This window comes from Rosa rugosa, chromosome 5, assembly GCF_958449725.1.
Source record: "Rosa rugosa chromosome 5, drRosRugo1.1, whole genome shotgun sequence".
NCBI classification, from domain to species: Eukaryota; Viridiplantae; Streptophyta; class Magnoliopsida; order Rosales; family Rosaceae; genus Rosa; species Rosa rugosa.
Genome location: NC_084824.1, coordinates 28681597 through 28753685, shown reverse-complemented (window position 1 = coordinate 28753685; position 72089 = coordinate 28681597). Strand labels below are relative to the sequence as shown.

Genomic DNA, 72089 nt, shown 5'->3' with positions numbered 1-72089 from the left:
TCAGCTATGAAACCCAATACATAAAAATCAAAGATAGACCCAATCAATACATAAAGACACAATCTTTTTATAGAGAGAAGAATAGAGAGACTGACTCTGCTCAAGAACACTGTCTTTGGGCTTCTTTGCTGGAGTCTTTGATTTGGGTTTCTTACTGCAGCAATTGTTCAGCTACTTTGACGCGAATCGATTTGACGTGAAATGAAATCGAATGGGTCGAACGATTCGATTCTTGGAACAGTTAGAAAGGCTTAGAACCTCGCTCGCTAGAGAGAGAGAGAGACTGAGGGAGACAGGGAGTGGTCGAGAGAGGGACTGAGGGATTAGGGATTAGGGTTTGGACCAAGAGTTTGAGAGAGAGGCATTAGTCTCGCTCGGGTTCGAGAGAGAGAGAGAGAGAGAGAGAGAGAGAGACGAGGTGAGTCGAGAGAGGCAGACTGGCAGAGACTGAGAGAGGGTCTGAGGGAATGGGATTAGGGTTTGCAAAGTTTTAATCTAACGGTTGTTAGTTAACATGGAATAAAATCAACGGTTATGATTAATTATATAAAAAATATTTAAAATAATTATATATTATATTAAATACTTGGTACGGTACGGTATACCGTATTTCTTTAAAATTTCATACCACTACCGTACCAATTACACCCACTCGGTACGGTTGTACCGTACCACAAGTTCGGTAACCGAAACTCTTGGTAACCGACTTGCTTGGTTCGGGACGGACTCGGTTGGTTGGTTTGGATCGGTTATTCTGTGGTCCTAGATTACCACGTGGCACTGCCATGTGGTGGTCCCAACCAATAATATCACTCGAATGAGTTAGGGATCATGTAGGGGATTAAAAAAGAAAAGAAATTAATTTAAGAGACCAATAAGAAATCATTACGAGTCACATAAGCCAATAATATCACTCGGGACCACTACGTGTACTATGGTCCGGGACCATGTAATAATTTCCCAGAGTCACACCTTTTCTTGATGCAATTATTAACAAGAGTCCCCTCCATAAAAGACATTATGTCTCCTTACTTTGATAACTTCTTCATGTTTAACACTGATTTTAAATTTAAATATGATTGGATTATCAATCACACCATGCATGAATGAGGTTGTACTTATAGGGCGAGGTCGATGACAAAAGAGTTGAGGTAAGTTTGAATTATTGTAGCCTGCAGTGCATATATTGTTCCATTATGAAAAGAAAATCATGCTTGTCAATTGTGGTGTTGTACGTTATTGCAGTCAAAGAAGGCTAACTAATCATTATGCTAATTCTCAACTAAAAATAAATTTAGTAACTTGGTCGCATAGTACGAAGACGATCATAATAGGAGTGTGTTCATCAAAGTGTTTGCTGATCATTTCTCCTTTCAAGTGTTTTCTTTTTTGTTTTTGTTTTTTTTTTTGCCATTTCTCCTTTTATTCTCATCATTTCTCCCTTTATCTTTTCTTTTACATACTGGGAATCACAATATAAGTATTTCCACAGTTCCGGTCTGCCTGTCCGTACCTCACGACTAATTGTACTTCCAGAAGTTCAAAGTTCAAACTAGGATGACTTGACTAAAATAATATGAAAGCAAAATTCGTTCGGATCCTCCCACATGTTCAATCTTTTTTTAGCGGTTTGCTATTGTATTGAACACCCTGACTTGAAAATTATATACCCTATTTTCACATGGATATGATCAACATTCAACAGCAATTGAAAACTTAAAAACCTTGTCCATACTCTCCTTCCTCCAAGGCTATAAGTACCAGTACTGATAATGCTCATACATTCCCACATCTAATACCTTCTCCATTACCTCCACATTTACTTGTTGATTTCTTTCATTCAACTATCAACTTAAGTCATCATCATGGGTGTCTTCACTTATGAATCTGAGTTCACCTCTGTCATTCCACCAGCTAGGTTGTTCAAGGCCTTTGTCCTTGACGCCGACAACCTCATCCCTAAGATTGCTCCCCAAGCAGTTAAGAGTGCCGAGATTCTTGAAGGTGATGGAGGTGTTGGAACCATCAAGAAGATCAACCTCGGTGAAGGAAGTGAATACAGCTATGTGAAGCACCAGATTGACGGAATTGACAAAGACAACTTCGTGTACAAGTACAGCATGATTGAAGGAGATGCTATCTCAGACAAAATTGAGAAGATCTCCTATGAGACTAAGTTGGTGGCATCTTCCGATGGAGGCTCCATCATCAAGAGCACCAGCAACTACCACACCAAGGGTGACGTGGAGATCAAGGAAGAGCATGTTAAGGCTGGCAAAGAAAGGGCCGCCGGTTTGTTCAAGATTATTGAGAGCCACCTTCTAGCGAACCCTGATGTTTACAACTAAAACTCTCTGTATCTATACTGGTACTAGCTACATTGTTGTCTCTACAATCATGTTTCCTTACTAATTTCTATGTTTGTGTGGCTTTCTTTTTTATTTTTCTTTTGGCATCAAGGCTATCATTTTGATCGTGTATTTCGGATGAAAGAGTAATATAATTGTACTTCATATCAATCTCAATAAAGAAAGAAAAAATCGTTTGATAGTCTTTGCAAGTTGGATGTTAAGGTTAAATCTCACTGACATCATGAAATGGTTGAGTGTGGATAAAAATTGTCATTTTTACTTAAAAAAAATAAAAAAAACAGTGGGAATATTAATTCCATCGCTAGAGAATCTTGAGAAGAAAGGTAGGTTTTTAACTAAATCTACCTACTATGTAGCTCGGGATATGGTGATGGGGATTCCTTTGCTTCCTCCTCATTTGGTGATCCTTAGTGTTCTTGGGAAGACACTTTAGAAAGCTAAGATCCCTAGGAAGGTCTCTATATATATATATTTTTTTTTTTGGATTCGTTTCACACCAGCTCCTTTTGTAAATGGCACCTGGAAATTAACATGCCAGGTGGTGAATGCGCTACTAATAGGGCTGGCCCTATGTCACGCCCCGAATTTTGAATAATCAATTCAAATCCGAAACATGAATAATAACAAATTACAACTAACATCCTGAATTTTTTTCTCACAAACAACCACACTTCACAACTCTCAAATTTACAATAACCCAAATCCTCAAGTTATTTATTACAGCACACTCCCACCAAATCAAATTGTAATGCTCAAATGAGCTTAACTCGCCTCACTATTACAATTGCTGTAAAACTATAACCATTGCTCTAACCGCACGATCACCGTCCTGGTTCTCCTGTCCTGTAGGATTACCCGCTACACAATTTGAATAGTGTACCGGGAGTTGCAACAACACAAAACCCGGTAAGCTTTTTACAGCCAGTATGAGTAAACAAGAAAGAACTGTTGATTTATTAAATTACAATTCAAGTAAAATTCAACAGTATTACGTCTGCAAAGAGACATCAAACCACTCATGGAAAACCACAAGGAATACATTTTCACAATCCTCAAATCACAATACACCACACTGGTCCTGCAAACACCCAACCCACATAACACCACTCTGGTCCATCCCAATAACACGTTAGAGCTCTAACCACATCGCTACCAGTCACCTTGGCCTAGGTGCAAGTAATGCGACATACTTCGGTTAATAATAAACCGTCGCGCTTTGGACATCCCCGTCCTCAGCACCATATACTTCGGTTAATAATAAACCGTCGCGCTTTGGACATCCCCGTCCTCAGCACACAACTTCGGTTAATAATAAACCGTCGCACCTTGGACATCCCCGTCCTCAGCACACAAACACTCCGGTTATCCTTAACCGTCGAACTTCAGACACCTCATCCTCAGAACCCTACATTCTCTAACTCTATACATCCTCCAATGTAAATCATGAATATTAACAAGAACTCATCAATCATGTTCATCACATATAATTATGGTAAGTCACATGTCAATTCATAATAATTAATTTAATCATCCCAATTCCACACTCTTCAATGTCACACCATTCACATATAATCACGTAAGTATATATATACGTAATTATCCGCTCAGGGATAATCACTAATACCAACTATAGTTCACATGCAATAAAACCGAGAAATTCATTTGTATAGTAAAAATCATTTTACTTACCCATGGACCGTAGTTGATCAAGTCCATATGATTTTAAAACAAATATTTATTCCATAAATATTTTCACGCAATTACGACAAAATAAGGTAATTAAATTTATTCGGTTCGTAATATGAACCACGTGAGGTTTACTCACCTCTAAATTCCCGCTGCGTCTTCTTAACAGCTCAAAATACAATTTCACGAATCGTCCGCCAAATCAAACCGTCGATCACCTAATCAAACATGACCTTAACTTAGCCAATAACTCAAAAACATAATCAAACGACAATCCAACGGTCGGATTGAAATTACATGATGATCCAACGGTCGGATCCTCACGGATCGCCTTCCTAATCACTGTTTTGCATTTATACGAAGATCCAACGGTCGGATCTTCGCCCATGACCACACAAAGCCACTGGGACAGTCATAAGATCATCATATCAAAACTACAAGTCCATCTGACGGTCCTAACTTCACAGATCACAAATCTAACGATCGAAATCGATCTAAACTTAAAAATTCATAACTTAATCATACGATATCCAAAAATTGCGTATAATATATCGAAATGATCGTATTGAAATATAGAATCTGAAAATGTACAGAAACCATATTTTTGATCCCCGGAGGTGGCCGGAAAGGGCCGCCGGAGTTAGAGGCAGAGCCGCCGCCGACCACCACCAATGGTGTCGGGGCCGGGCTGCTCTTCTTCCTCTCATCATGCTTGACAACTTTCATAACTAGCACGAAGTCTGAAAATGACCGGAAGGGGTCGAAAATTACCTTGAACAGTATGAAGGTGGCCGGAATTTTCCAGAAACCGGCGAGAAACTGCAGAAAACGGCGAGCTCCAATTCGACGTAAAAACGTCAATTGAAGGCTTCGATTCCTTCTGAAGAGTTGTTAAGAAACTCAAGAAGAACTCACTGGTTCAAGAATCACAGAAAAATATGCTCTGTAGCTCGAGATATACCGATCGAAAGCTTCGGTGGTCGGAAAAATTCCAGAATTTTGCAGAATCCGGCAAGGCTCGATTTCGACGTCAAAGCTTCAATTTCAGGCCTCGATGCCTTCTAGATAGTTGTTAATAACATCAAGGGGAACCCACTGAAAAAAGAATCAATCAAAACGATGCACTACAGCTCGAGATATCTTGATCGATAGCTCCGGTCTCGTTCTTGGTTGGGTTTGACTTGCAGCCACTGCTACGGGCCACGCCGCCGTGTGAGGCTGCTTCTGGGAGTTTCAGGAAGTTGAGGCGAGCTTGTGGATGGATTTTGGTGAGGATTGGTGACCGGTAGCTTGAGATATCAAGCTTGTTTCCAAAACGAGCTCAAACCGGGCGGAGCTTCCCGCCGCCGCTGGTGGCCGTGTCACGGTGCAAGGCTGCCTCTGGCAGCTGCGCAAGGCTGAGACGAAGCAAAAGGAAGTGGTTCGACGCCGTTTGGTGGCCGGTGGAGGTAGAGAGAGACCGAAGAGCCTTTGCTCTGTTTTCGGTTTCGGTCGAGCGAGAGAGAGAAAGAAGAAAAAAAAAGAGAAAAAGAAAAAGAAGGAAGGAGACCCGGAGGAAAGGAAAAGGAAAAGGAAAAGGAAGAAAAAGAAATTTCTAAAAGAGAATCCGAGGAAAAGAGATTATAAAAAGAATCTCATATTTCCAAAATTCGTAACATAATCGTACGAACTCCAAAAATTTCGTTCGACATATGCACGCGATCATATCGACGAGCTCTACAACTTTTATGAAGGAAGTTTTTCCCAAATTCCTTACGTAGAAAAGTCGATTTTTCTTGAATCGCACAATTCGAGCTTTTGTTAAAACGAATATTTCGAAACTTCGATAATTCAAAAAGTTGAATTATTTCGGGTAATATTCGTGCAAAAGCACTTTAATCAATTGACACAATTTCACGAGACGAAATGGAAAATTGCGGGTATTACAATCTACCCTCCTTAAAGAAATTTCGTCCCGAAATTTAATCGCGAGTCCATTTCTCCCGATTTAAAGTTTTCTGTAGTTTATAGAGAATAAACTGTAGAAATTTTCGAAACTACTGCTCTACGTATAAAAATACGTCCGTATACTGAGTATATACAAGATTCCAAAAATAATGTAAGAGGTAAGTTTCGAACTCCTGACCTCAAACACGAAGGTCTTGCTCCCAACCACTGAAGCAAGAACTGCTTTCATTAATATATGCTCACTTGTTATATTTATTATGTCATAAGCGACATAAATAAAATATAAGTGGAGGCAAGTCTCGAACTCCAGACCCCCTAAACCAATGCTTCGCTCCCAACCACTGGAGCACAAGCTATGCTTAATATAATGTGTACAAACGTTAAACTTATTATGTCTTAAACGAACATAATAAAAATAAACGAGAGGCGAGGTTCGAACCTCAGACCTCTTGTACACGAACTTTACACTCAACCACTCGAGCACGGCTGCTCACGTTATTATCCATACCAATCCTTTTATTTAAACCAACTGTTTCAACAATTCGGCCCAAAACATCCAAGACTGTTGCAGAAACCCAGCCCAACGTATCCAAAACTGTTACAGAAATCCGGCCCAACTCATCCAAAACTGTTTCAGAAACTCGGCCCATCATGTCCAAAACTGTTTCTGAAACTCGGCCCATCAGGCCTCCACCCACAGCTACAGTGATGCCTTGATCCGAGACAGGCCCAAGTACGGCCCACTTGTGTCACGGCTTATCCCTTCCGTGATTTACGGCAGTCAAATCTGCTTTCAGCTACAGCTGTCTGCCACAGCGCCTCGAGATTCCCTCGGTCCCCTTACACGCTCTCCACGCGCCAACAACTTTTCCGGGTTTCAGGGCGACTTTAATCCAACGCGTAGAATGAATCACAGGAATCGTCCATCCAACGGTGGAGATCTGCTCACCTTGTTCTATAAATAGGTGCATTCTGGAGATGCGACTGTTCACTCCAAAGGAAAAGAATTTTCTTCCGAGTTTTAACCATTCTCTCTCAAATCTTCAGCCTTTCTCTTCTCAAATCTCCAGTCTTTTCCTCCGAAATCTTTAATCCTTCTATCTCAGATCTCTAGCCCTTCTTTCACCAATCTTCAATCCTTCTCTCACTCAGATCTCCAGCCCTTCTTTCACAATTCTTCAATCTTTCAACAAAATCTCCCTCAACACTCAACCATGTATTCCTCGATTTTCTCATCCTCTCACCCCATGACCAAAGAACCACAAACTCTGCAACTAATGGAGCTACAAACCCTGCAACAAATGGAACTACAACAACAGCAACCAACAGAGGAGGGAGGAAACACCCAAGCAGCTGGAAGTAGTGCCAACATGGGTTTCTGGCGAAGCCGTACCAGATGGATTCCTACTCCAGAACAAATAAGAATCCTCAAGGATCTTTACTACGTCAAGGGATTTAAGTGCCCATCTACAGAGCACATTCACGAGATCTGCCTCCAGCTGAACCAGTATGGACATGTTGAGGGTAAGAACATTTACTTTTGGTTCCAGAACGTCAGGGCTCGAGAGAAGCAGATGAATAGGTGTAATCAGGCTGCTCCAGTGCCCATGGGAACTAGTTCTCTTGGTACTGGTGGATCCATCGATCTCAATTTTGGGTCCACTGGTTCTACTGGTGCTGGTGGATCCATCGACATCAATTTTGGGCCAGCTGGTGGATCCATCGACATCAATTTTGGGTCCACTAGTTCTACTGATGATGGTAGATCCATTGATCTCAACTTTGGTTCCACCTATTCTACTGGTAATGAAGGATTTCTTGATTTAAATTTTGTTTCATAATCTTCCTCACACTTCAACACTAATACCAGTACAACTCTTTTGGCACAACAGGAGGACAAACATCCCTACAACAACGAGGAGGAGATCACCAGGAGGTTCAAACTCTTCCTCTGTTCCCCGTGCACGGCGAGGACGTCTTTGGTAACCTGAAGACTACTTCCGAGGAAGGTAGCGCATTTGGTTACTATTCTGGTGGCTCAGGCGGTTACCACAGTGGCTCAAACGTTTCTCTTGAGCTCAGCCTCAACCCATCCGGAGCTGCTGACTAGGCTTAGTATAGAATAGTCCTCGTTTCCCTTTTTGTAATATAAAATCAATAAGATTGTGTGCATGTTTTCTTTTCTTTTTGTTTAACCAACAACAACACCAAGGATCGAACCTTGGTCACTCAATACTCTTTTCAAAACCATCGAGAACTCTGCTGCACACATCTTTCATAATGATGCAATAAAAACAATCACTCAAAACCTAGCAATCAATTAAGTCACACAGAGGTCAAGCTAGTATCCTCTGAGTCAAACCAAACACAATAATTTCGTCGCTAGAATTAGGGATTAATAAAGCTAAACACTTCCTGAGTTAGTTAGGAAAAACCCACATCTTTAGAGTTACACTTACAACTCTAAAAAAAATCTCGATCATTCCATCTATCAATTGCTTCAACAAGCAATATGTACCATCTTAGCATCCACTAATCGATACTGGTACAACACTCAGTATCTCACCCACGAATCACCTCACTGCTCATTTGGTGGTAAGTCAACATCTAGTGGTCAAAATTCTGTGATTATAGCACTTCACACTAACCACGTCATAATCCATAATCTGTCCTCACAACAGTATCTGGCCTCATAAATTAGTTATACAACCCTAGCACTCCTAGAGTTGAAAACAACGTTATTACCTAAGCTCATACATCAACACAATGTCTCTTCACAGTCAATCCTATCACGAGGTCATATCAATCTTTCCATAAGTCAACCATACACAAAATCCATCATAGTAACAACGAATTATGCATTACTACTCAACAATAGTCAGTGAAGCAGCACTCCACAATAATTTCCAATACCATCCGCAGACCTCAAACCACACCCCGACATTTAGCTAATATATAGTAGCTATCCTAAACACCAAACAACTGAGCATGAATGAATGCTCCATTATAACACAATTCCATCACTAAGCAACCAATAACTGCTAAGTATTCTTCAACTCAAAACATCTGCATATCCAACTAATGGAAAGTATCACAACTACTAGTCAAATACTCGTAACGACTTTAGATACAAGCATTGGTCAAACACCATGACCCCAACAACCAACGACTACAATGCACATAAGGATACTGTTTTTCGTGGAAACCATCTTCAATAACTCCACCAGAGTTTAATCCAAAGGTTCCCATTCCTCAAAGGTTATAACTCAAAGAAGCTACACAAACTCCACCACTTCACTTACAAAGTCAACCTATGCCATGATCACTTAACATACTACCCTTATTAAAGGTAACATAAGTATCTCCCAAATTACATCACTACACTCGTACACCAATATAGTCTTGAGAATTCTGTCTCATAATCTCTCACACTCCTATCATCTTGAGTTGGTGAGATCAATTCTCTTTTCAACTATTCCTAGGGTCTCAATCTCTTTCACCATTTCAACCCAAGAATAACATCCATCACATCAACTACAGGTAGACTAGGCAACTCAACCTCTAATGCCTCCACCTCATCCTCAACTGTCTCCATAGAAAGATCCTGTCCCTACATCAGACTCGACCTCTACCTCACCGACTCATCAGAGTTAAATCCAGAGGTTCCTATTCCTCGAAGATCACAACTCGCGGAAACTAAACTTATTCTAATACGAACTTAGTAGACAACTCTACCGTCCTACGGACTTACACGTTGTCTAGACCCCATACTAAGACATACCCAATGATTATACCAGTACCGAAGAGTATATGATGGGGATCCGCTGCAGACGGGCCATCACTCGGGAGGTACTGATTATCACCAAATATGTACCTTACGCTCTGATACCAAACTGTCACGCCCCGAATTTTGAATAATCAATTCAAATCCGAAACATGAATAATAACAAATTACAACTAACATCCTGAATTTTTTTCTCACAAACAACCACACTTCACAACTCTCAAATTTACAATAACCCAAATCCTCAAGTTATTTATTACAGCACACTCCCACCAAATCAAATTGTAATGCTCAAATGAGCTTAACTCGCCTCACTATTACAATTGCTGTAAAACTATAACCATTGCTCTAACCGCACGATCACCGTCCTGGTTCTCCTGTCCTGTAGGATTACCCGCTACACAATTTGAATAGTGTACCGGGAGTTGCAACAACACAAAACCCGGTAAGCTTTTTACAGCCAGTATGAGTAAACAAGAAAGAACTGTTGATTTATTAAATTACAATTCAAGTAAAATTCAACAGTATTACGTCTGCAAAGAGACATCAAACCACTCATGGAAAACCACAAGGAATACATTTTCACAATCCTCAAATCACAATACACCACACTGGTCCTGCAAACACCCAACCCACATAACACCACTCTGGTCCATCCCAATAACACGTTAGAGCTCTAACCACATCGCTACCAGTCACCTTGGCCTAGGTGCAAGTAATGCGACATACTTCGGTTAATAATAAACCGTCGCGCTTTGGACATCCCCGTCCTCAGCACCATATACTTCGGTTAATAATAAACCGTCGCGCTTTGGACATCCCCGTCCTCAGCACACAACTTCGGTTAATAATAAACCGTCGCACCTTGGACATCCCCGTCCTCAGCACACAAACACTCCGGTTATCCTTAACCGTCGAACTTCAGACACCTCATCCTCAGAACCCTACATTCTCTAACTCTATACATCCTCCAATGTAAATCATGAATATTAACAAGAACTCATCAATCATGTTCATCACATATAATTATGGTAAGTCACATGTCAATTCATAATAATTTAATCATCCCAATTCCACACTCTTCAATGTCACACCATTCACATATAATCACGTAAGTATATATATACGTAATTATCCGCTCAGGGATAATCACTAATACCAACTATAGTTCACATGCAATAAAACCGAGAAATTCATTTGTATAGTAAAAATCATTTTACTTACCCATGGACCGTAGTTGATCAAGTCCATATGATTTTAAAACAAATATTTATTCCATAAATATTTTCACGCAATTACGACAAAATAAGGTAATTAAATTTATTCGGTTCGTAATATGAACCACGTGAGGTTTACTCACCTCTAAATTCCCGCTGCGTCTTCTTAACAGCTCAAAATACAATTTCACGAATCGTCCGCCAAATCAAACCGTCGATCACCTAATCAAACATGACCTTAACTTAGCCAATAACTCAAAAACATAATCAAACGACAATCCAACGGTCGGATTGAAATTACATGATGATCCAACGGTCGGATCCTCACGGATCGCCTTCCTAATCACTGTTTTGCATTTATACGAAGATCCAACGGTCGGATCTTCGCCCATGACCACACAAAGCCACTGGGACAGTCATAAGATCATCATATCAAAACTACAAGTCCATCTGACGGTCCTAACTTCACAGATCACAAATCTAACGATCGAAATCGATCTAAACTTAAAAATTCATAACTTAATCATACGATATCCAAAAATTGCGTATAATATATCGAAATGATCGTATTGAAATATAGAATCTGAAAATGTACAGAAACCATATTTTTGATCCCCGGAGGTGGCCGGAAAGGGCCGCCGGAGTTAGTGGCAGAGCCGCCGCCGACCACCACCAATGGTGTCGGGGCCGGGCTGCTCTTCTTCCTCTCATCATGCTTGACAACTTTCATAACTAGCACGAAGTCTGAAAATGACCGGAAGGGGTCGAAAATTACCTTGAACAGTATGAAGGTGGCCGGAATTTTCCAGAAACCGGCGAGAAACTGCAGAAAACGGCGAGCTCCAATTCGACGTAAAAACGTCAATTTAAGGCTTCGATTCCTTCTGAAGAGTTGTTAAGAAACTCAAGAAGAACTCACTGGTTCAAGAATCACAGAAAAAGATGCTCTGTAGCTCGAGATATACCGATCGAAAGCTTCGGTGGTCGGAAAAATTCCAGAATTTTGCAGAATCCGGCAAGGCTCGATTTCGACGTCAAAGCTTCAATTTCAGGCCTCGATGCCTTCTAGATAGTTGTTAATAACATCAAGGGGAACCCACTGAAAAAAGAATCAATCAAAACGATGCACTACAGCTCGAGATATCTTGATCGATAGCTCCGGTCTCGTTCTTGGTTGGGTTTGACTTGCAGCCACTGCTACGGGCCACGCCGCCGTGTGAGGCTGCTTCTGGGAGTTTCAGGAAGTTGAGGCGAGCTTGTGGATGGATTTTGGTGAGGATTGGTGACCGGTAGCTTGAGATATCAAGCTTGTTTCCAAAACGAGCTCAAACCGGGCGGAGCTTCCCGCCGCCGCTGGTGGCCGTGTCACGGTGCAAGGCTGCCTCTGGCAGCTGCGCAAGGCTGAGACGAAGCAAAAGGAAGTGGTTCGACGCCGTTTGGTGGCCGGTGGAGGTAGAGAGAGACCGAAGAGCCTTTGCTCTGTTTTCGGTTTCGGTCGAGCGAGAGAGAGAAAGAAGAAAAAAAAAGAGAAAAAGAAAAAGAAGGAAGGAGACCCGGAGGAAAGGAAAAGGAAAAGGAAAAGGAAAAGGAAGAAAAAGAAATTTCTAAAAGAGAATCCGAGGAAAAGAGATTATAAAAAGAATCTCATATTTCCAAAATTCGTAACATAATCGTACGAACTCCAAAAATTTCGTTCGACATATGCACGCGATCATATCGACGAGCTCTACAACTTTTATGAAGGAAGTTTTTCCCAAATTCCGTACGTAGAAAAGTCGATTTTTCTTGAATCGCACAATTCGAGCTTTTGTTAAAACGAATATTTCGAAACTTCGATAATTCAAAAAGTTGAATTATTTCGGGTAATATTCGTGCAAAAGCACTTTAATCAATTGGCACAATTTCACGAGACGAAATGGAAAATTGCGGGTATTACACCCTAGCCCAAGGCAGACAAGGCAACTGCCTTAGGCCTCACTTTGGTGAAGGCCTCACTTTGAAACAAGTTTTTGTACTTTATACTATTTAAAGCCAAACAAAAATTGAATACAACTTCTAAATTACCCAACATATTACCAAGTCATTTGAACTTATCTATATCTTGTAGAACTAGGCCTCGTACCTTTGCGTCAATTTTTCTCTCTCTTTCTACTACAAACTTTCTTGTATATTTTGTACTTGTCTATCTTTAGCTAATGCATACTCGATTTGTTTGAACTTAAGTAGTTAACTAATTGAAATTAGGCTCCATTTATAGGTTATGTTATTCTTATTTTCATAGTAGAGACCCAAAATTCTTGTACCAAGTACTTTGTTTGTAAAGTAGCAAGAATATGCTAAAAATACAGAAAAATAAAAAACAGGTTATGATTTTCGCCTTAGGCCTCACTTACCATTGGGACGGCCCTGGCTACTATAACTCTGCTGGACAAATCGATCAATATCAACACCAAATGTGATAATTTTGACAACATCCTACATAACTACTATTGCTATATTGGTAAGACTGCAGGCACTTACAATGTGAATATTAACTTATACCCTTACATGCTAAATGAAAAACCTCATTGGATTTAGTTGCCACTAGCAAAAGCGTCCGCGCTATGCTGCGGGATTGTTGTTAATAATTTTGTATGTAAGGCTCTATAACCCTGTTGATGAGCTCACTCAATTAGTTAAAGCAAGACAATAAGCTGAATGCATTCACTTGTCAAGATCAAGAGACCAGGCATAATGCTAACAAAAGGCATGCAGAAAAAGAAGAACAATCAAATGGTCCATAAAATTGATTTGGCAATAGGCCAACCAATGTGAAATTGAAATCAGCATAACCACTCTAGGATCAAACATCATCACAATACAATCATTTGAAACTGAAGGTGTTTGTGTGTGTTAGATCTGCAAAACCTAAGAATTGATGGGCTTTCAAATTTCGTAGGCAAATTGACCTGTCTTAGGTACGTCGACCTCTCTGGTAATGTTAGTAACAACACTCCTTCCTTCTATCAGCAATCTGCAGAATCTACAGTCCCTTAAGCTCAACAGGTGCTACAGACTTGAAAAACTACCTAGAGATATTAGGAGGATCAGCGTTAGGCATTGTAATTGCTTTAAAGGTCAACTTCTTCCTGAGCATCTTGATCTCAGCTTCTAGAGTTTCCTGCAAAAGAATGGAAAACTTTCATAATTAAAACGGGCTGTACATGTACACATTTCAATTACCAATTTGCATTGCACTTCTACAAAAACATTAAGGGAAAGCTTGAATAGCATTAATTTAATACGCCAGTTTCCTATTTTTTATCCGCTAGCTAAAAGAACCAAATATTAAGTACTTAATGGCACTTACTAAATGCATGAAAATTATAAAACTATATAACTCCACAGAACATTTTTATGGAGATAATACTGAGCTTGTGAATGCACTTTCCAGAGGACTAATGACCACACTCTGACAGACTCTTGACTGACGGAAGCCAAATTTGTATCCCAACAAAGAGAGTGCACCTCTGTGGAGTGCCCTGTATAAGTTCAAAATATTGTGTTGTCTGATTAGTAACAACATATGACAATATAACAGATTTTTTGCAGGTCAACAGATCAATGAAACATGTACTGTTGAGAAATTTAGTGAAATAAATAGCAGCTAATCATACTTGCAATGAATCTGTCTGCCTATCACTCTCAGCATCGATAAATTGTCCAATTCTTGGCTGGAATCTCGCCTGTGCTAAACTTCCCTGCATCATTAAATGGCTAAGATTTAGAACAAAAACAAACCAGAATTACTGGCAACTTTCAAAGAATTAAAGTAGATCCCAAAATTTAACCTTACAAATGCACAAATACTGATTAATACTCCAAAAGCAAATGTCATTGTTCACGTCACATGAGCAAAAAAGGTCATTGTTCTTAGGGTGGAAATCAAGTGACATTAAATGATAATTTGGCTGCAATAACGAACTACACACTTCAGTAATTTTCAGCCAGGGTGAACCACTATATTTCAAACAATTTGGTTTGTACTTCTTATCATTTAATATATATTGAAAATTTATTTTCTGTCAGGAATCAAAGATATATGAGATCATATACAGTGGTTGACTCTGAACTCATGCTAACTCTACCATCATACTTGTCCATATTCTGCTCAGGAGTTTTGTTCTAAATCGAACATCATTAACGATCATCATGTGATGTTTCAGTGTGCTTTCAGTCTGTAGTGTTTTCATGTTCCAAATAATAACCTACTAACATAATTAAAAAAATAATAATCTGATTATTATTAGTCATAGGAGAAATTGGAAATGAATCTGAAAAGCATTTAACTAACGTCTCCTATTGAAAACCAGTACACATTGGCAAAGCTAAATATGTAGTATAGTACTTACTTCCTAATCTCATAAACTTATCACAGTTTATAAGATTAAAAAAAAAAAAATAAAAAAAATAAAAAGAGCTTGAAATTCAAAAATTTTGAAGAATTTGCATATCCACTCTCCTCGTCCAAGAACTGTAAAATCAAGAACAACAGTTCCCTACTCAAGGAAGACATTGCCCCAGGTAACCCGAACCGCTGCAGTGCAAAGATTGGTAATCAAACAATTTTATTTGGGTTTTACCCTAACTCCTTTTCAGATCCAAAAAGTTCAACAATGAAACAAAAAATCAAAGCTGCAAAACCTGTTTCTTCCTTCACCTTTCCTATAATTCTGCTAATCTTCGCATCAAACCAATCATCACCAATCAACTCTTTAAAATCACCAATTTCACAGAGAACCCACAATCGGCTAACCTCCAGCTCAGTACGTAAAAGTAAATGCCTTCCATCACCAGATAAATTTCCAGAGCAAAAACCCACCAAAAAAAGCACAAATCCCCAAAACAAAAACAACAGAAGCAAACATCTTGTTCAAGCAAACCCACTTCACATAAACCCCAAATAATCCCTCGACCCGCGTAAGTAGATATGAGGTTAGATTAGAGAGAAGATTACAAAATCGAACCAGATTTCAGATATCAATAATTGAATCAATCGTTACCAAGGTAACAACACCCAAGAAGGTAAAAGCTCTAAAGGATCCAAATTTACCTGGAAGTTTGCTTTTGCTGACACTGGATCCAAATATTCGCACCCACCTCTTCCCAACCAAACCAACACCGATTCCTGCTCTTCTCCTTCCACAATCTCTCTCCGTCTCTGCACCTCTACCCAAACGAATCCAGATCGATTGTTCCTCTTCTCCTTTCACAGTCTCTCACTCTACCCAACCAAAAGTAGAATGAACCGTTTGTATCTTGGCCATTTATCTTTACCAAGATCGGTAATTTGTTGTTGGGAAAGAATAGATGCACTTCTTTTTCCCTCCCTGTATAGGTCAGTTTAGTTTATTTTTAGCATTGCACATCGGTCTGCAGTACGTCCACTATGGTTCTAACTTCTAAGTAGTAAAGATATGCATGATTTGTTAACAAGGAGTTGACGCATGAAATTCTAGACCCCTCATTCCAGTTTCCAATTTATATGCTAGAATCAAAGTTTTTAGCCTATTTTTATCCTCATTCAGATTGTTGTTTGTGTTCTATCTGTTTGTTCACTATGTTTGATGGAACAATGTCATCCTCTTTGCTCCTTCCCATTGATTATACTTCATAAGCTATTTGAAAGGAAACAAATTAAACAAAAACACTATGATCTGGTCTAAACATATGAATCGTTAAGGTCTTTGTAATCATGAGATGTTTGCTGCTATATCATTCTTATAAACAAATTTTCATATTATAATTTTTATGAACCTAGCTAGCTCAGTTAAAATAATAATGATACATAAATCAACCGAAACAAATGCATTTTGTGGCCTGGAAATACATCAAGCAGACCCATCATATAATGAATTATTACAGTAGCTTTAAAATGCCTGCTATTTCTGGACCCTTTTTCTTTCAGCTTTTAGTGACTACATTTAAAATCATCAGCCTGCTAAGCATTTACGGAAAACACACAGAATACCAATTATTGTGGCTTCGTTTTTCATAAGTCCATAGCCACAGCTGCAGAATCCCAATCTCAAAAACTTACATAGATGTTACAGCCTTGCTTGTAATAGATTGAATTCACTTTCAGTTTTAATTAGTACGTACCCGGCCTGCATTCTCTATCTTTCTTCACCATAACTTGATCATCCTCTTTTTTAGTTTCACTTATGTTCATGAAAACCTTTGTGTTTTGAATTAGGAGAAACCTAGACTGCACCTGAATGAGTTTTGATTAACTACAGTGGGGAGAACCCTTAATTTGATTCATAACCTATTGGTAAAAATATATGACATATTAGGTTACCTGATGATTCATCACCTAGCCTCATTTTCCTCCACTTACGTTTTATATGTTGCTATTCTTGATTCAAATATATCAGTGGCAGCCCATCACATCCAAGGACAAACGAATTGCTGAAAAACACAGCCCTCAACAGTAGACGAAGCAGTTGATGACACACCTGAAAACCGCATGTAGAATAATTGGCATGGTTTAGACTAAAAATGATGGCTATTTCGCATGGTGGTAACCACTTTTGTAATTTGTATATAACAAACAGTTGTGGTTAGAATACCAATTTTTAAAGAAATGTAAATGCACAAGTTTGGTTAAAAAACCAGCTTCTACTCAAGAATATCCAATTTTGAAATCTGTAAGTATAAAAGTCTGGTTAGAACTTAGAACACCAGCTTTTGTAATATGTGCTGATGTTTCTAATTAAGCTTATGGTTATTACTCCATTACGTGTAAAATTCAGTAAAAAAACAAATCCGCAGCATAGAGTGGGAGAACCACCCAGGGGCGGATCCACTTAAGAGGCTGGCCCAACCCAAAATGCTTCAAATATTTCATGCCCAACCCAAAATGGTTCAAATATTTAAGCTACTATAAGTGGTAGTCTCAACGAATATTAATTTGGTTCATTTGACAGAGTGCTCAGTTGTTTTGCCTTTGTCTTTAGGCTGTACTTGGTTCGAATCTACTAAGTCTTGCCTCTCTTTCCCCATTTTCTTCTCTCTCTTTTTTCCCCTTAAGTTAAACATTTCTATAATTATATCTTCAAAATTTCTCCCCCTTAAAGTCAAATCTAATCTTACATTGCCTGTTATTTTTTTTCTTTTTCCTTTTGCTCTTTCCTCATTTTCCATCTTTCTTTAGTTGTAACATTATCTACTAATAAAAATTTCTTCTAAAATTTAATCTCAACATTCTTGAAAGTATTATCGACAAAAAAAAAAAAAATTCTTCTAAGCATGTATTAGATTAGCCCACCCCAACTTCACATCCTGGATCCGCCACTGGAACCACTTAGTTAGATCATGAATAATCATAGTTCTCAGAAGCATGTACGCAAAGTAGATCAGAAATGAGTGTGTTGGATCCAAGTAGGATCATCATGCAATCGAAGGAATACAAGGAAATCATTTTTCTATTTTCTACACATTTTTTTTTATCCTCGGAGAAAAGGGGATTCAAACTCATTCATAATGAAATATAACTGGACTTAACAGAATACTAACAACAAATGTTGACCGTGGTTGCCATTATTGAATGACTCATGCCTTTCAAGTCTTGAACGTAAAACCAAGCTTCTAATCAGAATCGATTCTTGTACGTAGTCATTTCTTATGTTTTCAGCTACTTTTGCTCTCATTAGCCCTTGGCAAAGTAACTTCTGTGAACCCGGCCAGTTGGTTTCTAACGTACATGTGCGATAATGGTGTGGTCAGCTGCAAATAAAGTAGCTAGGAGCACATACTACTTTAACTTTACCAAAAGTAAAGCACTCTAGCTTTCACTATAGGACTATCAAATTATGACTTTGTAAGACAATAATACCGATTACTGGGGTTTACGAGTACATGCATGCATTACAGAGCTAATCTTTGTATTACGTTATACAACATGAATGGTTGGATTAGAAAATTATAAATTTATTATGCTTTAATCGCAAGAGAGGGTGAATATGCTCATTCACTCAAGGGGTGAACCTAAGAATTGTCCTGGGATAGTGGTGTAACCATAGTGGGATAGATAGCCAACAAACAACTAATTCATTATTAGTTTTGTGGGCTCTGTGATGATCGTGTTTGCTTATACAATTTGAACTGCATGCTAATTAAGGATGGTGAATAATGAATATGAGAGGGTGAATAGTAACGAAAACAAGGAACTGGAGATCACTTGTTAATGGGAATGAATAAACTCAAGCTGCTTCTTAAAAGAAGTCTAATTTCTTTGAACCTTGAGCTATTGGATTCTATCAAATGGAGCCACAGACACTGAGCAATCTGTTAGAAATTTAAAATTGGGAGAGAACAAAAAGCACAGGTTGGTTGCACATGGATATTGTACCTTTTATCAAACAATGGGAAGAAAATAATTAAGGTTATGGTCCGCCTCGTGATCTTGATTGGATATTTCTTATTCATACCAAGGTGCCTTCCTTGACCAAGTTGCAAGATATTCCATGGACAAAAGTAATGGTCAGGGTCACCACGTTATTCTGGAACTTGTAATGTAAACCTGCATCCTCAACCCTATAAATACCCATAGCTACTCCTCACTTCTTCCCAACCCAAAATCTCCCACTACAATATCATCAATCTCATTGATCTTCCCCTTCATTTTCTCAGTTTCCAAATACTTACCTAATCATGGGTGTCTTCAAGTATGAGTCCGAATTCACCTCTGTTATCCCTCCAGCTAGATTGTTCAAGGCCTTCGTTCTCGATGCTGACAACCTCATCCCTAAGATTGCACCACAGGCAGTTCAGTCCGCTGAGATCCTTGAAGGAGACGGTGGTGCAGGAACCATCAAGAAGATCACCTTCGGCGAAGGTGATTAGTCTAGCTCACGTTAATATTGATCAACTTATATATGTTGATGTATAAAACTACGTTTTTTTAATATAAATTTCTAAATACTAAAGCAAAACCCAAAACTTATTTTGAGCCACAACACAGAAAAGATGGATCATACTTAACTGAGATTCAAAATCTCTGCAGGTAGCACTTACAGCTATGTGAAGCACAGAATTGATGGCATTGACAAGGAGAACTTTGTCTACAGCTACAGTGTGATTGAGGGAGCTCCTGACTCAATCGAGAAGATCTGCTACGTGACTAAGTTGGTGGCATCCGGCAGTGGTACCGTCATCAAGAGCACCAGTGAATACCATGTCAAGGGTGATGTTGAGATCAAGGAAGAGCACGTCAAGGCAGGGAAAGAGAAGGCTTCTCACCTCTTCAAGGTCATTGAGAACTACCTCTTGGAGCACCACGATGCCTACAACTAAGTTTGGTTAAGCACCATGCATGAGCTGATGAGCGCCACCTTCTAGCCAACCCTGAGGCCTACAACTGAACCTCTCTCTCTAAGTCTACGATAATCGATGCTAGAGGCAAGCCCGTGTCTCCAAATTTCTATGTTTGTGTGGTTTTCATTTTTGTTTATCTTTCAGATCTGCCAAGTTATTTTGATTGAGTGCTGTACTTGTGTTTGATTTCAATCTCAATAAAGAAAATAATACACATTTGACTATCTCTTCAAACTCGATGTGCATACATGGTCGCTATGTAAATATTTAATTATTACTGTTAATCGATCTCAGGCAACTTAAACTACAATCATAAAAGAACAATTTTATTAACACAATTTGAAGTCGATCAGTTGATATCTTATTAATTTGCACGTACGGTTAAAAGTCTGAAAATAAATAAGTTTTATTGTGTAGTCCTATGTCTTTTCCTACAGTTAATTTTCATTCACATGAATTTCTTCTGTATAGCAAACCTAGGCTTTAACAGTTCATATCTATATTCTTCAGACTTCATTCCATATAGTCACACAAAGTCCATATAGTCACACAACTTTCAACTATTCATTTCATCATCATATGTTTTCTTTTTTTTCTTGCTGGTGAGCTTTTCATATGATTTGTGCATTTATAAATGTATATACATTTACACATGCACATATGCCATGCTTGTTCCTCCAATAGAATGACTGCTATTTCATTTTTAAAAATTTACTTTAAAGTTTTGGAGGAAACTAAACATCTACCAGGTGTCAATATCTCATGTGACCCCTAATTATGGTAATCTATTTTCAAATGATCTCACGTGACCGCTAATTTGGTTATCTATCAATATAAATTTTAACCTCTAGAAACATTGTGAAATCTCAACTGATCAACAGGGACACCCGTATGCTTTTCTATTTTTAGGAAATTGTAAATAGCGATCAAACTTATAATTTAGCTCCTTTTTTTTTTTTTTAAGAAGGGTGATTCTAGTTGGACCTCCAAATTTGATATTTGGACCTCCAACTTTTTTCTATTATTAATAGACTTTGTCAAGTTATATGAAAAGACAAATAAGGACAAAGAGAGAAAAATGAATAAATAAATAAATACTCTTCTTACCTCCTCCAATCAGATATAACATTTAATTAAATTGTTTTTTTTCTTCAAAATTTCCTTATATTGCCTATGTAGTTTTACAATTTACCTAAAATACTTAAGTAAAAATAATAATTTCTATACATGGCCTATTATTTAATACAAAAATAAATTCAAAACAATATGATTTGAAATTTTTTTAAACTAAATTAATTGAATATTATGATATAGTTATTATTTGATCTTCTAACCCAAAAACCCTTGAAATCTTTCTTTTAGCAAATTCAAAGAGATTCCAACAACATATCAAGATCGAGAACTAACCCTCTGATTAATTTTTGTGGAGGAGAGACTTACTCATAAGAGAGCAATATAATGTGATTTTGATTCATTCTTCTTCTCATGGTTGAAGAGAGAGAAAAAATAGAGTAACAAATTGTTATATCTCATGTTCAAGGGCGTTTTGGTAAAAATAAGGAGGTCTACTTAGCTTTTCAAGTATTCTAAAAAGTAAATTAGAGGTGTACTAAGTATGTGAGGTCCAAATAGCAAATTTGGAGGTCCAACTAGAACCACCCTTTTAAGAAAGAAGAAAAAGATTACAAAGAAAACTCTCTTGGGCACCCAAAGCTAAACTGATCCCAATAATGGGCTGAAAGAACCTTAATAGGGAGGCTATTAAGCCAAATTCTCGGCTCCGACCCATGCTCAGTGGCAGTAACAGCATCCGTCAGAAAATTCGCTTTTCGGAACACATAAAAGAATTAAATGGACGTGAAGGAAGGAGCAATAGAAGCAATATCCTTCAAGAGAGACTTCAAAATCCAAGGAGCTTCACACTTGAGATTCATACAGTTGTTGACAAGGACGAATCTCCTTCCACCAAGACACGATCAAAATTAAACCGTCGGGCGGTTAATAAACCATCCTTGAGCACAGAGCACTCCACAACAGGAACAGATGAGGAACCAATTGCCCGAGAGCCAACAGCAATAGGGTCACCAAGATGATTTCTGATTACAAACCCCGCTGCTGCCAGACTTAAAGGAGAGACCGAACCATCAAAGTTTAACTTTACCGAATTCTCCGGAAGAGGGTGCCATTTAATGACTTCACTGATGTTACAGGGGACAGGATCCGACTGAGGATTATGAATCCTATAAGCAACATAAAAGGAGGCTGAAGCATGCACTACAATGGAAAGAGAGAGCTCAGCAGATTGAAAAATAACATCATTCCTGCTCTTCCAGATTTGCCAACAAACAAGTAAACACTCTTCAAGGGTAGAAGAGTCATTCTAAAAAGCAGCTCTTAAATTTCATTATATATAATCATGCAATTTTTTATTTTTTTGGCTTCTCGATTTTAGTGAAATGAGATTACATATATGCATGACACATACTATGTTTGGATATTCTTATTGAATTCCTGGAACAGATAGGTTTTCTCTGTATTTCATTTCAACTTGATATGTTAGATGAAATTAAATTTACAATGAAATGATAGAAGTATGCTTAATTTATTATCTCACCGCAAAGAAGAAAAACTAACAAGTGAAACCCTAAATGAAGAGAGCCAAAAGTAGTGTAAAGTTTGTAAATATATATGTAAAAGCAACGACCAAGAAACATACTCAACGTACTAGTTTTTGTTTCCCCAAACCAGATTCTCAATAATCAACCTACACAAATGTTCCCGCATGCATTTTGAGAACTCACTGGATAAGAGAAACAAATTCAGTAAACAAAAAAAAAAAAAAAAAAGGTAAACAGATCGAGTATACATGAATACGAAAGACATGATTCAACCATTTTATTTCATGCGAGTACAAAGCGTAGGTAGATTCTTGGGTTAGAAGAGGATCCGGACTGCACAAAGTTAATCTCATAACAAGAGATCTTCTCAACTATAGCATCACCTTCAATCACATTAATTGTAGCCGTAAACAAAGTTATCTTTGTTGAACAATCTTATGTAAATACAGAGTACTGTCTGCGTCAATGACACACTGAAACAGTCCTCAGGGAGAACGTACATACTATCGTAGGCAATAAGAGATTGCCTCTAGCTTGTCACGTAGCTAGAATATAGGCAAAGGTCAATTGCCTCTTGGAGTCTTGGACGTAATCTTCCTCTAGGCAACGTAATCCTATAAGCGAGTTAATTGCCTTAAGAACCTGTCACGCCCCTGATTTTTATCACAAATAAAAATCGATATATAATCCCATAATTATACATGCGTGATCGTTCAGCCATCAATACAAATACCTGGAAAACTTTTTCCCTTTAAACTAAATACATATTGATGCCCTGAACCCACTATGTCAATATACACTCGCCCCACAGAGTTATATACAACACAAGCTTACGAATTAAATTGTCAACAACCAAATAAAACGTAAGTACTCCTCAGAGTTTACTACATAGCGGAAGTCACACAATGGCAAAGCCAACAAAATTCGCTTCCTACCCGTTCTGCTGCCAACCAGCTACCTCAGCTTCAGCTACGATTATCCTAACCTGCAGGATTAACCCCTACACCGTTTGAATGGTGCACCGGGTTGCCACACAACAAACCCGGTAAGCTTTTGCAAGCCCGTATGAGTAACTCAAAACACCAAAGCACGGGATAAAACCCACGCAAAATCACGAAATAAGGAAAGCAACTCACACCGTGATTTCCTTAAAAACACGCAACATAGAAAACAACTCACTCCTTGGTTTCTATCAATCGTACCATAGAAAGCAACTCACAACAAAACATATCGGTCCAACCTGGACAAAACATATCAATCGGTCCAAACAAATCAAATATAATACACAAGTCTTTCCTGGACATTTAAAAGAAAGAATCCCCGAAACTCCCTTTTAAAACACATACTCATGAGCATCAGATAGCTCCCCGCTACCCCCCATGATGTACCATGGCAACACATCAATCAACAGCTCACACAAATCAGCTTAAGGAAACCATGCAACCATGATTCCTTCTAACATTTCATATCCTTTCCACCGAAAGGACAAAATAAGTCACCGCTGTGACAATGTTCTATTTGCTAACTTAACCATCAAGAAGCAATTCAAGTCTCATCTAGACAATAAAAGAAGAATGCTCTCGTAACTCTCCTTTAAACTACATACTTATGAGTCTCCAGCAACCTCGACCGTGTGAGGGTATAATAGACATTTCAGAGTATAAGGAATTCCACGTCAGCAATTTAACGGAGAACTGACGGTAAGCACCAAACGGGTGAAATTGGAGAGTTTGGGGACTTTCTAGGTGAAATTGAAAAGCGAGGACTGAAACGTCGACTCCCTATAAGTATAAGGAGTAAACAGTATTTTGTCCTAAAATCAAAGGGAGGAAAAAGAAAAAAAAAAAAAGGATTGAGAAAGAGGGAGTACATTTTCACTGCAGTGCATACAGAGACTTTCAGTACTCTATTCCAAGTGTGGTATACTTCTGACACCAAAGGCATTGTTCCAATTAACGGTTGTAGCTGAACCAAATCTTGGTTGGTAGGATTTTTAGTGCTGGAGATTAGTGTAATTGAAAGTATACCAATTAATGAATTGCGTCCAAATTGAGAAAAGAAGAATAAATCAGGGACAAAATACTGTTTACTCCCTGTAGATACCTCTATTAGCAAGGCTATTTTCTATGTCACCAAGCATAAGTAACACCCTCTTAGGGGGGCCCACAAGCCACAATGGGACCCAACCGCGACTTGCATCTTGTTAGAACCACAGATTCTTTGCATCTCTCTTCCTCAACTCAAGCCACAAACAAATCTCTTTCATTAATTGATTTATCTCCAGCTTGATATTGCTACTGTCAAGGATATGTTATGGCTAGAGTTTAGCATCTGTTACAAGGCTAGGATTGAGCAGTTTGATATTGTTGTAATTCCAATTGAATGCTTTCTGTAAATATAACCATGTATACTGCTATATATTGTATAGAGTGCAATTGCACAAATCAATGAAAATCAATTTCTTCATGGTATCAGCCTAGGTTTCTGGTTCTCACCTGTGTTATCTCGTCTTCTCCTCTTTCCTCTTCATCAATGGCTCCTTCCTCCTCCTCCCACACCCCTGCACCCACCCAAAACGCTTCTCAATTCCTCAAACTTCATGAAACCAATTACTTAGTGTGGCTACGACAGATCAAACCTTACCTCCGTGGTGCTAATCTCTGGGGGTATGTTGATGGGACAATTCCAGAGCCAGCAGTCACCATCACCACTCCTGCAACCACTGCCACTCCTGCCAAAACTGTTTCCAATCTGGAGCATGACAATTGGGTTACAGTAGATCAACAAATTGTGAGCATCCTCAATACCTCCCTCACTGAAAATATCGCTCGCCTTACCGTTGGGTTTGACACTTCTAAAAGCATCTGGGATTGCTTGTCGCGTCATTTTGCTCAAAAGTCTGCAGCCAGTGCTACAGCTCTCAAGCTTCAGCTCTTTAACCTCCAAAAGGGCACTCAATCTGTTGATGCGTATCTCCAACAAGCCAAATCCATCGCTGACTCTCTGGCCTCCATTGATCAACCGGTTTCTGATGCCGATCTTGTCGTAGCTACCCTCCATGGCCTTGGTCCAGACTACCTCATGCTGCGTACTGCGCTTGCCCAGTCTGCCCTCCCTGACTTTTCTGATCTCTGTGCCCGTATCTTGGCTTTTGATGCCCAGCACCAAGCCCGCTCCTCTGATGCTCATGCCACGGCCTTACTTCACCATGGTTCCATCCTCGCCGCCCAGCCCCGTGGCGCTTTTGGAGACACCCAGCCCCGTCCGGCTTCGGATCCTCTGCCCCGCGGTCCACCACCCCGCCGCGACGGCAGGCGCGCTTTCTCCGGCGGCCGCAACTACCAGCGGCGACGAGGGGGTGCGCGCGGGTTCTTTTCTCCTTCGTCCTCGCAGCCTGTCTTTTCCCCGCACGGATATGGTCCTTCCTGGACTTCACGTCCTCCCTGGCAGAATGGGCTTTTAGGCCCAGCCCCGCAGTGGTGTCCTAATTGCCACACCAATCAACATCAACTCTCTCATTGCCCACACCGTTTTTCCGGTCCTTCCACCGCCCCTCTTTTTGCCGGTGCACATTTTTTGGGTGATCCAAATTGGTTTCCTGACACTGGCGCAACCCATCATATGACAGCGATGCCCCTTCAGAATTCTCAGGCTTATGGTGGTCCTTCTAATGTCTATATAGGTAACGGTGATTCTATGCAAGTGACTCATTCTGGTACCCTTCCGCTCTCTTTAGGCAATTCTAAATTCTCCTTAGCAAATGTCTTACGTATCCCTTCCATTCGTAAAAATCTCTTATCTGTTGCCCATTTCACTCAAGATAATCTTGTCTATTTCTTATTTGCTCCTAATTTTTATCAAATTCGTTGCTTACGTACTGGCTGTCTCCTGTTTCAGGGCCCCTGTAAAGATGGGTTGTATCCACTCCTTTTGTCATCCGACCCCGCTATTCCTCATGCTCTTACAACCGTCCATTCCTCTCTATGGCACAATCGTCTGGGCCACCCTTCTTCTGCTGTCTTAGATTCGTTACAATCCACTCGGTTCCTCTTCTAAGTTTCGTGATTTTTGTCGGGAATGTGCTCTTGGCAAATCCCATCAATTACCCTTTTCTTCCAATAATGTATTTGCTTCGGATCTTTTCCATATTATTCATAGTGATGTGTGGATGTCTCCTGTGTTGTCAGTTAGTGGTTTTAAATACTATGTTGTGTTCACCGATGAATTCTCCCGCTATACATGGATATACCCAATGCGTCGCAAAAATGAGGTCCTCTCCCATTTTCAAACTCTTGTTGCCATGATCCGCAATATTTTTAATAGGACTATTAAATTCCTTCAGAGTGATAATGGTGCAGAATATGTGAATCACGCTTTCTCTCATTTCTGTCAAACTTTGGGAATACAACAACGTTTTTCATGTCCTCATACACCACAACAAAATGGCCTCGCTGAACGCAAACATCGTCACATTGCCACCATGACCCGCACTCTTCTTCTTACATCTGGGGCTCCTCAAAATCTATGGGTAGAAGCAGCCTTAACCTCTGTTCATCTTATTAATCTACTTCCTACTCCCGTTCTCAATTGGTCAACTCCTCATTTTCGCCTTTATGGCACTTCTCCATCATACTCTTCCCTTCGTGTCTTTGGTTGTTCTTGTTTTCCTCATTTAGGATCTTATATTTCCAATAAATTGTCCAGTAAAAGTCTCGAGTGTGTCTTTTTAGGATATAGTCCTCATCATAAGGGCTATCGATGTCTTCACCCCCAAACGGGTCGAGTCTATGTGTCGCGTCATGTTTTATTTAACGAAAATTCTTTTCCATTTAAAGACTTGCAGCTTCCATCTCCAGCTGATCCGCTTGATTTTGTCCTCATATCAAGCCCTTTTCCTCTGCAGGCCCACCTGCCGAGCCCATTGTCATCCCCATCTGACGTGGTCCCCTACCAGCCGCACACATCTTCTGGACCTGATCGGGTTACCCTTCCCATCTCCAAGACACTAGTGCCTCCGGCCTCGCACCACTCGCCTGTTCCACATGCTATCACTATGTCCGGGAAAAAGTTGCCCTTGGGAGTCATAGGGTCTGTTTCATTCCTTCCGTGGATCAGCCGGCTGATCTGCTCACCAAGCCTTTCCATAAGCATCGTCATTCTTTACTGTCAACCAAACTTGTGCGTCCAGGACCCTCAAGTTTGAAGGGGAATGTTAGAACCACAGATTCTTTGCATCTCTCTTCCTCAACTCAAGCCACAAACAAATCTCTTTCATTAATTGATTTATCTCCAGCTTGATATTGCTACTGTCAAGGATATGTTATGGCTAGAGTTTAGCATCTGTTACAAGGCTAGGATTGAGCAGTTTGATATTGTTGTAATTCCAATTGAATGCTTTCTGTAAATATAACCATGTATACTGCTATATATTGTATAGAGTGCAATTGCACAAATCAATGAAAATCAATTTCTTCACATCTTGTAGCCCAATGTCCAAGCTACGCCACGGTAGTCGGAAGCGGCCAATACCTCGCCGGGGCCATGCCAAGTTACCTCCATAATATGACTTCTACACTAGAATAGTGGGTTTAGCATCCCACATGGAAGAAAATGTAAGATGGAGGGGTTCCCTTACCTATAAAAGGGACCCCTCCTCCCACTTAAACACCATCCCATTACAACTCATGTAATCCCCTTGGGCCACAAGGCCCAACACACATAGTTAAACATTCAAGTGGACGTAGTCTCCCGCCAAGGCGGAAGACGAACCACTATACTTCTTGTGTGTGTCTCTCTCTCCCTCCCTCTTTACTTAACGTTAATTAGACCCCTCGGTCACAAACATAAACATTGGCGCCGTCTGTGGGAAGCCGATACAATGGCTTCGTCACTTACCATGCGTTAAGTCAGCTTAACGGGACTAAAAGAAATTTGAGAATTTTTTTTTTTTCTCTGAGTTGCTCACTGAGCACTCATTTTCTTTGATCATCACTCAAGCTTGGATGATCATTAGCTCCCTGTACAAACTTCAACTTCGAGCAAAGTTCTTAGCGGCAACATTGCCCAACTTTTGATCAAAATTCTTAGCGACAACTTGTGCCAAAACTTGTCTACAAGGTCAAAAGAAAAGGTACATATCAGTGCCAACATTACCCCATCCTTGGCGGTAAACAACACAAAAAAAAAATGTGTGCCCAAGTTTGATCCACATCCGCCGGTATCCATCCTCAGCGGTAAAACAAAAACAATACAAAAAAAAAAGAATTTTGAGCTTCACTACTAGCAAGGCTAGTGATACCAGCCAACAGCCCAGCCTCAGCGGTAAATCACTTGGCGGTAAGAAGAAAAAAAAAAAAAAATTCTATTTTACTCTGGACACCCAAGAATTTGCTCTTGGTACCCAGCCTTCTTCTTCGATTACATCCAACAGCCAAGCATCCGCTAAGCTTCATCAGCGGCAAAATTCCTCCGCCAAGCTTCATCAGCGGCACCGGCAAACTTTCGCCTAGAATCGGCGTTCAACTCACCATGCTTCGTCGTTGATCACCACTCTTTGGTGTTCACCTCCCTCACTGCCCGCACTTCGGCGGCCGCTGCACTTCATTTGATCAAACTAAACTTGAGGTCATCTCAGTTGATCGACCAGCCCCAGGTAGCCGTGCAAGTCTCCAGCCCAAAGTTCCGCAAGCCACTTCATCGCTGGCCACATCGCCGCTAGGCTCCTCCGCTTGGCATCACCAATAAGGTTCACCGCCAGGCATCACCGCTGGGCTTCACCGCTAGGAGTCACCGCTGACCAAAGTTCCTCTATCGCCAGCGCGCCATCCGCTAGCGAGCCTACCTCCAGCGACCCCTCCACCAGCGAGGGCTACCGCTAGCGAGCCATCCGCCAAAGTGCCAATCACCAATAGACCTGCAAAACGCAGCAGCTAGCTTCAACGAGCACACCTCCACCGCTAGCCATGGCCCGGACAGCCTCTGCTAGCTGGCTACCTCCTTCTTCGCTAACCTCAGTTAGACACAGTTCTGCCAGCCACAACCGCCAGCAAGGCTCCGCAACCGCTAGGCACCGCTGCCAGCTCAAATCTCCTTCAGCGGCTCTTCCTCCGCTAATCTCATTCAGCGGCACTTCCTCCGCTAGATTGCTGAAAGAGAGTGCTACCAGTGCCAGCCCAAGCGCTAGATTGAACTCGAGGTCTTCTCAGTTGATCGATCAGCTCTTGGCTATCCGTGCAAATCTCCACCTCAAACATAAGCTTCGTTGACTTTCAGTGGTCTCTCATTTGTTTATAAACATAAATCACCGCGGGCTGCACTGCTGCACATGGCCATCTGTAAATTGCTGTCATATAACTTGAGTACTTAACACACGTGTGCACCCCTGCAAGCGTACAACTCACCTTGGCATGCCTAGCTACGTACATAGCTTACACACGTGTTTGGTGCATGTCCGCTAGCCACATTATTTGTTTAGTTACTTGCAGCCACATATATGTTTAATTACTTGCAGCCATGTCCGCTGGACACAATATTTGCACATGGCTTACACATGTTTAATTACTTCCTGCCTTGAGGTATAAGCATCTCTACTTCACATACATACAATGTTTTCAAAGGCGAAGGCGACTTGTTAGTGCCTCACGAGGCGAACGCATCAAGGAGTTGAGGCGACCGCTTTTCCCGTAAATATTATAAAGCTCTTGAAGAGTTGTGGCTGTAGTAATGCACAGAGTCAAGGAATAAACTTGGTGCAAATCAGCAATGAGGCTAAACACACAATAGATCGATCGATAAATAGCAACTTGCGTCAGTCACTTGGCGGGGACTTTCGTCGAGCATGTGGTGTGCATATGATAATCTTAAACATTTAAACTCCAACCCATACAAAGAAATCATTTTCATGTATATTCTGGAGCAACACATTCCGTTATATTTAGATTAATATGAATTGAAGAGTTCTTATCGAAAAATGAAGCTACCTTTTTCTTTCTGCCCATGACACCATTTTCCAGAAAACTAAGAACACCCTTCCTAGTTCCTACACTAGAATAGGACCGGGTCGTTTTATGCACTCAACTTATATCTGTGCTGAAACGACGCCGTTTTGACAAAATTAATTAATCAAAACGACGTCGTTTTGACTGAAGAAAGAGGAAAAGAAGAAAAAAAAATCTCACGGGTCATCTTCTTCCTCTCGCTCCAGACGCATTAGAGCGCCGCCTCCGCCCAAACAAGCCGCTCCAACGCCGGGGCGGCCGCTTTTCCAGCAGCACGTCTCATTTTGGACCGGCGAGGCAATTTCAGGCCGCCTCACACCGGAGCGCGCACCGGGCTCGCCTCGGCGTCGCCTTTGAAAACACTGCATACATATACCTTCTTGAAAACTATAATCTCAAGTGTATGGCTCATGATATATGTATGTGCTCCTACCGCCCAAGTGGAAATAAATATGGGACACATTAATTTAGTCACTTACTGCCTTGCGGTATAAGCATCTCTACTGCATGTTCGTATGCCTTGATAAAATTCTATCGATCTCAAAGGCATAGTTAACTTCATGGTATGTGTGTGCTCCCACCGCCCAGCTGCCACTAAGTATTGTCCACTTCAATTCAAACACACACGCATATAATCATATATGTTCATTTCTGCGGACACTTTTCTTTCTTGGTATATATGTATATATATATGCATGACCTACAGCATGGTCAAACGCAAAACACATATAATTGTTTATGCATGGTCAATTCATGTCCCTTCATAAATACTCTTTTGTATATATGGCCTCAGGTCTCTACTTCATGGAGCATGACCTATTGACACAAGCATACAATTAATTGAGCGCATACTTCTAAACATATATCTTATGGGCAGGAACGTGTACACACATATATTGCTGCATGCATATATCAAAGTGATTATCTCACTGGTGCCATTTGACTAGTGCATTTACATATAAATGATGGCGTCATGGCTATGCTCCATCGTTGCACGTAATGAGTTTCGTCCCCCGCAAATTTGACACTCAAATTGATATGCACGCAAGTCATTTGTCATCAACTATTACATTGCTTATACATTTTGCTTACAATTTTATCAAAGTACATATGCAAGATACTAGTGTTAATTTTACGTACTCATGTACTAATCACCTATCTTGTTTCAAGGAGACATAGTCACCGATCACCTCTCCAATTAGCGAAATCATCATCCTTCTACTAAGGAACTTCGCCAAAGCAATATTGGAGCGTCATGCTTGGACAACTCCAACATGATTTGGGTACTTATATCAAATCCAATTCCAACTCGCTCCAAATCGGCATAAGATAAGTAACTAGATCTTCTCTTTTACGCTCTTTCAATTTGAGCTATTGCCATGCCATGCTTTCATAACTTTGAGCATGCCTAAAACATTTCGTAGATTTGGCAACACTTTCTAGGCCTCACATGCTAGATATGCCATACTTCAAATGTCGATCTCAATGATCCTTAGGCATGCCTACAAAAGTACAAAATGTTATTAGCAACTTTACTACAAGTACATGCTATACACATATGCCATGCTTCTATTTAGTTGCAACTCAATTAAATAAACATGTGACGCTTGCTTAAACAAACCATGCCGTGCTTATTTGTTGTTCATACAAATAGCAAGATTTACATGTACACTATATGTCAATATTTTGTCTAGCCTCTTGGCCACCATATTTCGTCAAACCCTCCCCAAGGGAAAAAGACCTAAATGGGTCTAAACTCCACGAGTCTATGGTCTACGACCAACCGCCAAACGGTAGGGCAATGCCTTATAATAACGATGACCGCTACGCGGCATTACAGTCAAGCTTTTCTCCTCCGGGAAAGAGTAAAGGGACCGGTTAACACAGCCCACGGCAGCCATTGATCCGGCGATTAACCCCCGACTCTTGGGTATCAAAGATTAGGTTCACTACCTAACGCCCACCGCCTCCGCGGCACCCCCGAGCTCCGCACTCACGAGCTCCAACGCTCACGCCTTAGCGGTAACCCCGAGCTTCCGCTCATGCCTTCGCGGCAACCCCGAGTTTCAGCTCACGAGCTTCCGCTCAGGCCTTCGCGGCAACCCCGAGCTTCCCGCTCACGCCTTCGCGGCACCTCCGAGCTTCTCGCTCACGAGCTTCCGCTCACGCCTTCGCGGAACCTTCGAGCTTTCCGCTCACAAGTTTCCGCTCACGCCTTCGCGGCAACCCCGAGCTTCCCTCTCACTCCTTCGCGCCACCTTCGAGCTTTCCGCTCATGAGTTTCCGCTCACGCCTTCGCGGCACCCCCGAGCTTCCAGCTCACGCCTTCGCGGCACCTTCGAGCTTTCTGCTCACGAGTTTCCACTCACGCCTTGGCGGCACCCCCAAGCTTCCTGCTCACGAGCTTCCCGCTCACGAGATTCCGCTCACGCCTTCGCGGCACCTCCGAGCTTCCCTCTCACGAGCTTCCGCTCACGCCTTCGCGTCACCTCCAAGCTTCCAGCTCACGCCTTCCCGGCACTCCTGAGCTTCCGCTCACGCCTTCCCGGCACTCCTGAGCTTCCCGCTCACACCTTCCCGACAACCCCGAGCTTCCCGCTCACACCTTCCCGGCACCCCCGAGCTTTCCGCTCACGCCTTTCCGGCACCCCCGAGCTTTCCTCTCACGCCTTCCCGGCAACCCCGAGCTTCCCACTCACGAGCTTTCGCTCACGCCTTCGCGGCACCTTCGAGCTTTCCGCTCATGCCTTCCCGGCAACCCCGAGCTTCCCACTCATGCCTTGGCGGCACCTTCAAGCTTTCCGCTCACGAGCTTCCTCTCATGCCTTCCCGGCACTCCTGAGCTTCCCGCTCACGCCTTCCCGGTACCCCCGAGCTTTCCGCTCACGCCTTCCCGGCACCCCCGAGCTTTCCGCTCACGCCTTCCCTGCACTCCTGAGCTTCCCGCTCACGCCTTCCCGGCACCCCCGAGCTTTCCGTTCACGCCTTCCCGGCACCCCGGAGCTTTCCGCTCATGCCTTCCCGGCACCCCCGAGCTTTCCGCTCACACCTTCCCGGCACGCCTGAGCTTCCCGCTCACGCCTTCCCGGCACCCCGGAGCTTCCCGCTCACGCCTTCCCGGCACCCCGGAGCTTTCCGCTCACGCCTTCCCTGCACTCCTGAGCTTCCCGCTCACGCCTTCCCGGCACCCCCGAGCTTTCCGTTCACGCCTTCCCGGCACCCCGGAGCTTTCCGCTCATGCCTTCCCGGCAACCCCGAGCTTTCCGCTCACGCCTTCCCGGCACCCCCGAGCTTTCACGCTCTTGCCTTCCGACATTCCCAAGTTCTACACTCACATCCCCTCAACATAATACACATTAATGGAACATTGAATTTTTCTACCATTTGTCCTTTGCAACAAATCGAATTCTTTTCGCGTTCCATTAATACGAGCGAAATCCAAAAAACACACAAGCGTTCGCGTATTCATCATTCACGAATTACAAACGCTTGCCTTCATGGCACTCATGCAACTTACACCTCACGAGCGTAACCTTGTCAAACTCTACCTCGTTCGTTTTCTTGCGCGCATCACGCATTTATCATATGCAATCCGTTTGCTCACACAACCATATGCGTTCTCGAGTTTATACGTCATAGTCGATCGTACTCGGCGCTATTCATATGTATACATCAACATGTATCATACACATCGTACATTCATATATGCCAATGCATATCCGTGCAACTCACATACGTTGCCCAATACAACAAGCATTCTACATATGCGCGCTTTTGTCTTTGCAGGTTAACGAGTCCCTTCTTGCCTACGGAGTTCGGGGACTTGTAGGGGCTCCGTGCCGCCCGATTGCTTATGCTTGATGACTTCATGTTTATAACTCCCCAACCAAGAAGCTCCTCTTACTTGGGGACTTCGGGGACTTGTAGATACCTCTACTAGCATGGCTATTTTCTATGTCACCAAGCATAAGTAACACCCTCTTAGGGGGGCCCACAAGCCACGATGGGACCCAACCGCTACTTGCATCTTGTAGCCCGATGTCCAAGCTACGCCACGGTAGTCGGAAGCGGCCAATACCTCGTCGGGAAGCCACCTTCCCGGCCTTGCCAAGTTACCTCCATAATATGACTTCTACACTAGAATAGTGGGTTTAGCATCTCACATGGAAGAAAATGTAAGATGGAGGGGTTCTCTTACCTATAAAAGGGACCCCTCCCCCAACTTAAACACCATCACATTACAACTCATGTAATCCCCTTGGGCCACAAGGCCCAACACACATAGTTAAACATTCAAGTGGACGTAGTCTCCCGCCAAGGCGGGAGACGAATCACTATACTTCTTGTGTGTGTGTCTCTCTCTCTCCCTCTTTACTTAACGTTAATTAGACCCCTCGGTCACAAACATTAACACTCCCTATACTTATAGGGAGTTGACGTTTCAGTCCCTGACGTTTCAATTTCATCTAAAAACTCTCTAAACTCTCCAATTTCACCCAATTGGTCCCTGCCCTTAATTTTCCATCAAAAGCTCTGTTATCTTGCTGACGTGGCATTCCGTACACGACCAAAATCTCTATTTTACCCTCACAAACTTTTTTTTTCTTTTATTCTCTCTGTTTTTTTTTTTTCTCTTTCTCTTTTTACTCTTTTTTTTTTTTTGCATTCCTTCCGATTCCTCTCTTGGCTAGGGTAGAGATTGTTGCCATAGGATGGAGACTTATAAGCGAGGCGCTGGGTTCCAGAAATTGCGCTTGGTAGTTCCAATTGCGGCCTTGCTCATAATCTTCTCTTCTCATCAATCAGATCTGGTATGGGAGGTTTTTTCGGATGCAGTGGTGTGGAGGTGATGGGGCGGCAAGTGTTGGCCAATTGATTCAAAGGGCAATGAAGAGGCTAGGGGTTTCGATGTGTTGGCTGATTCGTGATCTTATGGTGGAGGGACGCAGGTATGAGGCCATGAGGCTGCGCGGCAAGGCAGGGTATTAGGCAAAGTCTGGAAGTAGCCATAACCCAAGCACTCAAACTCGGCCTCGTGGCTTATCAAGACGACCTCTTCATCACTTCCAAAGCTTTGGTCTAATGATCGATGCTCACTGTGATTTGGTTCTTCCCACTCTAAAGAAATCCCTTCAGTAAGTCTAGCGATTTCGGAAAACGACTTTCTCTTAATGTCTGGGATTTCAGTTGACGCCAAAATCGATCTGTCATGAATTTCTGGGTTTTTAGTTGAAGTCTTGAGCTCGTGGTCAACTGGTCTTGCTCTTGGTTCGATTCAGAAATCTTCAGGCATGGTAAATAAGTTGCTGCCTTGCACTTGGTTCGAATAATGAATGTACGAATTTCAGTTGTTGCCTTGATCAAATTTTATGATTGAGCTATTGACAAGTTGGATAATTAGCTGTTTGAGTGTTTTCCCGTTTCCCCGAGCTTTTTGGATGTTAGTTTAAGGATGAGATTATTGAAATAGTGATTGACATTGAATAGGCCTCGACAACTGAATGCCCTTAACTTTGAAATGATTTCTCGACTATTGGAACTTTTCCTTGCATATGAAGAGGATGCTAATGTCAAGTTGGTGATTCTCAAGGGGAAAGGAAGAGCATTTTGTGCTGGTGGTGATGTAGTGGCTGTGGTTCGTGATATTAATGAAGGAAATTGGAGATTAGGTGCACATTTTGTGTTAGTGGTGATGTAGAATGGTTTGTCATTTTTGCGAGGAGAACTCAGCAAGGATTTCAGAGAGGGCTGCAGAGCTATACTGTCGGACAAGGATAGGTACCCAAAGTGGGAGCCTTCTAAATTGGAGCTCATCATCAATGATCATATGGTTGGATGATGAAGAATGGGAAGAGTTAAAGCTCCCTGCAAGATTAAAAAAAAAATAAACAGAGGAGGAGAGAGAGCTGGAAGAAGAAGAGGCAAATAGAGAAGGGGGAAAAAAACAGAGAGAGAAGGAAAAAAAAAGTTTGTTAGGTAAAATAGACATTTTGGTCGTGTACGGAATACCACGTCAGCAAGATAACGAAGCTTTTGACAGAAAATTAACGGCAAGGACCAATTGTGTGAAATTGGAGAGTTTAGGGAGTTTTTAGGTGAAATTGAAATGTCAGGGACTGAAACGTCGACTCCCTATAAGTATAGGGAGTAAACAGTATTTTGTCCATAGATCTAAGTATCAGCTATAGAAATCACTTTTGCGCTTGCTGTGCTCAATCCTTAAAGATGTAAACTTTAATGTGCGGATATGAGAGAGGAAGCATACTTGATTATGGGATCGACACCCTCAATGATTCTAAATGCTACTATGGAAAACGGATCCATTCAAGCCAAGTCCAAGTTCTTAGCTACCTGAATATTCTCAAAGGACAACTGAACATTTAGTCTTATCTTCACCAAGTCCAAGTTCTTAGCTACCTGAATATTAGAGCAGTAAAGAAAGGTAGTTATGCTTGAGGTTTTAAAAGCAATTCCATTTGTATCTTTGATATATTGATATTGCTTTTTTTTTCTTTTTCTTTTTTTCTGAAGTAATGATAATTTCATTGATAAATAGCGTATGTCAAGAAGGCCATTACATACCCACCCACTGCCACATAGCAATGGACAAAACAAGGCTTCGTGGGGGAGCCACAATGGTACATAGGATAGACCAACTATATTAGAACTTATCGCTCACTTATTTAAAGCGAATCTATAACTATGAACTAATCTCGCATAGTAATAGGCTAGTTAAAAAACAAAACTAATTAAAAAATGGGTACAAAAACCCAATGCTCATTCTGTACCCAAGAGATCCCAGCCCAAAACTTGATTTCAGTGCTGGCCGGTGCTGCAGTCGCAAACAGCGGCCCAAGAAGCTCAAGGACCCACCAACATATATGCCTCCCCCGCCACCAGAGTCGCCGTCGGCCGTTCAACCAGCCATGATTTGAATACTGACGTAGTCGATGGTAATTTGGCAGTCTCTGCCGTCAAAGCCACCAAGAGTTGGGCTCAGATAGGAGCCCAAAAGCGGCACAACGCCTACCACACTGATCTGGACACCCAGATCCAGTTATGTGTACCCGAGCCCATGAAAATCCGCCACTAGCAGCCAGCTTCGCCGACATCAGCAGCCCCACCGCGACAGCATTGTCACACACTTGTAGTGGGGCACCTCCATCATTTGCATTGGTCTCCGGTCCAAACAGATCAAACCCCAAGGACCCAAGATCAACACCGCCGCCATACCCAGTGGCGTCTCCGTTGCCGAGTTCGGGACGGGAATTCTGCATTCCTTGATTTAGATTAAGATACAGCAACCACCTATAATTGGAAGAGAAGGCAAAAGCCAGCCCGATCCAGATAAGATGAGATGTGAAGCAACCAGCCCAAGGGGGCGGTCTGACCTTTGCTGAAGCAGAAACACCATCACGTAGATCAAGGGAGAAGGGCAGATAGAGACGCCTTGAGATTGGTAAACTGGAGCTGTGTTTGGCACCATCACACGGGAACGACGTTTTAGTTAAGCGCTAGAGAGAGAATAGGGTTAGCCATGCTAAACCTCTTTTTGTTGGTACGATATATTGATATTGCTTAAGGGTGGTTTTAGTTGGACCTCCAAATTTGATATTTGGACCTCCATATTTTTTTAATTATCAATAAATTTTGTCAACTCATATGAAAAGACAAATAAGGACAAAGAGAGAAAAAGAAAAAAAGAAAAACAAATACTCTTCTTATCTCCCCTATTAATATAACATTCAATTTTTAAACAAAATTCCTTATATTACCTATATAACTTTATAATTTACATAAAACAATTAAGTAAAGATAATTAATTTCTATACATGGCTCCATCATTTAATACAAAAATAAATTAAAAACAATCTGAATTTGAAATTTTCTTAAACTAAATTTATTGAATATCTTGGTGTAGCTATTACTAATTAAGATCCAAGCTTTTAACTAGATTTAATCGATGTGTGTGTGTATATATATATATATATAATTTTTTTGAAAACCAAAGTCTTTCCTAGAATCATCCATATTGCAAAACAAACAAACAAAAAAACTATGATATGGATTAATAGAAAAATCTTTGTGGTTGTCTACTTGTTCGGATCCTCCAAGAATCACTTTCTGGTTCCGTCACTGAAAGTACACCAAAAATATAGGCAGTTTACTCACAGAATTCTTCATGATTGAATTGATAGAGATAAGAAAAAAGAAACAACAAATTGTTGAAGATACATATTTAATTTTTTTTTTGAGGGGAATGGAAGACTGATCCATTGATATAAAAATCATACGACCTCACTCGGTCAGGCTTGAGAGGTCCAAAGACCACCTCATATTACAAAACAATGCTCGAATAAAACGACTAAACTCCAAAATGAAACTAAAAAAAAAACTAAAATCCTAAAGGAACTACAAAAATAAAATGCAGAAATTAAAAACTCCCTATCCCTACACTGCCCTAAAATGGAACCACTGGATTGAAACATCTTGACGCCTAAGACCTTCATGGTGTACATCGCAACACTCAACACAGGCACAACAACATTCGAGGAAGCAGTACAGGGTAAAGAGCAGGATAGGCCACCTTCCAGAAATCCCAAAACCCAGCCCAATCCAAGTGTAGGAGGAAAGGGGAACTGAACCAACTAGGCCCAGTTCACCAGCCTGCATGCAGCCCAGATCGGTAGAGGCCCAAAAGCCCACTACCCAAACCCTTCGCCTCCCACCCCCAGATCGACCGGTTCTGACCTTTCAGAAGAGGCGGCCTCCGCCCATCACCACTCTGGCGGCCTTCCACGGCCTTCCCCCATCAAGAGAGCTGGAAAGAAGGCTGCTTTAGCTCTAGCTTGGAGGCACCTGCAAACGAAGGAAAAGGAGACCCCAATACGAAGCTTGCTTCGCCTCCGGCAAAGCACTGACCAGCGCTTCACCCCTCCACCCGCTTCACGTCGGCTACACACCGTATGCTAACGATCAAACAAAACCGCCTCAGATGCGGCTTAAATCCCAAAGCCCGATAGCTCCGATCACAAGTCGAAACTGAACCACCACCAGACTGCACCGCCTCCGCCGCGAAAGAGCGATGCCTGCGACGCCCGAGTCACCCAAAGCAAACGGAGATCCGGAGATCGCCGCCGCCCTGCTACCGAAGCCTCTAGGGTTTGGTATGCTCAGCTCCGAGATCTCCGGAGCGACTTTTTTGAGACTGGAATATACATATTTAATTGTTCAAGGGTGTTTTGGTAAAATTAAGGAGGTATACTTAGTTATTTAAGTATTAAAAAAATGAATTGGAGGTTTAATAAGTAGGAGAGGTCCAAATATCAAATTTGGAGGTCCAACTAGAATCTCCCATTGCTTAACCTGCATAGAAACAGTATAAAAAGTAGATAACTATTGGAGAGTACGTATTAATGGTTTTAGGAAATATTTGTTTTTGTGAGTTTCAACAATTGATAAAACATAAATTCATAGAGTTCAAAGTTAAAGCAATATATCATAAATTTATGTAGACTGATTGAGGCATATAAGATTGATAACATTCAGAATGACATGCTATATATACAAAGAAGATATATAACTAACCTTAAAATGTGAAAAAGTTGAAGTTTTTCGTCGTTCAATCTAGCAACTTTATCAGTAATTGACTTCTTATAAAATTTCGTAGTGATGCAGATTGGCCAAGACATTAGAATGATGATTAATTAAGATACTATCAGTATCAATGCTATGAAAGAGAAAGGCATGGAACAAATAAAAGAATTTGGTCAGTTAAAAGGGAAAATGAAAAAATATGACTAAAAATATTGCAAAATGATATGTCATCGGACTCACCCTTTCATCAATGATTGACAATTTTTCGAACACAGTAAAGATCATACCACAGGCACTCCAACTATAAATGTCAATAAAGTTAGCCTAGAACTTGAGTTAGAAGTCGCCACCCAATGGCTCTCTTTCTTGGTCCTTGGGGGAAAAAGGAGCAGTGAAATCTGCTCCTAGGTTTACGGACAACTAATGCTATTTCGTAAAGATAATCCAGTTTGGACACACACAGTTGATCACTTCTCTCTAGGATAAATGCAGAAACTAAGCTTAATGGGTGTGTGAAGGTATAGCTGCCAAACTATGATCATCCTATTCAAATTGATATGCAAAATGATATCTGACTTTGTTAATTGCAGGCACAAAAATAAACTCGCATTATTAGGGAATTTTATACTTCAGTCATCTCTAAATCTATTCTAAATTCATAATTATGATTTTCCTAAATATCAAGGGAAAGACAACAAGTAAAAAGATAAAATCCAAAATGATATCCGACTTTGTTAAATTGCAAGCACAAAAACAAACTCACATTATTTTGTAACTCATTGTACTAACAAAAACCTGCCGATTTACATTAAATGATATCCAAAATCCAAAACATAGATTACAAAACAAAGCCAAATTACATGTATACATGTAATAGTAACAAATCCTGCGGTGTAGTTCGGGTACATGTATCAAGAAAGTGAGAAAATTACCTAGTTGGTTGGTTCTGATGACAAAAACTGATTCAGTGTTTTCACTATAGCTGCAAATGTACACAATAAATTTAATTAAAGAAGCACACATAGAAAATTGATCTGTAAATCTAACAACTGCCAAATAGAATTCAATGACAGCAATTTAATGTCTAAACCAGTAGATTTTATTTTTGCATAATCTCACCCTCCTTCAGATGTAAAGCTGAGTGTGTTTGCTTTCATTTGCGTGTTTGATTAGTTACTGATGCAATACAGGGGCAGAAATATTTATGATGCTTAATAGAATTGAATTTTAGCAAAATAGGTGAAGCAAATGATTTACATGAATTCGTAGCAACTATATAAAGTGATTGTGTAAACAATTAATCGATTCAGATAACAACTCAATGGTTCAAAATGTTATGAGGTACTCAATATAAAGAATCAATATGAATCAACAGTTATATGCTAAAATGTTTCTGAATAGAAAATGTTCAAAGTTCCTAATAATACAAATTAATTGAGGGAAACATTAGTTATGTTGACAACCTGCAGTGGCTTGAGTACAGTTGTGAGTGTTATTTAACGTAGAAGTTACTTTTTTTTTTCAATTGGCAAAGTATTAATACAAATCAGAAAGATACAAAAGGGATAAATGCTGTTCAAAATTGCAAAGGACTCACCTGAAAGAATCTTCTAAATTTTGTTTTCTCAACTCCAACAGCTTCTCCATATTTTCTGTATTCTAGGGAAGCAAAAGTTAAAGCTTTAACCTCTTTTTCTTCTCCAACTCCAACAAATTCTCTATTTTACAACAATCTCTATAATTCTTCCTTAAAATTTTAGAGATTGCTGTAAATTTAGGGAATTTGATTTTCTCTTTCCTCACTATCTCTGAAATAGAGATAGTTATAGGAAATCTGTTGGAGTAAAAGAGCCTTACTTTTTCCTAAAATAGAGAAAATTCAAAATATGGAGAAGCTGTTGGAGTTGCTGTTCAAAATTGCAAAGGACTCACCCGAAAGTGTCACGCCCCGGATTTTGAATGATAAATTCAAATCCGAAACCTGAATAATTACAATTACAAAAAAACCAAATCTCGAAACTTCGAGTTCATTATTACAATTCACTCTCACAATATATTATAAAGCTCAAATGAGCATAACACACCTCACAACTTACAATTGTTGTAAAACTCTAACAATTGCTCTAACCGCACGATCACCGTCCTGGTTCTCCTGTCCTGTAGGATTACCCGCTACACAATTTGAATAGTGTACCGGGAGTTGCAACAACACAAAACCCGGTAAGCTTTTTACAGCCAGTATGAGTAAACAAGAAAGAACTGTTGATTTATTAGATTTCAAGACTACCACAAACCCACGTTACTTTCTCACTCTCATATATATATATAGACACTTATGAGTTACTCTCAATTTAGCTCATAAGATCACTCACTCTCATATATATATGTAGACACTTATGAGTTACTCTCAATTTAGCTCATAAGATCCCTCACTCTCATATATATATATAGACACTTATGAGTTACTCTCAAATTCGCTCATAAGATTTCCCAACATTTGGTAGACAGACTCATATATATATATAGACCCTTATGAGTTACTCTCAATTTCCCTCATAAGGTTACCATATATATATTGACACTTATGAGTTACTCTCAATTTCACTCATAAGGTCACTCCACATTTGGCAGACAGACTAGAGCTCTAACTGAACGTAACCACTCGTCCGGCCACAGACGTGATTACGATTTAATACTATTAATAACCACCAGCCCGGTACGAGAGCGTGATTCACTAATAGATGCCATGGTCACCTCGTGACCTAGTGATCTCCACAGATCACAACAATTTATTGTTCCTCAACAATAAAACTCAACACCTCTCACAATATATTGTTTCTCAACAATAAACTCAATATCTCTCACAATATATTGTTTCTCAACAATAACTCAACACAACTCCAACAATACATATTATTTCACGTAATAATATATATACAGACATTCACACAGGAATGTCTAGTAACACCAACAATAGTTCATATGATTGCAACAAAATAAAGCAATTAATTGTATTGGGTTCGTAATATGAACCACGTGAGGTTTACTCACCTCGATAATCCCGCTGCGTCTTCAATTCAGCTCAAAATACGATCCACAATCGTCCACCAACTCAAACCGTCAATCACCTAGTCCAATAATGATCTTGACTTAGCCAACAACTCAAATATGTAATTAAACGACGATCCAACGCTCAGATTCAAATTAAACGATGATCCAACGGTCGGATCTGAATTTAATGATGATCCAACGGTCGGATCCTCACGGATCGCCTTTAGGATCATCCTCCAAAATTATCACGAAGATCCAACGGTCAGATCTTCCTGAATCGCCTTTACTAACATCTCCACAAAATTATATGAAAATCCGACGGTCAGATTCTCACGAATCGCCTTCCGAATCACTATTTCTCAATTATACGAAGATCCAACGGTCGGATCTTCGCCCGTGACCTCACAAGGTCACCGGGACAGTCATACGATCAACATATCCAAAATTGAAGCAAAACCGATGGTCAGATCTTCACAGATCGTAAACCGAAGATAAACGTAAAAACGTTAAATAGTAACGTCAAAACGTAAATCCACTATTTATCAACTTTTTCTAACATGACCATGTTATATATCAAAACGCTCGTATGGATGCATAGATCATCGCCTAGATAATGAAAACTCGAAATATGGTCTGATGCGCCGCCACAAGCGGTGGTCAGTGGGCGGTCAACGCGGCGGTCAACGCCGGTCAACCACCTCAGATGGCAAAGTGACCAACTACAAACTGGTTCAAAATGAAAGGGTGGTCGACTTTCATACCTGGAGCTAAGCCTGGTTCGGCCTAGATCGTCCTAGATCAAGAGTTGAAGTTGGATTAATCTCGTGCGTCTGATCAGATTCCAGATTGAATCAGGGACGTCGAAATCTTCAACTCGTGATCTTTCACTCCACACTCCAAATCGTCAAGCAAGGCCTATATGGGGATGATCAGGGGGAAGAGGAGATCACGAAAATGGGGAGGATCGGCCCGTGCAACGCCGGCACGGCTGAGATCCGGTCGGGTCGGTTACTCCGCCTGGGGTCGCTTCGATCCAGCTCTGGGGGCAACGGCGGTGCAAGGCAGCGGCACCAGGCGACTGGGCGGCTTGCGGCGATCACAAGGAGGGCCGGGTCGTGGCCGGAAGACGCCGGAGGACGAAGATGGGTCCGGGTCGGGTCAGTCGGGTCGGCCGCGTGGGAGAGGAGAGAGAACGGAGAAAATGGGGGACTGTTCCGCAAAAAGAAATTGTTTCGTCCTTAAATGAAATTTCTGATTTTTTTTCGATATTTATAGAAAATTCCCAAATTTCAAAAGTTCATAACTTATTCATACGAACTCCGAATATTGCGTTCCACATGTCCACGAACTCGTATCGACGAGCTCTACAACTTTCATGAAGGAAGTTTTCCCAAATTTTGAACGTATAAAAAGTCAACTTTGTTGACCCCCTAAAAACGTTCGTTTTCGAAAATAAAATCGTTCGAACTAATTCCACACTTCTCCAAGCTTCGTACTCGCTCCTACTATCGTGAAATCATTTCTAAAAATCCACGGAATTTAATTTGGATTTTCCGGGGTATTACAGAAAGAATCTTCTAAAATTTGTTTTCTTAAATGCAGACAACTTCTTAGTGGAATTTGTGAAGAATTTGTTATATCTCATTGCCAAAGACTGTAGCTTTACTCAGGGGCGGAGCCACATATAGGCCAGATTGGGCACTTGCCTAGACTGAGTTTTTCTTGTTTACCTTGATTTATATATGTTGGCTGAAGGAAGCTACCTAAAACATAGCAGAAAAGGGCAAAACCAGATGAATCTTGCCTTACCTAGGCTGGGTTTTTCTTGTTTGCCTTGAATCTTGCCATACCTAAGAAACTTTTCTGGATCCGCCACTGGCTTTACTCTATGTAGCATAAATGTATTAGTTGCTGTATCTTTTCCTCCAAATCATTCTTTTAATGAATGTTACTATTTTCTATTTTGACAATGATAGGAATATTTCTGTGAAATAAGTAATTTCATTGGCTGGCTTGGATGGATTGGTTTTTGGCTTTAGGAGATAGCAATGTTCATGCAAAGAATGATTTGAAGGAAAAGATACTGCAATTGGTAGACCTATATATTACATAGGTAAGGCAAGGATCTTTGGGAATCTGATATAATTGATCCAAGAAGATCTGCAACGTATAAGACAATGAACATGTAGAGTTATTAATATTATAAATTGACATGAAAAAAAAAACATAAATAAATAAATACTATTGTGTTCGATTTGATATGATGATGTTAATAGTTGCTGCAATGCTTTATTGAAGAAATTGATGGCATTGTATTGGTATCATTTTGTACAGGATGATTCTCTACCTCGAAATGAAGGTGAAATTATTAGGTTTTGTAAATATTGTAGGGGTTGGTTCGGTTCTGTACCGTAGCCGCATGCGCAAAACCATCTACCATACCGGACTAGTTTGGTACATAAAATGTACAACCATTACCGGCCATAGAAGTCGGTATACCAACTTCTTATACCGACTTCTCGGTATACCGAGAGACTCTGTTGGTATTGGTTAGTTGGACCTTCTTTAACATACAGCAACATTCCATATTCCATATTTATGAAGGAAAATGGACTGTGTCCCTAAAGCATACACCTTTTTTTTTTTAGTTTTTTTTTTTTGGGCAACTTTTGAATTATATTTATTTGCTAGAATCCAAATTTAAGTATTGGTTGGTCTTTGATTCATAAATTAGGAGGGGCAGGGCATGTCAAATCAAATTTAAAACCAGCCAAACACACCAAAATAACCAAACAGTTTGGACTTTATCAACTAAATTGTCAATTACGACAAAATTAGAACCATTTAATTTTTAAATTTGTGATGTGTTAATAAGGATTCTTTAAATATATTTGTCAGGTGTGACAAATCTTCAAACAGTTTAGACTTTATCAACTAAATTGTCAACTACGACAAAGTCAAAACCATTTAATTTTTAAACTTGTGATGTGTTAATAAGGATTCTTTAAATGTATTTGTCAGGTGTGACAACTCTTCAAACAGTTTAGACTTTATCAACTAAATTGTCAACTACGACAAAGTCAAAACCATTTAATTTTTAAACTTGTGACGTGTTAATAAGGATTCTTTAAATATATTTGTCAGGTGTGACAACTCTTCAAACAGTTTAGACTCTTCAAAACCATTTAATTTTTAAACTTGTGATGTGTTAATAAGGATTCTTTAAATGTATTTGTCAGGTGTGACAACTCTTATTTACAGGGCTAGAATTTGCATTGTCACACCCTATTGAGGATAGGATAAATGTTCTCGTCTTTCACTTGTTCCTAAGTCACAGGCTCATTATTATTTGCCTTTAACTCAATCCATTTACTAGGGTCTAACAAGCAAAGCCATACTGATCTCTTAGAAACACGCCAGACACACGAAAGTGAAGAAACACACCATCTTTTTCAGAATCCAATTAAAAAGTTAAACATGGTGGACAATCAAAATTACTGGGCAAATAAGTCAATATTATCTACCTTAGTTAATTTTATCCTTTCTAGAATCCAATTAAAAAAGTTAATCAAAATTACTTGGCAAATAAGTCAGTATTATCGACCTTAGTTAATTTTGTCCTTTTCATAATCCAATTAAAAAAGTTAAACATGGTGGAAAATCAAAATTACTTAGCAAGTAAGTCAGTATTATCTACCTTGGTTAATTTTATCCTTTTCGGAATCCAGTTAAAAAAATTAAACATGGTAGAAAATTGAACTTGCTGGGCAAGTAAGTCAGTGTTATCAACTGAATTTTTTATGCAATGCGTCATGGCTGAGGCTACTCTTTTTGATCTGATGGGTATCGGAGTCTGACTCTGTTACAATATTAAAGTGAAAATGAATTGGTGGGTACTATTATTTGCCTCCTTGGCTTCTTCTCATAGTGAAACGACACCCCTTAGATATCTCCAAATGTCATCACTCTCGTAATCTGTCACCTCACCATTTTTCTCAAGAGATTGAATGACTGCAGAATCTTCTACTGTTATATATATAGCCGTTTGATTCGTACCCAAAAATCAAAACTTTGACTCTAGCTATCATCGAACCCACTTCTCTCTTGATCTGGCTCCTAAGGCTCTTTGGTATGCTCTGGCTTTTCAACCTCCTTCATATTTGTTCATCGTGTTGTTGGTTTACTGTGATCATGAGTATGGTTTCGTTATTTCAGAGGATTGTTTATTGATTCTTATATAACCCTTCTGCAAAATCTGAGTAGCAATCCTATAACTCTTTTGTAGTTATTGATTTCTATACAACCATTTGCAACATCTGAATAGCAATCCTATTACTGTTTTATAGTTTGTTGATCAGGCCCGCCCCGGGACTAGGCGAACTAGGCCCGGGCCTAAAGCCCCTAATTTTATGGGCCTCGAGAAAAAATTATGTTACATATAGTCTACAAAAAAAATGTAAGGAAAATGAAAAGAGTGATTCTAGTTGGACCTCCAAATTTGATATTTGGAACTCCAACTTTTTTCAATTATTAATAGACTTTGTCAAGTTATATGAAAAGACAAATACGGACAAAGAGAGAAAAATGAATAAATAAATAAATAAATAAATAAATACTCTTCTTACCTCCTCCAATCAGATATAACATTTAAAAAAAATTTCTTCAAAATTTCCTTATATTGCCTATGTAGTTTTACAATTTACCTAAAATACTTAAGTAAAAATAATAATTTCTATACATGGCCCATTATTTAATACAAAAATAAATTCAAAACAATATGATTTGAAATTTTTTTAAACTAACCCAAAAACCCTTGAAATCTTTCTTTTAGCAAATTCAAAGAGATTCCAACAACATATCAAGATCGAGAACCAACCCTCTGATTAATTTTTGTGGAGGAGAGACTTACTCATAAAAGAGCAATATAATGTGATTTTGATTCATTCTTCTTCTCATGGTTGAAGAGAGAAAAAAAATAGAGTAACAAATTGTTATATCTCATGTTCAAGGGCGTTTTGGTAAAAATAAGGAGGTCTACTTAGCTTTTCAAGTATTCTAAAAAGTAAATTAGAGGTGTACTAAGTATATGAGGTCCAAATAGCAAATTTGGAGGTCCAACTAGAACCACCCAAATGAAAAAAGAATAGATAGATGGGTCTTTTTTAAGATCTGTTTCTATAAGTCGATCTTTTATGGCTTGTACTTTTAGTGGGCCTTTTGGGTATCTTTTCTAATTAAGTCTCACTTAATTTATTTTTGATGTATTGTAGTGTGTATTTATTGAGGTTGTTTAACTTTTCATCTTAATCAATTTATTTTCTTATCAAGTTGTTAGAATAAGAAATATTTTGTTTAATTTAATTTATTTATTGATTATGTTAGTTTAATGAACACCTTCGTATAAAAAAGTGTAACACAAGTCATATTTCAATGTTACTTTATTTGCTCATAATTTGGAATTTTGGTGTTTTTTCCTTCTTCTGTAAAATATTCATTGAACTCATTTGGTCTTCTACGAAATCTTTAAGTTTATTTAAATAACATTTTTTATATCACTTGGTTAAAAATAAATAATTAAACATATTAAAATGTCCTAACCCTCAAGCCCTATGTATTAAATTTGTTTTGAGCCTCCGAATTCACGGAGCCGGCCCTGTTATTGATTTCTACATAGCCTATTTGCAACATCTGAATAGTACTCCTTATAAACTGTTTTGGTTGAGGCATTCAGAAATTACATAACCCATGTCAATAATTTTACTTAGAAAGTAAAAATATCAACTTTGTGTATGATTTGAAGTGTAAAACTTGGGTCGTTGTTTAACTAGAGCTTTATCTTGATATTGGCAGAAACAAAATGGCACCTTGTCAAATTTTGGTTCTTTTGTTAGCTGTGCTAGTGCTGGGATTAAGCCTACCATGTTCAGATGCTATTCGGACCAATAAGGTTAAGACCAGGACTAGCGTTTATGTCTCCCCTGAGTTTGTGTTGGGACCAGGGTCAGTTGCAGTCAAGTATTTCTATAACATTCACTTCCCAAGAGGTCATATTGCTATGAAGTATTTCAATGCTGAAGTGATCGATGAAGAAGGGAATCCTATTCCTCTTTATGATACTTATCTGCATCATTGGGTTCTTGAAAGATATTACGCCCAGACAAGTTATGTGGAGTCAAGTGGTTTCGAGGATAATAAAGATCCGGAGTTTAAGATTGTGAGAAATAGTGGATTGTGCCAGAATAATGTTCTTGGTCAGTACTATGGACTCGGGTCAGAAACACGAAAGACAGATACACATGTACCGGATCCTTTTGGAATAGAGATTGGCAACCCTGCAGAGATTCCTGCTGGATATGAGGAGAGATGGATGCTCAATGTTCATGCTATTGATACTCGGGGTGCAGAGGATAGGATGGGATGCACTGAATGCAGGTGTGATCTGTATAATGTAACAAAAGATGGACAAGGCCAGCCGTTGAGGCCTGGGTACACAGGGGGTTTGGAGTGCTGTTATGATGGTACACAGTGCAGCGTAAAACAAGGCTATAATGGTGTCAAGAGAAGCCTCTACTTGAGATACACTGTGAAGTGGGTTGATTGGTCCGATTCCATTGTGCCTGTCAAGATTTATATCTTTGATGTCACTGATAGAACAAATCATTCATCAGGACCCTCTCTTAAACATGATTGCCGGGTAAGTGAACTTGACTAGCTCATTGCATAACAAGTTGTAATGTTGGTCTCTGTAGTGTTGATAGTTTATCACTGTTCTGCCTGCTCTATTTTTCTTTAGATGCTAAACTGTCTGGCTTTTTATTGCACAGATCGAATATAATGTTGAGCCTTGCAGTACTGTCGATACGGTAAATGATCAGTGCTTTGACAATCAACGGGCAATGGTTACTATGCCAACTGGTGGTTATATCGTCTACGGTGTTGCCCATCAGCACACTGGGGGACGTGGCTCAACTCTGTATGGAGAGGTGCTTTTCTTGTACTCATAGTAATCTTGTTTCTGCTAGGCCGTATAGTAGTTTCTCGCTGGCATATGCTGGGAGTCATTTACAATAATCTCATCCAATTCATTCGCTTATCTTTTATATATCTGAAATTGTCAACTCATCCAAGCGCAGAGTAGTTCACATGTCTTAGTTTCTATAGAGTTTTTCTAGAACATCAAGTATATATCAGTTTGGCTGACCTCTATATGTAGTTTAGTAATTGTTAAACTATAAACACTTCGATGACAGGATCATTCTGGAATCCTAATTGTTTGATAAGAGGTCTATCTAGTCTAATTACTTGTTAGCCTACATGGCTACAGATACTGCTGAGTATACCTGATCCATTGATTATTATAATGCTTGGGGCTTTACAAGGAAGTCTCATTACTAATAAGTAATTATTATCTTGGAGCTATTTGGAACATTTAGCACTTACTGTCTCATCTAAAAAGCTGGTGTATGCTTCCATCGGCTAGAAAAAGTTCAATCCTGTTTGTGTATTGGATTGCTTATTTAAGAACTAAAGTTTTTGATACCAGACCGGTGCAAGTCTGGGCTATTCATGTGGTATCTAGGTTAAGCTTTATGCACTGCATCTTGGATCACATCCTTCAGTAATAGGAATTAAGAATTTACATGGCATCTCAGTATCAATTGGACTGTTTCTCGATCATCTCTCAATCGATTTGGCCTTTACAGGAAAGGATATTGTTTATGTAATGTATTGTCTGTAACTAATCTGCTTGTTTGTGATGATGTTAGGACGGACGGGTTATCTGTTCATCAATACCAATATATGGGCAAAGCGAGGAAGTAGGAGACGAGGCTGGTTACATTGTGGGAATGTCAACTTGCTATCCACATCCTGGCTCTGTCAAAATAAAGGATGGGGAGACTCTGGTTCTGGCATCTAATTACAGCAGCTCGCAGCCGCACACAGGAGTCATGGGCCTCTTCTACATTTTGGTTGCGGAGGATCAGAAAAATATTTGAGGTGGAATGAATATTTTCATTGATACTAGAAAATTATATACATACTAGGTTCTTGTACGTACAACAAATAAATCCCTACTAGTTAGGGATACAAAAAATATTACAAATAATCTTCTAAAGATACAAATAAGGGTGCGACTATCATCACCCTATTAACTACTTTATTGAGAATATTTGAAAAATGACCAATTTTGAGCATTCAATGTGACTTTTAACCTTGTTTTTAAAAATAGTTGAAAAATGACTACAGAAGATATCATACTTACTCTTGATGATCTAAAAATCTTTTCTTTCTCTTCCTCTTCTCTCTTTCCACGACCTTTACCATCATATTCTTATTTTCATGGTAAGCTTGAGTTTGATACATACAAAAAGTCTTTATCATCTCTTGTAAATTCATCATCTATGATATTACTTCAATTCTCTCCATTAACTAGATTTCTGTGAACTTCATTTTCAATCTTTCTTAGGCCCCGTTTGGGATTGCTTCACTTTAAAAAAAAAAAAAATCAGCTTTCGTTCAAAATTTTAGATTTTATTGTGTTTGGTAAATAAATAAAAAGCAACTTTAATTAAAAGTTATAGGTCATTGGCAGCCTAGAGGTTGCTTTTAGAAGCTGTTGTGGATCAAAACACACTCTGCAGTTGTTTTATGTACTGACAACACTTTCAAAAATATTATTTATCAAACGCGAAACTGTTTTAATTCACAGCTGATTATTCTCACAACATAGCAGCAGCAATTTTTTTAAAAAAAATCACAGCAATCCCAAACTAGCCCTTAACCCGCAACTTCCTATTCCCGAAAAAAAAAAAAACAAAAAAACTCAACTTCCATTCTCTACAAAGTACAAAAAGTCTTTATCATCTCTTCCATTTTCAGTTTTTATTCATAGGAGACTATCCGTGAATTGAATCATGCCTATGTATAATGACTAGAGAAAATTAGAAAAAAACCCAAAAAATGAAGCTCATTTTAAGAGAAACCCAATCATATGTTTTCTTTTAATCTACACCCATTCATATAATTAAACCTACCGTATAGGTTTTAAGCTATAATTAAGTTTTTTTTCTCATTTTTTTAGTTTGACTATTTTACCCTTCTCGTCGAAAAAGGAAAATATTCCTCAAATATAGGTGTTTTTTTTAAATTTAAATATGGCATCAGTTATAAACAAAAATTAGAATTTAATACCATCAATTTATTTTTCCTGATTTAAAAACGATTAATTACCTTAATTATTGTATATCTCTTCCTTTCTGATTTGACCTATATATTTTCCATTTTTTAGTAGATATGTTTGTGTAGATAATCCTATTATTAAATATGTCAACGTGATTAATTGCCTTAATTATTGTATGTAACTAATGTCATATTTTAGGAGATATGTTTGTGTAGATATTCCTTATTTAAAAAGATTAATTGCCTTAATTATTGTATATCTCTTCCTTTCAGATTTGATCTTTATATTTGCCATTTTTAAGTAGATGTGGTTGTGTAGATATTCCTATTAGATTTCGTAGATAATTTCTCAATCTGATTAAACATCCTTTTGTGGAGGTATTCTTATCATGTAGTGATTAAACATCCTCTCATCAAGGTATGTCATTTTGCTTTTCTTTTTTTCCCTTTTTTTGAATGAAATTTGATTCCCCATTCCAATAGGCGTAGGTATAGAATCAATATTCCATGTTCATTAATTTTCCATAATAGGGTCCATGCATGTTATTCATCTAGAGGGTGCAATCATTGCAAGGACCAGCTTTGATTCAAAAACATTAGCATTTCCAATTTATAGTCACACTACATATAAGGATATTATGTGAGGAAATATGGTTACATGCTTCTATAACACAGGAAAATAAATATGGTAACATGCTTCTATAACACAGGCAAATAAATCAATCGCAGCTTCAGTAGATAACTATGCACACAACAACCTGCACACCGACAGCTTCCTCATTCAAGATGGCTAGTACATCCTTAACAAATACTCCTGACTTCACTCCATGCCACAGGGGCGACCTACATGCATACATACCAACTTTCACCGGTTACAGCACAACATAATGCAAACATATACAGCAACCTTCTCATGAAGAGGTACGAACCCTATGTGATACGGAGACACCAACTTGAATAGGAACTCATAAAAAGGGTATCCCATTTTTATCCATAATTGTACCACTTACTTGTTCTCTCTTTTCGCCAAATAAACCTTAAGCCTCTTTGCATCAGGAATCGTCATGCACTTACCAACCCGTAGTCTCCAAACACCTATGTTTTGATCTACTGTTGGGTCTTCTTTTTCTTGGAAGGCGATTGTACGACAAAATCATCATCGTCCTTCTTAACAATTTCAGCTTTTGCTTTTCCTTTCTTGGTCCTCTCAGTGATGAAGTCGGCTAAAATAAGGGGTTTTTTGCATTTAGACCTCGACCTCAGGTTCATTGAAATTTGATTCTCATTCTCAACCACTTTGTTACTCGGAGCATATTAATCATACCTGCAATCAAGAACTTGTATAGTCTATCATACCTACTCAATATCAAAAACCTAGAACCATCACAAAACAAATACCTCTTCGTCAGGAGCACACACACCTTTTGAATAGGTAGCAACCACAATACTCATGAACCGTACCAATCGGATATGCTGTTGAACACAGGCAACCCACCAACATCTGATTGTGCAATCCATTTATATCACAAGCTTGTAGAGATATTGACACCAGCTTTGAATGTACAGATTAGACTTTTTAATGTGAAGATTACGTAACCTCCAACCCAGAGGAGAATTTTCAATTGCTGAAATCAAGGGTTAAGTAATTCTGGGGTGACGTCTATGGGCAGCCGTTTCATGATCGACTTCCATCGGCAACATTACTGGATTTTATTATCAATCCTATTTAATAGGTGAATGGGAAATTTGATAGTGGCAGCTTTAGTAATTCTTAACAACATTGGGTTTTATTATTTATTCTATTTAATAGGTTTTTTTATTTTGCATAAACCTAATTAATTGGTTTGGGTGTATATTAAAACACTCTTATGGATAGGTTTATTCTAAAAGAGGTGTGTCAATTTGGGTGTATAATCAAATTCCCCTAATGACTATAATCATACTAAGTTGTGGAAAGTACGAATCTAATTGTATAATCAACATATAAACCATGCATAATCATTATAATTCTTATTTACACTTGATTACTAGATCACAACTCACACGTACCACAACTAGTTGTTGATCGTTCGAGAAGTATAAACATATAATGATAAAAGATGATCAAGTGGGTAATTGTCTAAAGAGATGGGCCTCCTGGTAAGAGAAGTAAGCGGAGAGATTTCGTCCATGAATTGCAGTTTGCTGCAAATGGGTTTTGAGGAGTGGTCACTGGTCACAGAAGAGGTGGGGATTTCAATCCTCATTGAAGATAGAAATTAGTCTTCGAATACTCTCGTGGGTTTTCGGTATTCTTACTCATGCCGGTGCTGTTAGAGAGAAGTTGGGGACATGATTCTGTAGATCTATTCAAATTTTTTCTTTTTTTTTTGAGGGCAACGGAAGACTAATCCATTGATCGAAATCATAACGACCTCACTCGCTCAAGCATGAAGGGTACAAACACCCCTCATATTACAAGGCAAGCTCAATAGAGTTCTACAACCAAAAGGAAATCAAAACTAAAGTTCCAAAAGAAAATACTAGCCAAAGCAAAAGAAAAGTACGACACTGTGATAACCTACGCCTTCTAACACGAGACACTTCCTTGACCGCATTGACGCCTAAGACCCTACTTGGTGTACATCGCTGCCATCAAGTAAGACACGTCACATCCTAGTCGGCGTAGGGAATCGTCTCCTACCCAGATTGAGAGACGGGCACTGCTAGCCCAACCGCCTTTCCCTTCACACCAGGAGCTCCACCGTCAGGGGACCCCGACGCCATAGACTCAGAACCGTCTCCAGAGGACGCCGTCGATGTCACTTTGACCTTATTGCGGAAGCCACGAGGCCTGCCCTTCTTCTTGTACACCTTCGGGGCTGGAGACCACTTCCCATCAACCAGACCGGCATCAGAAACCTGGAACCCAAGATTTTCCGGCTGGAGAACGCCGGGAACCAAGTCCAAACCGTGTTTGGCACGCTTACCAGCTTTAGGGCCATCCTCAGCTCTGGGACGATGCATCCCCACCACCGGAGCTTGAATCGAAGTACCCTCAGTCCCGGGAGCGTCCAGTGCTGGAAGTTCATGGATCTGCACAACCTTCCTCTTCAGCTTTGGGACCTTGAAGGAAGAAAGCAGCGGTGAAGAAATAGAGGGCTGAACGTTGGCCCTAAAGACTAGGGCTGGAACGATCGTCTCATTCCTGGTTGCGATCCCGCCTCTTCCATAGCATCATTCTCCAAGGCCTCCACCCTAGGGCATCGCTGTCCCCCATGATTCAACAGAGCACAGGAGTGACAGCGCCCTAGAAGCCTTTCATACCTGAACCTTAGGGTTAGAACATTAACAGGAAAAACCCTAACCCGACTATCAAAGCGCACCGGATCATGGATAGAGAGAACAAGCCGGACTCTAGCATCTCCCCTACGCAGCGCTATGCGATCCACCTCCAGCACCTCCCCAATCGTCGCACCGACCAACCGGACAGTAGGTTCCGTCAAAATACCCGGAGGTGCCTTCCACCGTCACCCAAATCCAAACAAAATCCAGCTTCACGGTAGAGATCTCCAAGAAGCCATCATAATCATTCAGGAGAATCATGACACGTTGAAAACCCCACGGACCACCCTTCTTCACTCGAGCAACATCCCTTTCATGGGTGAACGTAAACAGAAAACGTTCACCCCGTGGTTGGACCTCCACGGTACCAGACAACCTTCACATCGATCTCACAGCACTCCGGAATGAATCCAGCACCAACCCCCTGCAGGTGTTAAGCCTCCCAACCAAATAGAAGTTTCGAGCCAAAAACTCCTTCCCAGGAACCCTGAGAATCCCCAAGTCAACCGGTTCTTCTCCGTCCTTGAGCGACAACTTGGTCGCAAGTCTGGCAGTCATGGAAGCGATCGCCGCAGCCATGAAACTAGGGCGCCGCACAACTTGGAATACTCGAAACCCTAACCCTAGCAGAGCGAGAGAGAGAGTAGGAGTAAAAGTCGCGGTATGTTTTTATGTTTTCTCAGTGATGACAATGTATTGAGCGCGTTGAGGGTGCAAAAATACTGGAGATGTATTCAATTTGACAGTACTGTAGTTTGCTAAATGGGTTCCATATGATGGTTTTTCACTCTTGGTATTCAATGAATAAAAAAGCACGTCGAAATATATGAGAAACTTGACGAGGGCATTTATGACTTTTTAACCCATTACATGGTCATTTTTCAACTATTCTAAGAAACAAGGTTAAAAGTCATCTTGAAATCTTGAATGTTTAAAATGGAGATGTGTATCAAGCAATTAGGGATGCTTGAATGCTTAAAATGGAGATGCCTACCTATCAAATTTGATTTGAAATATAAGATAATAGAGATATGTATTAAGCAATTAGGGATGTGTATTTAAAATTTCTAAGCGATGTTTTTTTATTTTTTTTATTTTTTAACACAGAGCACAGAGATCGGAAGACCTCGATCACTCCCTATTTATTAGAGAAAATAAATGAGTACACAAAGTTTGGGGTGATAGAAGTCAAACTGTACCCTGTAAAGACAAAAGAAATGAAAAATATATGATAAACAAACGGAAACGAAATTGGGTAAACCCAAATAACTCCTATTGTAGTTAGAAAGAAGGAAGTTAGGAGAACAACCCACCAAACCAAACCATCTGACGAGAGATTGAGATTAGCAAGAGCATAAAATACTTGGTTCCCCTCATGACAAATGTGAGAATGGCAATGCATTTAAGAGATGCGGTGTAAACAATCTAACAAATAAACACAAAGTCACCAAAAAATGTGGAGATTTGAGGAAGTTAAGAACCAGATCATATTCAACCTCTAACCACACATGCTTCAAGTCACTAACCCAAAATCAGCTCAATGGCTTTGATTACTGCCATGACTTCAGTAACAATGGAGATAAGAATATCCAGATTAATTAGAGAAAAATGCTCCAATCACATGACATCAAAATCTCGAAATCCTCCACATAACCCGTTTGACCAGAGGCATTTCTCCAAGCTCCATCCATATAAATTTTTAACCAATACCATTATAGAAGGAAACCAATTAACTTTAACACTACATGAAGTACGTCTAAGCAGGCAAGGGATCCGAAGCCACTTTAAAATGCTACAGTACTCTTGGAAGTTGTTACATATGGTACCTGAATCAAGCATGCTAGAAGAAATGATTTGCCCGCGAACCAATTGAAAAGCACTGGCCAAATTAACACAAGAACCATCATATTTTCCTTTCTTCCTAAACCTCCAGAGACACCAAAGCATCCCAACAAAAGCAATACGCCAAAGCTGATGCAATTGTGCACTACGGAGTAGTACGGCCAACTGATAAACCATGATGCAGCCTATCCAAAAAATAACCATGAAACCCACCTAGTCTAGTCTAAATCAAACATCCATGCAGTCCGCTGCCAAAGTGACTCCAGAAAGAGATAATTAATGTGTTCAAGTGATTCACAATGACCAAAGCATAGAAAACACCATATGCCAATTCATATAGTATAGATTACAAAGATTTTTTGCACATACGGGTAAAACTTTTGGTAAATATCTGTGTTTTAATAATATTCATAGCCGGAAGATTCAAACTTGAGACTCTCTGTGAAAAGATGAATGTGTACAACTGATCGAGCCGGCGGTGCAACACTAACAAATTCCAATGTAGGATCAAGACCAATCAATTAGTGGTTTTTATTTGGTTGTACGTCTTTATCCTGAACACAGAGCTTCTCACTGCACACTACATAAAACTTTATTCACATTATGTTTAAGAATTTCGTCTACATCAAGTCATCAAGGGAAGAAGAAGTAACTTCCACGAGTCTCGCACCAGTTGGACTGGACGTCTATAATATGAATCCCTACTTAGGTAGCCAATTTAGACTTTACCAGACTAAAGGATAACATGATGACCAGAAAACACTATGAATGTGTCAGACTTTGTGTGTTGACAGCAGAATATAGTATTAATATATATTACCTAATTAAAGTGGCACTGTGCTTCATAGAGTGGTGTAATGCTTAATTCCCGATCCTCCTGCTGTTAAATGTTTCATGCAAATGTTCATGATCAGAAAAGACTGTATGCATCTTCAATACTAATTCAGCTTTCATTGTTTACCACTCCTTCAACGAAGATGAATAGCCAAGAGGTTGAACTGCAACCCAGAGGTTAGTCCCTTTGTATCAATAGCATGCATCATGCATCATGTCTAGCCTAGCTTATTGAGTACCGAGTAAATAATCGAGGAAAATGCTTGGTTCACTCATTTTTTTTTCGCAGTCGCTCGGTTCACGCATTAATTTGTTTACCGAATAATATGTCATAACACCAAACACAAATTTGGTGGGTAAAATTTGGAGAATCCAATAAAATTATTTGAAAATAGTTTCTGAACATCAACTTTTATGTACATGTGTGCTGGTACCGGCCAGTTGGAGACCGAGACCAGATTCACCAACAAACACTGGCCTAAACTCTTTTGGTAACCGATTGGAATCAACTAATTACAAGTGGTGGCTTCGTGTGACCATTTATACCGTCTTTCTTCTCGCCGGAAAATCTACAGCGACACTCTTGGGAAGATTGTACTATGATCAAGGTGGCAATAGCAAATGGATCGCAACTTTTGTTCAGTCCGCCGGCTTCCCAGTTCTTCTTCCTCTCCTCTGTTTCTTTTCATCAACAACCACATTGTCTACAAACCCTGTTGGTAGTACTACTTCATCTGCTTCCAAATTACCCAAACTCACAACAATGGTATTCCTCTATGTTGCCCTTGGCTTGCTTTTGACGGCAGACAACATGAGGTACTCTTACGGGCTTCTCTTTCTCCCCGTCTCTACTTACTCTTTATTATGTGAAACCCAATTGACCTTCAATGCATTGTTCTCTTTCTTTCTGAACTCTCAAAAATTTACTCCTTTTATATTCAACTCTCTTGTCCTTGTCACTATGTCTGCCTCCGTTCTCGCAATCAATTCTGACTCTGAAAACACTACCGATCGCATCTCTAAACGAAAGTATGTGATCGGTTTCTTGTGTACCCTCGGCGCCTCCGCGACTTACTCATTGTACCTTTCCCTTGTGCAACTTTCATTCCAGAAGGTGATAAAAAGATAAACATTTTCTACTGTCTTAGATATGCAATTATACCCATCATTTGTTGCAACATGTGGTTGTGTGGTAAGGCTTTTTGCAAGTGGGGAATGGAAAGGGTTGGAAAGTGAGATGAAGGAATACAAAGAAGGAAGAATCTCTTATATAATGAACCTGCTCTGGACTGCTGTGTCATGGCAAATTTGCTCGGTGGGTTTGTTGGGGTTGATTTTTGAAGTGTCTTCTCTCTTCTCCAATGTCATCAGTACCTTGGGTTTGTCACTAGTTCCCATTCTTGCTGTCATCACTTTACATGATAAAATGGATGCAATGAAGGTGATAGCAATGCTTTTGGCGATCTGGGCCTTTCTTTCCTACATATATCAACATTACCTAGATGACTTTTTTTTTTTTTTTTTTTTTAAATAAGGGATGAGGCGATATCAGCTCCTCGGAAGTAGACGATTTAGGGAGCGAGTCCCACCCTCAAACCCAAAGGTGAAGGGTCTACTACACTCTGGGAGCCCACCACCCGTCCCCTTATTTAAAATCCAAGGCAAACAGAAATGGCAACAAATTTCTAGGATTGCCTGAGAGAATTCTGAAATTAATTTCCAAGTTGATGTTAATTTTTATAGCATACCGAGTCGTTTTATGGCTTTAAGGACTTGTGGGTTCTGGTTATGGTTCTGTTTTTTGTTTTGATAAGATACGGATGGGTTCTACGAAGAGATACCTTTACTGATTACGTCTTGGTTGGCGGACGAAGGGCGACTACTCATCCTTCTGGTCTGCATCGAACGAGGTGGGTGCAGGTGGCGGTGATTGGGCGGGTGTCCAGGCGGGCCCGGCAGGGGCCTTGGTCAGAGGGTGGGTGCTCGGTCTCAGTGTTGGGCCTCCATTTTGCTAGGCTGGCTTGGACTGGGCCTGCTTTGTTTTGGGCCTTGTCTGTTTGGGTTTTTTTTTTCCTTTCGAGCATAGTTTAATTCTTTTAGATTTGTTCCCTAAGGACGCCTCCTCTGCGTAGGGTGGTCCTAAGGTTCAATGGATAATATTAAGGTAAGTTCTTGGTTTTGTTCCGGTCCTTTCCCTAGTAGTGTCAGGTTACTAGTTCCTCTAGTCTTAATCTTAGCATAATCTTAGGTTGCCTTTAATATCTTGTTTCATTTGGTCAGAGTTGGTCCTGAGTCTTTCAAGGCCCTGGGCGAGAATTATTCTTATGCCCCGTATTTGTATATTGATTAACTCGAATATAAGTCATTTTTTCTAAATTTGTCAAGAGTGCAACAAAGTCTATATAATTTCTAATTTCAGAATTTTTTGAAGAATAACACAACTACACAAATAAAATGACATTTCTTTCTTAACAGAAATGAAATTAAAAAATTGCAAACTGAGCTCAGAATGTCAATACCGACTCGTTCTTTAGAGTCACATATTACATTACAGATAGTTTACAAATTAAACTGAATGACAATTCAATAAGTAAACACACCCACCACAACTCACTACACAAAGGAAGACTTAAAACTAAGAGTACCCTTCGACGTCCGCGCTACCGAACGTACACCTCAGTTTCGACGACGATTAATCAATATTCTAACCTGCACAATAACCTCTACAACATGGAATAGTGCACCGGGATTGCAAACAACAAACCCGGTAAGCTTTTTAAGCTCGTATGAGTAAACTCAATTAAAATGACTCACGTCACTCATGCTTATAATTTCTCAGCTCGTGAGATAAATTAAAGCAACAACATTTAACTCCACAAAACACAACCAAACATCCAATCACACTAGATAAAAATTAGTAATCCCTGCATAGAAATTTAGTTCAGGAGATCACCAAAATCATATAATTCAAATCATAGCAAATCCTGCGTATAGTTTAGTTCAAGAAATTACATTAAAACAGACAATTCAAAAGGCAGTAATCCCTGCATATAACTTAGTTCAGAAGATTACATTAAAACAAACAATTCAAAAGGCAGTAATCCCTGCATATAACTTAGTTCAGGAGATTACATTTAAAATCAAACAATTAGAATGACACGGAAAATAGATAAAGAAGTCAAACAACTCACACTAGAGTCGATGATCACCCATCAACACCAAAGTCGATGATCACCCATCAACTCCAAATAAATCATCTCACAACATGACTCGTTTTCAAAACTCGACATCCTTACCCCTTAAGGTAACATACATCACAAAAGTGATAAAAAAATCATATTATCCCAACTCACCCATAATATGAAACTCAAGTCCCTCTTGGACAATAAAAGAAAGAACCCACCCGAACTCTCTTTTAAAAACACGTGTACTCATGAACCTCAAGTGACCCAACGCGTCACTCCCATGTAGTACGTACTCATGGGCCTCAACTAACCCAACGCGTCACTCCCATGCAGTACAAAGGCAGACAGACTAGAGCTCTAACTGATCGTAACCACTAACCTGGCCAAATGTGTGGTTCCCGATATACTTGCCTCAGTCACCACTGTGACACCAGATCCGTAGATCCGAAAACAGTCACAACTGTGACACCAGATCCATAGATCCGAAAATATTTATAAAGTCCCACACAACTCAACACATCACACTCAACACAAGATACTCTTTAACACAATCACATCTGTAATACCCCGGAAAATCCAAATTAAATTCCGTGGATTTTTAGAAATGATTTCACGATAGTAGGAGCGAGTACGAAGCTTGGAGAAGTGTGGAATTAGTTCGAACGATTTTATTTTCGAAAACGAACGTTTTTAGGGGGTCAACAAAGTTGACTTTTTATACGTTCAAAATTTGGGAAAACTTCCTTCATGAAAGTTGTAGAGCTCGTCGATACGAGTTCGTGGACATGTGGAACGCAATATTCGGAGTTCGTATGAATAAGTTATGAACTTTTGAAATTTGGGAATTTTCTATAAATATCGAAAAAAAATCAGAAATTTCATTTAAGGACGAAACAATTTCTTTTTGCGGAACAGTCCCCCATTTTCTCCGTTCTCTCTCCTCTCCCACGCGGCCGACCCGACTGACCCGACCCGGACCCATCTTCGTCCTCCGGCGTCTTCCGGCCACGACCCGGCCCTCCTTGTGATCGCCGCAAGCCGCCCAGTCGCCTGGTGCCGCTGCCTTGCACCGCCGTTGCCCCCAGAGCTGGATCGAAGCGACCCCAGGCGGAGTAACCGACCCGACCGGATCTCAGCCGTGCCGGCGTTGCACGGGCCGATCCTCCCCATTTTCGTGATCTCCTCTTCCCCCTGATCATCCCCATATAGGCCTTGCTTGACGATTTGGAGTGTGGAGTGAAAGATCACGAGTTGAAGATTTCGACGTCCCTGATTCAATCTGGAATCTGATCAGACGCACGAGATTAATCCAACTTCAACGCTTGATCTAGGACGATCTAGGCCGAACCAGGCTTAGCTCCAGGTATGAAAGTCGACCACCCTTTCATTTTGAACCAGTTTGTAGTTGGTCACTTTGCCATCTGAGGTGGTTGACCGGAGTTGACCGCCGCGTTGACCGCCCACTGACCACCGCTTGTGGCGGCGCATCAGACCATATTTCGAGTTTTCATTATCTAGGCGATGATCTATGCATCCATACGAGCGTTTTGATATATAACATGGTCATGTTAGAAAAAGTTGATAAATAGTGGATTTACGTTTTGACGTTACTATTTAACGTTTTTACGTTTATCTTCGGTTTACGATCTGTGAAGATCTGACCATCGGTTTTGCTTCAATTTTGGATATGTTGATCGTATGACTGTCCCGGTGACCTTGTGAGGTCACGGGCGAAGATCCGACCGTTGGATCTTCGTATAATTGAGAAATAGTGATTCGGAAGGCGATTCGTGAGAATCTGACCGTCGGATTTTCATATAATTTTGTGGAGATGTTAGTAAAGGCGATTCAGGAAGATCTGACCGTTGGATCTTCGTGATAATTTTGGAGGATGATCCTAAAGGCGATCCGTGAGGATCCGACCGTTGGATCATCATTAAATTCAGATCCGACCGTTGGATCATCGTTTAATTTGAATCTGAGCGTTGGATCGTCGTTTAATTACATATTTGAGTTGTTTGCTAAGTTAAGATCGTATCTGACTAGGTGATTGACGGTTTGAGTTGGTGGACGATTGTGGATCGTATTTTGAGCTGAATTGAAGACGCAGCGGGATTATCGAGGTGAGTAAACCTCACGTGGTTCATATTACGAACCCAATACAATTAATTGCTTTATTTTGTTGCAATCATATGAACTATTGTTGGTGTTACTAGACATTCCTGTGTGAATGTCTGTATATATATTATTACGTGAAATAATATGTATTGTTGGAGTTGTGTTGAGTTATTGTTGAGAAACAATATATTGTGAGAGATATTGAGTTTATTGTTGAGAAACAATATATTGTGAGAGGTGTTGAGTTTTATTGTTGAGGAACAATAAATTGTTGTGATCTGTGGAGATCACTAGGTCACGAGGTGACCATGGCATCTATTAGTGAATCACGCTCTCGTACCGGGCTGGTGGTTATTAATAGTATTAAATCGTAATCACGTCTGTGGCCGGACGAGTGGTTACGTTCAGTTAGAGCTCTAGTCTGTCTGCCAAATGTGGAGTGAACTTATGAGTGAAATTGAGAGTAACTCATAAGTGTCAATATATATATGGTAACCTTATGAGGGAAATTGAGAGTAACTCATAAGGGTCTATATATATATATGAGTCTGTCTACCAAATGTTGGGAAATCTTATGAGCGAATTTGAGAGTAACTCATAAGTGTCTATATATATATATGAGAGTGAGTGATCTTATGAGCTAAATTGAGAGTAACTCATAAGTGTCTATATATATATATGAGAGTGAGTGATCTTATGAGCTAAATTGAGAGTAACTCATAAGTGGCTATATATATATATGAGAGTGAGAAAGTAACGTGGGTTTGTGGTAGTCTTGAAATCTAATAAATCAACAGTTCTTTCTTGTTTACTCATACTGGCTGTAAAAAGCTTACCGGGTTTTGTGTTGTTGCAACTCCCGGTACACTATTCAAATTGTGTAGCGGGTAATCCTACAGGACAGGAGAACCAGGACGGTGATCGTGCGGTTAGAGCAATTGTTAGAGTTTTACAACAATTGTAAGTTGTGAGGTGTGTTATGCTCATTTGAGCTTTATAATATATTGTGAGAGTGAATTGTAATAATGAACTCGAAGTTTCGAGATTTGGTTTTTTTGTAATTGTAATTATTCAGGTTTCGGATTTGAATTTATTATTCAAAATTCGGGGCGTGACAGTTTGGTATCAGAGCGTAAGGTGCATATTTGGTGATGTGTCAATACCTTCCGAGTGATGGCCCGTCTGCAGCGGATCCCCATCGTGTGCTCTTCGGTATTGGCTAAGTCATTGGGTATGCGTGAGTGTTGGGAGTTGTTTAGGCCGCTAGGTCGTTTAGGGAACGTGAATACCTTCCCTATAGTATTGACTTGGTTAATATGAATTTGTATTTGACTTATACTGTGTTTTAAGTGTTATACATGTCTTAGCCAAGCATACTATACTCCTTAGGTGATGGAGATTCGAAGGGGTTGTACTTAGAACCTTACAGTTGTCTTGTAGGTTCGTATTGGAATAAGTTCAGTGGCCGCGAGTTACAATCCTTGAGGAATAGGAACCTCTTGATTCAACTCTGTTAAGTCAACGAGGATTGTTTTATGGAAATGAGGTTCTTTTGATTGTTGAAGTGTTTGGTTGAAGACATGGTGTGGACCTATGCACGTACCTAGTGTGGATACGAGTATGAATTGTTATAAATTTTGTCTTCTTAAGTTGGACGTACAGATGTTTAGATGAGGTATACGTATCAAGGATTAGATATCTTGTTTTATAAAGAGACGTCTTAGTGGAGTTTTGGTAATTGACATGTGATACGTGATTAAAGTGACTCTGAGGCAATTATGCTGACCTTGTGTGAGATTGAATTCTTAGTGTAGACTAAGAAGGTTGTGTGGTGATTTTATATACACTACGTGATGAACTTTTAGAAGGAAAAGTTATGAGTAAAAGTATGGGTTTTTCCCTGATGTCTATAGCAGACTTGTGAATATAGTTTTGTTCAAGTGAATGAAATTGAATTTTGAGGCCTATGTATGGTGCAGGAAGAAGCATGGAGGACTTGTTAGAGTCAGGCAAGGGTTTGCCTTTGGTGATTGATTTTAGGTGATATAGTTAAACGCAATTTCAGATATTGATTTTAGTGACTTTGTTAGGTATCCATAGTGGTTCAAGTGAATTACTATGTGATATGGAGTTTGATTCGATTTCTGAATCGCTAAATGTTAGGGATTGAATTGTGGTGAGTTTTTGTTGAAGCAATTGATAGATGGAATTATCGAGATTCTATAAGAGTTGTAAGAGTAACTCTAAAAACGTGGGTTTTTCCTAGCTAACTCAGGATGTGTTTAGCTTTATAAATCCCTAATCCTATCGATGAAATTGTTGTGTTTGGTTTGACTCAGAGGATACTAGCTAGACCTCGATGCGACTTAATTGATTGTTGGATTCTTTTTGAGTGATTGTTTTTATTGCATCATTATGAAAGATGTGTGCAGTAGAGTTGTTTATGGTTTTGAAAATAGTATTGGGTGACCAAGGTTCGATCCTTGGTGTTGTTGTTGGTTAAACAAACAGGAAAGAAAACATGCACACCATCTTATTGAGTTTATATTACAAAAAAAAAAGAAAAAAAAAGAAAAAGAAAAAGGAAAACGAGGACTATGCTGTACTAAGCCTAGTCAGCAGCTCCGGATGGGTTGAGGCTGAGCTCAAGAGAAACTGGAGATCCACGGTTGTAACCGCCTGAGCCACCGAAATAGTAATCATGTGCACTACCTTCCTCGGAAGTAGTCTTCAGGTTACCAAAGACGTCCTCGCCGTGCACGGGGAACAGAGGAAGAGTTTGAACCTCCTGGTGATCTCCTCCTCGTTGTTGCAGGGATGTTTGTCCTCCTGTTGTGCCAAAAGAGTTGGACTGGTATTAGTGTTGAAGTGTGAGGAAGAATATGAAACAAAATTTAAATCAAGAAATCCTTCATTACCAGTAGAATAGGTGGAACCAAAGTTGAGATCAATGGATCTACCATCATCAGTAGAACTAGTGGACCCAAAATTGATGTCAATGGATCCACCAGCTGGCCCAAAATTGATGTCGATGGATCCACTAGCACCAGTAGAACCAGTGGACCCAAAATTGAGATCAATGGATCTACCAGTACCAAGAGAACTAGTTCCCATGGGCACTGGAGCAGCCTGATTACACCTATTCATCTGCTTCTCTCGAGCCCTGACGTTCTGGAACCAAAAGTAAATGTTCTTACCCTCAACATACCCATACTGGTTCAGCTGGAGACAGATCTCGTGAATCTGCTCTGTAGTTGGGCACTTAAATCCCTTGACATAGTAAAGATCCTTGAGGATTCTTATTTGTTCTGGAGTAGGAATCCACCTGGTACGGCTTCGCCAGAAATCCATGTTGGCACTACTTCCAGCTGCTTGGGTGTTTCCTCCCTCCTCTGTTGGTTGCTGTTGTTGTGGTTCCATTTGTTGCGGGGTTTGGAGCTCCATTAGTTGCAGAGTTCGTGGCTCTTGGGTCATGGGGTGAGAGGATGTGGAAATCGAGGAATACATGGTTTAGTGTTTGAGGGAGATTTTGTTAGAAGGATTGGAGTTGTTGAACTGGTGATTGGAGATCTGAGATTCTCAGAGGAAAGATGAGATCGAATCTTCAAATGGAAGAAAAGATCTGAGAAAGAAGGATTGAAGATTTGGAGGAAAAGATTGAAGATCTGAAAGTTCAGAGGAAAGATGGGATTGAATCAACTAGATGGGAGAGAAGATCAGAAGAGAAGGATTGAAATTGATGAAGAAAGGATTTGAGTTTCGAGAGGAAGGCTGCAGAGTTTGAGAGAGAATGGCTGGGGAAAATTTCTTTTCTTTGGTGTGAACAGTTTTTCTCCAGGATGCACCTATTTATAGAACGAGGTGAGCAGATCTCCACCGTTGGATGGACGATCTCTGAGATTCAATCCACGCGTTGGATTAAAGTCGCCCCGAAACCCGGAAAAGCTGTTGGCGCGTGGAGAGCGTGTAAGGGGACCGAGGGAATCTCGAGGCGCTGTGGCAGACAGCTGTAGCCGAAAGCAGATTTGACTGCCGTAAATCACGGAAGGGATAAGCCGTGACACAAGTGGGCCGTACTTGGGCCTGTCTCGGATCAAGGCATCACTGTAGCTGTGGGTGGAGGCCTGATGGGCCGAGTTTCAGAAACAGTTTTGGACATGATGGGCCGAGTTTCTGAAACAGTTTTGGATGAGTTGGGCTGGATTTCTGTAACAGTTTTGGATACGTTGGGCTGGGTTTCTGCAACAGTCTTGGATGTTTTGGGCCGAATTGTTTAAACAGTTGAAACAGTTGGTTTAAATAAAAGGATTTGTATGGATAATAACGTGAGCAGCCGTGCTCGAGTGGTTGAGTGTACAGTTCGTGTACAAGAGGTCTGAGGTTCGAACCTCGCCTCTCGTTTATTTTTATTATGTTCGTTATGACATAATAAGTATAAAATTTGTACACATTATATTAAGCACAGCTTGTGCTCCAGTGGTTGGGGGACAAAGGTTTCGTGCGGCAGGTTGAGGTTTCGAACCTTGCCTTCCCCGTTATTTTATTTATGTCGCTTATGACATAATAAATATAACACGTGAGCATATATTAATGAAGGCAGCTCTTGCTTCAGTGGTTGGGAGCAAAACCTTCGTGTTTGAGGTCGGGAGTTCGAACCTTACCTCTTACAAATATTTTTGGATCTCGTATATGCTTGATATACGACGTATATACGGTATGTACGGTATACATACGTATATACGGTCTGTACGGTATGCATACGAATATACAGTTGTACGGTATGCATACGTATATACGATCTGTACGGTATGCATACGTATATACGGTATGTACAATTTCATACCGTAGCCGAGCTGGAAGTTGGTGGGCCGATTGGTAGGCCCAAATCGTAAGCCCAAATAGTAAGCCCAAATAGTAAGCCCGAATGGTAGGCCCAAATGGTAGGCCCAAATGGTAAGCCCAATTGTTCGGCCCGAATAGTAGGCCCAAATGTTAAACCCAAAGTGGTTTGGGCCGGTTCGAAATGTGGATGGTCCGATTTCTTCAGGCCCAAATGGCCAGCCCTAGTGCTTAGCCCAAGGATTGAACAAGCCCAAGTCATCGTCACTGGGTGACATATTTTATTGGCGTGCTTTTGGGGATGATTTGTTTTGAGTGATGCATCTCTATTGTTGTGAAGAATGGTGCATGCTTGAGTTTTACTATAGAGATTTACCGTGATGCTAATTGAGTAGCGAAACACTTTGTGGGAGTGTTTACTGTGCTTGTATGCCAGTACAGAGTGAAGATCTATGTAAGGATCTATGAGATGATCCATGTGATGATTTTGTGTAATTGATGTGGAGTGATGTTGAGCAGTTGTGTTGTGCGTTTACGTTTGTGATGAAAGGATTTAGTGGCCATAGGAATGTATTTTTATACAAAGGGCTGAGGCTTTGTAGATTACTACAGATTTGGAAAAGATGGAGATTCTATAGTTAGGTCAACCTTAATCGAGAGGAATTGACTTACGCTCAAATTTCGGGACGAAATTTCTTTAAGGAGGGTAGACTGTAATACCCCGGAAAATCCAAATTAAATTCCGTGGATTTTTAGAAATGATTTCACGATAGTAGGAGCGAGTACGAAGCTTGGAGAAGTGTGGAATTAGTTCGAACGATTTTATTTTCGAAAACGAACGTTTTTAGGGGGTCAACAAAGTTGACTTTTTATACGTTCAAAATTTGGGAAAACTTCCTTCATGAAAGTTGTAGAGCTCGTCGATACGAGTTCGTGGACATGTGGAACGCAATATTCGGAGTTCGTATGAATAAGTTATGAACTTTTGAAATTTGGGAATTTTCTATAAATATCGAAAAAAAATCAGAAATTTCATTTAAGGACGAAACAATTTCTTTTTGCGGAACAGTCCCCCATTTTCTCCGTTCTCTCTCCTCTCCCACGCGGCCGACCCGACTGACCCGACCCGGACCCATCTTCGTCCTCCGGCGTCTTCCGGCCACGACCCGGCCCTCCTTGTGATCGCCGCAAGCCGCCCAGTCGCCTGGTGCCGCTGCCTTGCACCGCCGTTGCCCCCAGAGCTGGATCGAAGCGACCCCAGGCGGAGTAACCGACCCGACCGGATCTCAGCCGTGCCGGCGTTGCACGGGCCGATCCTCCCCATTTTCGTGATCTCCTCTTCCCCCTGATCATCCCCATATAGGCCTTGCTTGACGATTTGGAGTGTGGAGTGAAAGATCACGAGTTGAAGATTTCGACGTCCCTGATTCAATCTGGAATCTGATCAGACGCACGAGATTAATCCAACTTCAACGCTTGATCTAGGACGATCTAGGCCGAACCAGGCTTAGCTCCAGGTATGAAAGTCGACCACCCTTTCATTTTGAACCAGTTTGTAGTTGGTCACTTTGCCATCTGAGGTGGTTGACCGGCGTTGACCGCCGCGTTGACCGCCCACTGACCACCGCTTGTGGCGGCGCATCAGACCATATTTCGAGTTTTCATTATCTAGGCGATGATCTATGCATCCATACGAGCGTTTTGATATATAACATGGTCATGTTAGAAAAAGTTGATAAATAGTGGATTTACGTTTTGACGTTACTATTTAACGTTTTTACGTTTATCTTCGGTTTACGATCTGTGAAGATCTGACCATCGGTTTTGCTTCAATTTTGGATATGTTGATCGTATGACTGTCCCGGTGACCTTGTGAGGTCACGGGCGAAGATCCGACCGTTGGATCTTCGTATAATTGAGAAATAGTGATTCGGAAGGCGATTCGTGAGAATCTGACCGTCGGATTTTCATATAATTTTGTGGAGATGTTAGTAAAGGCGATTCAGGAAGATCTGACCGTTGGATCTTCGTGATAATTTTGGAGGATGATCCTAAAGGCGATCCGTGAGGATCCGACCGTTGGATCATCATTAAATTCAGATCCGACCGTTGGATCATCGTTTAATTTGAATCTGAGCGTTGGATCGTCGTTTAATTACATATTTGAGTTGTTTGCTAAGTTAAGATCGTATCTGACTAGGTGATTGACGGTTTGAGTTGGTGGACGATTGTGGATCGTATTTTGAGCTGAATTGAAGACGCAGCGGGATTATCGAGGTGAGTAAACCTCACGTGGTTCATATTACGAACCCAATACAATTAATTGCTTTATTTTGTTGCAATCATATGAACTATTGTTGGTGTTACTAGACATTCCTGTGTGAATGTCTGTATATATATTATTACGTGAAATAATATGTATTGTTGGAGTTGTGTTGAGTTATTGTTGAGAAACAATATATTGTGAGAGATATTGAGTTTATTGTTGAGAAACAATATATTGTGAGAGGTGTTGAGTTTTATTGTTGAGGAACAATAAATTGTTGTGATCTGTGGAGATCACTAGGTCACGAGGTGACCATGGCATCTATTAGTGAATCACGCTCTCGTACCGGGCTGGTGGTTATTAATAGTATTAAATCGTAATCACGTCTGTGGCCGGACGAGTGGTTACGTTCAGTTAGAGCTCTAGTCTGTCTGCCAAATGTGGAGTGAACTTATGAGTGAAATTGAGAGTAACTCATAAGTGTCAATATATATATGGTAACCTTATGAGGGAAATTGAGAGTAACTCATAAGGGTCTATATATATATATGAGTCTGTCTACCAAATGTTGGGAAATCTTATGAGCGAATTTGAGAGTAACTCATAAGTGTCTATATATATATATGAGAGTGAGTGATCTTATGAGCTAAATTGAGAGTAACTCATAAGTGTCTATATATATATATGAGAGTGAGTGATCTTATGAGCTAAATTGAGAGTAACTCATAAGTGGCTATATATATATATGAGAGTGAGAAAGTAACGTGGGTTTGTGGTAGTCTTGAAATCTAATAAATCAACAGTTCTTTCTTGTTTACTCATACTGGCTGTAAAAAGCTTACCGGGTTTTGTGTTGTTGCAACTCCCGGTACACT

At 40.2% G+C, this 72089-nt stretch overlaps 4 protein-coding genes, 1 long non-coding RNA gene and 1 pseudogene across 5 annotated transcripts; 5 read left to right on the top strand and 1 right to left on the bottom strand.

Moving 5' to 3' along the window:
• Window positions 1–1764: 1764 nt before the first annotated feature.
• Window positions 1765–2548, top strand: LOC133710509 (major strawberry allergen Fra a 1.08-like). The gene has a single exon (XM_062136589.1). It carries the CDS (start codon window positions 1866–1868, stop codon window positions 2346–2348), a length of 483 nt encoding a protein of 160 aa, XP_061992573.1. The 5' UTR covers window positions 1765–1865; the 3' UTR covers window positions 2349–2548.
• Window positions 2549–7445: 4897 nt separating this feature from the next.
• Window positions 7446–9200, top strand: LOC133707907 (uncharacterized). Its single transcript, XM_062133363.1, has 2 exons — window positions 7446–7808; window positions 7898–9200. Exons 1-2 carry the CDS (start codon window positions 7580–7582, stop codon window positions 8113–8115), a joined length of 447 nt encoding a protein of 148 aa, XP_061989347.1. The 5' UTR covers window positions 7446–7579; the 3' UTR covers window positions 8116–9200.
• Window positions 9201–13779: 4579 nt separating this feature from the next.
• Window positions 13780–16336, bottom strand: LOC133710563 (uncharacterized). The gene is made up of 4 exons (XR_009846735.1): window positions 16099–16336; window positions 14663–14746; window positions 14356–14527; window positions 13780–14166 (listed from the first exon to the last, which is right to left on the bottom strand). It is a non-coding gene; the product is annotated as an uncharacterized LOC133710563 (long non-coding RNA).
• A 3269-nt stretch (window positions 16337–19605) lies between these two features.
• LOC133712364 (major strawberry allergen Fra a 1-3-like) lies at window positions 19606–20587 on the top strand. Its single transcript, XM_062138473.1, has 2 exons — window positions 19606–19884; window positions 20053–20587. Exons 1-2 carry the CDS (start codon window positions 19701–19703, stop codon window positions 20340–20342), a joined length of 474 nt encoding a protein of 157 aa, XP_061994457.1. The 5' UTR covers window positions 19606–19700; the 3' UTR covers window positions 20343–20587.
• A 27017-nt stretch (window positions 20588–47604) lies between these two features.
• On the top strand, window positions 47605–51819 carry LOC133710682 (uncharacterized). Its single transcript, XM_062136817.1, has 4 exons — window positions 47605–47755; window positions 49477–50320; window positions 50451–50609; window positions 51393–51819. Exons 2-4 carry the CDS (start codon window positions 49484–49486, stop codon window positions 51621–51623), a joined length of 1227 nt encoding a protein of 408 aa, XP_061992801.1. The 5' UTR covers window positions 47605–47755; window positions 49477–49483; the 3' UTR covers window positions 51624–51819.
• Window positions 51820–58859: 7040 nt separating this feature from the next.
• On the top strand, window positions 58860–60340 carry LOC133711493 (probable purine permease 11; annotated as a pseudogene).
• The last annotated feature ends 11749 nt before the right edge of the window (window positions 60341–72089 follow it).

Excerpts from the sequence above, each read along its gene's own strand:
- LOC133710509 (XM_062136589.1), top strand. The coding sequence starts at position 1,866 with ATGGGTGTCTTCACTTATGAATCTGAGTTCACCTCTGTCATTCCACCA.
- LOC133707907 (XM_062133363.1), top strand. The coding sequence starts at position 7,580 with ATGAATAGGTGTAATCAGGCTGCTCCAGTGCCCATGGGAACTAGTTCT. Across the intron at positions 7,809-7,897 it reads TGGTTCCACCTATTCTACTG|GAGGACAAACATCCCTACAA; the intron begins GTAATGAAGGAT and ends TTGGCACAACAG.
- LOC133712364 (XM_062138473.1), top strand. The coding sequence starts at position 19,701 with ATGGGTGTCTTCAAGTATGAGTCCGAATTCACCTCTGTTATCCCTCCA. Across the intron at positions 19,885-20,052 it reads GAAGATCACCTTCGGCGAAG|GTAGCACTTACAGCTATGTG; the intron begins GTGATTAGTCTA and ends AAATCTCTGCAG.
- LOC133710682 (XM_062136817.1), top strand. The coding sequence starts at position 49,484 with ATGGCACCTTGTCAAATTTTGGTTCTTTTGTTAGCTGTGCTAGTGCTG. Across the intron at positions 50,321-50,450 it reads CTCTTAAACATGATTGCCGG|ATCGAATATAATGTTGAGCC; the intron begins GTAAGTGAACTT and ends TTTATTGCACAG. Across the intron at positions 50,610-51,392 it reads GCTCAACTCTGTATGGAGAG|GACGGACGGGTTATCTGTTC; the intron begins GTGCTTTTCTTG and ends TGATGATGTTAG.